This window comes from Nicotiana attenuata, chromosome 6 (genome assembly GCF_001879085.1).
Source record: "Nicotiana attenuata strain UT chromosome 6, NIATTr2, whole genome shotgun sequence".
NCBI classification, from domain to species: domain Eukaryota; kingdom Viridiplantae; phylum Streptophyta; class Magnoliopsida; order Solanales; family Solanaceae; genus Nicotiana; species Nicotiana attenuata.
In genome coordinates, this window is record NC_031994.1 from 38,722,288 (window position 1) to 38,786,510 (window position 64,223).

The 64,223-nt window shown below is 37.3% G+C and overlaps 2 protein-coding genes across 2 annotated transcripts; one reads left to right on the plus strand and one right to left on the minus strand.

The window, feature by feature from the left end:
* LOC109227782 (zinc finger MYM-type protein 1-like) lies at positions 26,922-28,799 on the plus strand. Its single transcript, XM_019392980.1, has one exon. It carries the CDS (start codon positions 26,922-26,924, stop codon positions 28,797-28,799), a length of 1,878 nt encoding a protein of 625 aa, XP_019248525.1.
* On the minus strand, positions 30,190-58,630 carry LOC109226858 (small G protein signaling modulator 1-like). Its single transcript, XM_019391747.1, has 14 exons — positions 58,395-58,630; positions 55,708-55,800; positions 55,274-55,333; positions 54,947-55,140; positions 51,396-51,494; positions 39,304-39,407; positions 35,803-36,614; positions 35,580-35,702; positions 35,381-35,469; positions 35,073-35,273; positions 33,868-34,269; positions 32,770-32,853; positions 32,363-32,588; positions 30,190-30,597 (listed from the first exon to the last, which is right to left on the minus strand). Exons 3-13 carry the CDS (start codon positions 55,287-55,289, stop codon positions 32,547-32,549), a joined length of 2,166 nt encoding a protein of 721 aa, XP_019247292.1. The 5' UTR covers positions 55,290-55,333; positions 55,708-55,800; positions 58,395-58,630; the 3' UTR covers positions 30,190-30,597; positions 32,363-32,546.

Here is a 64,223-nt window from a genome sequence, read left to right on the forward strand (position 1 = left end):
TCCACGGTTCTCACATTTCTCATCAGGGCCATTCCTCACTTAGTGCCTTTCCAGCCCAGAGTTTGTCATGTGCTCCATCAGTTCAGGGCTCTTCCATGCCAGGTTCTTCTGCTAGTCATCCCGATGCTAGGGGCTCCCTTCAGTCCCCATCTCCAGCACCGGGGAATTGTTATGAGGGTAGAGAGTTGGGGCATATGTGGAGGCAGTGTCCTCGTCGTCTTGGGGGTTCGTCTCAACAGAGGAGTCAGCCATCGACTTCAGCACCAGTTACCTCGCTAGGGGTGGAGGGCAGTTAGCTAGAGGTCGCCCCAGAGAGGGAGGTCGATCAGGTGGTGGTCAGGCCCGTTTCTATGCACTCCCAGCCAAACCCGATGCTATTGCTTCAGATGTTGTGATTACAGGTATCGTCTCAGTTTGTCACAGAGATGCCTCTGTGTTATTTGATCCTGGTTCCACTTTTTCCTATGTGTCATCATATTTTGCACGTTATTTGGATATGCCCCGTGAGTCTCTTATTTTATCTGTTCGTGTATCTACTCCGGTGGGCGATACTGTTGTGGTAGACGATGTATATCGGTCGTGTGTGGTGACTATCAGGGGTTTAGAGACTCGAGTGGACCTTTTATTGCTTTGTATGGTCGATTTTTATGTGACATTGGGCATGGATTGGTTATCCCCGTGTCGTGCTATTTTGGACTGTCATGCTAAGACAATGACGTTAGCTATGCCGGGTGTGCCACGGATTGAGTGGCGAGGTTCGACTGATTTTGTTCCCAGCAGGATGATTTCATTTTTGAAGGCCCAGCGGATGGTTGTGAAGGGTTGTCTTTCTAACTTGGCTTTTGTGAGGGATGTCAGTGCAGAGACTCCTAGTATTGATTCAGTCCCGGTAGTAAGGGACTTTTCAGATGTGTTTCCTACAGACCTGCCGGGCATGCCACCGGACAGGGAAATTGACTTTGGTATTAATTTGGTGCCGTGCACTCAGCCCATTTCTATTCCACCGTATCTTATAGCACCAGCGGAGTTGAAGGAGTTGAAAGAGCAGCTTCAGGAACTCCTTGATAAGGGGTTTATTCGGCCTAGTGTGTCGCCTTGGGGTGCGCCAGTTCTATTTGTGAAGAAGAAGGATGGCACGATGAGGATGTGTATTGATTATAGGCAGTTGAACAAGGTCACAATCAAGAACAAGTATCCTTTGCCTCGTATTGATGATTTATTTGACCAGCTTTAGGGAGCGGGGGTATTCTCCAAGATTGACCTCCGGTTAGGGTATCACCAGTTGAAGGTCAAGGACTCGAACATTCTTAAGACAGCTTTCAAGACCCAATATGGTCATTATGAGTTCCTTGTGATGTGTTTTGGGCTGACCAATGCCCCAGCAGCATTCATGCATTTGATGAACAGCGTGTTTCGGCCTTATCTCGATTCCTTTGTCATTGTATTCATTGATGATATTCTGGTATACTCGCGTAGTCAGGAGGAGCATGCGGAGCATTTGAGAGTGGTATTGCAGTGGTTGAGGGAGGAGAAGCTTTATGCAAAGTTCTCCAAGTGTGAGTTTTGGCTCAGTTTAGTGGCCTTCTTGGGGCACGTGGTGTCCAGTGAGGGTATTCAGGTTGATCCGAAGAAGATAGAGGCGGTTCAGAGTTGGCCCAGGCCGTCCTCACCCAATAGAGATTCGCAGCTTCCTTGGTTGGCGGGTTATTACCGTCGGTTCGTTCAGGGATTTTCATCTATAGCATCACCCTTGACCAGATTGACTCAAAAGGGTGCGCCTTTCATGTGGTCGGACGAGTTTGAGGCGAGCTTTCAGAAGCTCAAGACTCCCTTGACCATAGCTCCAATATTAGTTTTGCCATCAGCTTCAGGTTCATATATAGTGTATTGTGATGCTTCGAGATTTGGTATTGGGTGTGTGTTGATGCAGGAGGTTAGAGTGATTGCTTATGCTTCTCGTCAGTTGAAGCCCCATGAGAAGAACTACCTTGTTCATGATCTAGAGTTGGTTGCCATTGTTCAAAGCAATAAAGATTTGGAGGCATTATCTGTATGGTGTGTCTTAAGAGGTGTTTACTGATCATCGTAGCCTCCAGCACTTGTTCAAGCAGAAGGATCTCAATTTGAGGCAGCAGAGATGGTTGGAGCTGCTAAAGGACTATGATATCACTATCTTGTACCATCCGGGGAAGGCTAATGTAGTGGCCGATGCTTTGAGTAGGAAGGCGGTGAGTATGGGTAGTTTGGCATATATTCCTGTTGGGGAGAGACCTCTTGCAGTTGATGTTCAGGCCTTGGCCAATCGTTTTGTGAGGTTGGATATTTCAGAGCCCAGTCGGTCTTAGCTTGTGTGGTTTCTCGGTCTTCTTTGTTCGATCGCATCAGAGAGCGCTAGTATGATGATCCTTATTTGCTTGTCCTTAAAGACAGAGTTCAGCACGACGATGCCGGAAATGTGACGATTGGTGATGATGGGGTATTAAGAATGCAGGGCCGGATATGTGTGACCAATGTAGATGGGCTTCGGGAGTTGATTCTGGAGGAGGCCCATAGCTCGCGGTATTCCATCCATCCGGGTGCCGTGAAGATGTATCAGGATTTGAGACAGCATTATTGGTGGAGAAGAATGAAAAAGGATATTGTGGGATTTGTAGCTCGGTGTCTCAACTGTCAGCAGGTGAAATATGAGCATCAGAGACCGAGTGGCTTGTTTCAGCAGATGGATATTCCAGAGTGGAAGTGGGAGCGGATCACCATGGATTTTGTAGTTGGACTCCCACGGACTTTGAAGAAGTTAGATGCTATTTGGGTGATTGTGGATCGGCTGACCAAGTCCACGCACTTTATTCCTGTGTGTACTACTTATTCTTCAGAGCGGTTAGCAGAGATTTAAATCCGAGAGATTGTTCGCCTGCATGGGGTTCCAGTTCCCATCATTTCAGATAGAGGTACTCAGTTCACTTTGCAGTTTTGGAGGGCCGTGCAGCGGGAGTTGGGTACTCAGGTTGAGTTGAGCATAGCTTTTCACCCTCAGACGGACGGGCAGTCCAAGCACACTATTCAGATATTGGAAGACATGTTGCGTGCTTGTGTCATTGATTTTGGGGGTTCATGGGATCAGTTTCTACCGTTCACCTAGTTTGCATACAACAATAGTTATCAGTCGAGTATTCAGATGGCTCCATATGAGGCTTTATACGGGAGACGGTGTAGATCTCCAATTGGTTATTTCGAGCCGGCTGAGGCTAGGCTTTTGGGTACAGACTTGGTTTAGGATGCTTTGGACAAGGTGAAGGTGATTCAGGAGCGGCTTCGTACAGCGCAGTCAAGACAAAAGAGTTATGCTGGCAGGAAGGTTCGTGATGTGTCTTACATGGTTGGGGAGAAGGTTCTATTGAAGGTTTCACCCATGAAGGGTGTTATGAGATTTGGGAAGAAGGGTTAATTGAGTCCTCGGTTCATTGGGCCTTTTGAGGTGCTTCGGAGGATTGGGGAGGTGGCATATGAGCTGGCTTTGCCACCTACCTTGTCGAGTGTGCATCCGGTATTTCATGTTTCTATGCTCCGGAAGTATATTGGCGACCCATCTCAGGTTTTGGATTTCAGCACGGTTCAGTTAGACAGTGATTTGACTTATGATATGGAGCCAGTGGCTATTTTGGAGCGGCAGGTCCGAAACTTGAGATCAAAGGGTATAGCTTTGGTGAAAGTGCAGTGGAGAGGTCGGCCCGTGGAGGAGGCTACCTGGGAGACCGAGCGGGAGATACGGAGCAGATATCCTCACCTGTTGAGGCTTCAAGTATGTTTCTTGACTCGTTCGAGGACGAACGTTTGTTTAAGAGGGGGAGGATGTAACTACCTAGCCGGTCGTTTCATGAGTTACCGCTCCGTTTCCCCCATTTATGCTTCTTTATGTGTTGTTCAGCTGTATTTCATCGCATCATGTTGGTTAGTTTGGGTTCGGAGTGGTTTTGTAGAGGAATGAGACACTTAGTCTCTTATTTGGAAGCTTTGATTGGAAAAGTCAACCGGAAGTTGACTTATGAGTAAATGATCTCGGAATTTGGTTTTTATGGTTCGGATAGCTTCGTTAGGTGATTTGGGACTTAGGAGCGTGATCGGAATGTATTTTGGAGGTCCGTGGTAGATTTAGGCTTGAATTGGCGAAAGTGGAATTTTGGCATTTTCCAGTTGGTAGTGGAAATTTTAATATCGGGGTCGTAATGAAATTCCGGAAATTAGAGAAGGTCCGTTGTGTCATTTGTGATGTGTGTGCAAAATTTCAGGTCATTCGGATAGGTTTGATAGGCTTTTTGATCGTTTGCAGAATTCGAAAGTTTTGAAATCCTTAGGCTTGAATCCGAGGGTGATTTGGTGTTTCGGCGGTGTTTTGAGTGTTCCGAGGGTTGGTATAAGTTTGAATAGTGGTGCATGACTTGTTCGTATTTTTGGTTGAGGTCCCAGGGGCCTCGGGATGAATTCAGAAGGTTGTCAGAAAGTTTGGAATAGGAGTTGAGCAGCTTCAGCTGCTGTTCCTGTCATAACCGCACCTGCGGATTAGGGACCGCAGGTGCGAGCCGCAGAAGCGGGAGGTAGACCGCAGAAGCGGCAAGGAATGCAGGAGTGAGGTTTGGACCGCATCTGCGAGCCGCAGGTGCGAGACCTGGGTCGCAGGTGCAGCGTCTGGGGATCTTAATGAAAAACCGCAGATGTGGTTAAGTTGACCGCAGGTGCGTTAATTTGTCCGCAAGTGCGGAAATGCCTGGGCAGAAAGTATAAAAGGCCATCTTCGCGATTTTCAGCTTATTTCCTCCATTTTTTAGACGGGTTTAGAGCTTTTTGAGAGGATTTGAAGAGGGATTCAAGGGGTAACGCTTGGAGGTAAGATTTTTGAACTCAATACTCGATTCTGTGGTGATTTCTAACTGATTAGGCATGAAATTATTGGAATTTAAGGGTTAAAATTCGAGAATTAGGGCTTGAAATTGGAGAGTTTTCATTGAGGATTTGAGGGGCTATTTGAGGTCCGATTTTGATGTTCTTGATATGTATAAACTCGTGGGAGGATAAGGATTCTAGTCATGTGATTTTTATCGAATTTCGAGACGTGGGCTCGGGGGTTGGGTTTGGCCAATTTCGGGATTTTTGATGTAATTTTATTATTTTCGCGTGGGCTTTGTTCCATTAGCGTATTTTGATGTTATAATTCTGATTTTGGATAGATTCAGGGCGAGTTGAGGCCGATTCGAGAGGCAAAGGCATCACGGGCTAGAGTTTTGACCGGTTTGAGGTAAGTAATGATTGTAAATGTTGTCCTGAGGGTATGAAACCCCGGATTTCACATCGTTTCACTACTTCGAGGTGGCGCACACGCTAGATGACGAGCGTGGGGTCGTGTTGGGGATTGTGACTTGGTCCGTCCCGTACGACTATTAAGTCGTATATTTGATTGAAAACTACTTGATATTATTGTGTTTTGGAAAGTATTACTATGTTTGGGGCTGAATGCCATGTTTGGGCCTTGTGCCGAATGTTTGGACCCTTAGGGGCTTTTTGCTACTATTTCCTCACTGTTTTTGGTTTAATATCTACACTCAGTCATGATATATTTTACTGATTTCATAACTCGCTTTTATTTACTCCGTTTTGATTCTATAAATGATATTTTGGGCCGAGCACCTGTTTTACTGTTAGCCCGAGTGGCTCGAGAGGTTTCTGACTGAGTGAGGCCGAGGGCCTGTGTTGTGAGGATATCATGGGATCGGGCTGCATGCCGCAGCATGTTGTACTGATTTGTGATATATGAGAGGCTGAGAGCCTGATTTATTATGCCACAAGATGGCTTGTGATAGCGCTTGGGCTGTAGGAGCCCCTCCGGAGTCTGAACACCCCCAGTGAGCGCGGGTACCCAGTGTGTGTGATGTGATGTTGCCCAAGGGGCTGATCTTGATTATGTTGTTGCCCGAGGGGCTGATTATGAGTGATTGTGAGGTAGCCCGAGGGGCTGGTCCTGTTGATATTTTGCCAGAGGGGCGGTTTATGGTACATGTATTGCCCGAGGGGCTGTTTACGTTTTCTATCATTTTTACCCATGTTTTCATCACTTGTCTGAAACTATTGAAAGATATTTTAAAAGAAAAGGGCTTTTACTGAAACTGAGTTTGTTTTAAGAGATAAATGATTTCTGTACTGCTTGGGAAATGTAGTGTAATTGTTGTAGTGCTATGACGTGAAATTATCTATTTCTTACTGCTCTGCTGCTTTTACTTTTATTACTTACTGAGTTGGCGTACTCGCATTACTCCCTACACCTTGTGTGAAGATCCAGGAGTTGCGGGTCGCGATAGTGAGCATTGATTGTCTATTCAGCAGGATTTGGAGTCGACAAGGTAGTTGCATGGCATTCGCAGCCTTGTTCTTCTCCCTCATATCTTCCCTAGATTTATTTAGTTTTGTCTTCCAGACTTTGTTAGACTTTATTGTATTGAGGCAGAATTATAGTTGCTCGTGACTTGTGACACCCCGATGTCGGTCTTGTGTTATATTTTCCGCACTGGTTATTTAAACTTATATTATGAGATTTTAGTTGATTAATGGCTTAAAATGACTTTTTATGAGTTTCCGGTTGGTTTTGGGTTTGTGTCGGCTGGCCTAGTTTCACGATAGGCGCCATCACGACCGGGTCGATTTTAGGGTCGTAACAACAACTCTTTTAAAGGAGGTATTAAAAGAGGAGAGTCGCCACCTAACGATTTTTAAGGTGCGATAGGGCACCTATTTGCAAGTGACTCTGTTTAACTAGTCTGTGTCACCAAAGATTGGTCAAGGGATCAAATTACCTCAAAGAGAAGGTAGGCACTCTTCGAGGTCCACAACTGTGGGTCCTGGCCAAAATTTAGACTATGTGGATTATGTAATTTGGCTAGGTGATCAGATAAACAAAGGAAAATAGAGAAGTCGAAGAGTCTTATCACAACACATGAGAATTGGTACAAATCTTTAATGATTACTAGGATACAAATACATTGGTATATGTTAAATGACAAATATAGATAACAAGTATATAAAGGAAAAGAGAGGGGGGTGCTAAGTTTTTTAGCCTAAAAGATCACCCCGTGCAACATAAATAACACTTCGCAACTCCCTTAAGATAGGGGATTGCTCATATTATTCAACGGGCACTGACTATCATCTCCTGCTACCCAATTACTATGTTGAAGTTGTTACTTAAAGGCGCTCTAATTCAATTCTAAATCTTTTCCTATGCGTGCACTACCCGTCCCGTGCCTATGGTCTAGGAGGCTTTGGACCTCTATTTGAGTGGTTCTAGACTTACTTAGGTTGCTCAAAATAATAAAACTAATCGCGCATTCAAAACAAATAGGACTACATAAAATATCAAAGAGTGGCTCATGTTAGCCTCCACACGTAACAACAAAGCACGCAAACAGGTTCTTAGCTACACAATAGACAAATTCCAGTCGCGTTTGAGTCGTCAAGTCCTGTGAGCACGATTTCTACATGATTCTGATTTCCAATACTATATGGAAAGTGCAGGCGAATTAAAACATTGCAAGTCCTATAGTCATAATTTCTAAGTGATTCTGATTTCCAGCATTATATAGGCAGTGCAGTAATTAAAACATTGCAAGTCCTACAGGCATGATGTCTAAGTGATTCTGATTTCCAGCATTATATACGCAGTGCAGTGATTAAAACATTGCGAGTCCTATACACATGAGGTCTAATCGTTTGCGCAGAAAAGTTAGTGAAAACAATCATAGTTCTGAATTACTAATGCTGGTTTTATAGACATACGTCTTATGCAGGTGACCGTTCCTAGAGTCATGATCTCTAGCAGTCGCATAATCAGGCAGTGAGGTCATTTGAGAACACAAGATGTGCAGCGTCAGTTAATATCGTATGGACAGGGTTTCTAACAATTGGCAAATGGACTCGATTTCGTAACACTTTACCCTTATAGGGATGCTATCTAAGTGAAGCAGTACAAACAGCAGTTGATTAATTAGTTAAGACCCTATGGTTATGATATCTAGATGGCAGCATATTAAAGTGATAAAGCAATTGATAAATTGATTATTTGAAGTCTTATAGGCATGGTATCTTGGTAAGTAAAAATATTGCATTGATGCGCTCTATAGACATGTTATCTAATAGTTTTGAATAATAGACATGGAAACAGGTATAGCAAATACTGGAACTAACATGTTTTGACAAGTGAAGTGTGTGCGTGTGTGTGACTTCTATAGGCATAATGTGTATCAGTGTACAGAAATAAGGCATGCTAAACAAAATATCAAATAGAGCACATAGACTCTATAGACGTGTTATCTACCCTTTCATGCAAATATTAGAATACCCAAGTCCCCAATTTCACTAAATCCCCAATTATTTGTTTACACATTATTACAGGCCCAAGAAAAGGTGATACGTGATGACAAATTACAAGTATGAACTGACACATGCCCAATGAGGCAATTAGAGGCCCAATACAGAAATAACCCAGGGATGTCCATAGGTCTTCAATGGTTTTATTCTTCGCACAACAGCAAATTCAGATATCAGTTTTCCATAGCCACTTGAGTTCCATGTCCAACGTGCATGGCCCAACACTTACTTACCCAAACACATGCCAAACTCATCCATACTGGTGAAGAAAGACTTATAGAATTTAACTACAACAGCTTAAACACTTAATTCTTAAAGCTATAGCTAATAGCAGCTCTAGCCAAGACATATAAACAGGATCATGCTAAATTGAAAAAGCCCAAAGGGAACACATGAGGCAAGTTCAGGCTTGGAATTCAAAATTAAAAGAAAGTTTAAAAGTGATAGGATGGACCAACATATGGTAATAAACCATTCAAAAGAGAGCTGCAAAGTAAAGCATGCTCTAGAATTAGCCTGAAGGACTTTAAATATAAGAACTTCGACATGAAGGTCTAGCAGAATCAAAACAGAACAAGTGAAATAGCAGTCTGCACATAGAAATTCTAACATGGGAGCCTAGTGGGTATGACAAATAGGCTAGTAGGCATAGTCTATAATTGTTGACAAGCAATCACATGGAAAACTTAACGTGCTGAGCATCAATCATAAGTTCAGAAACATCACCAAGATTAACAAGATAGATAGGCATCAGGACTTATATTAGTTAATCACGTATAGAACAAAAGCTATGTACTGGAGTCTTAAGCGATTTTTTAAGAACACGGAATTGAACGAGTCATAGAGCATACACTGAATTTACAAATAGCAAGAAGACATGTCATGCTGGTTTAGAAGTTCAGGCAGTACTGGCATTTAGAAATTACATAAGCATAGATCAAACATAAAGAAGTGAACAAGTGGTACAGGAATGACACAATAGGAAATGATACATTAGGTATGAATTAATCTATCATAAGAATATGAAACATGCAGGGAGATGAACTCATGACAAGCAGCAGAATAGCATTCATACATACACAAACACACTAAGCTAAGCAGGCTTTAGACAGCATGAAACTTAAAGCTTTAGGCAAGTTCTGATGCTAGGAAACATAAGGCTACAGGATAACTTCAAAGCAAAGAGGACCATAAACATAGTAGCATATTGGTTCATCGAAGCTTAAGCAACATAGATATACAGAGCATGAACATAAGCACAAAAAAATGAAATTGCGAGAGCCAAAGGTAGTTACCAGTTACAGGTTAACAAGCAAACAAATGAGAAGAACAATTTCCAGAGGTAATTCGATTAGCAGTAGCAAAGAGCAGCAGAATCCCCAAAATCCCAGTGCGTCAGAGTCCCCAAGGGTTTCGAATGAACCCCGGGCAATGCTCGCACTCAGAAAGAACACAGTCGAATTCGAATGGCCTTGGCTTTCAGCCGGTCAAGGTCTCAGATTTTAGAGTATAACGAGTGAGAATGAAAGAATAGTGGTGATTAAGGTCTTTCCAATGGGAATCAGGAGATGGGTTTATATAGTAGTAAAATTAAATGAACAAACAAGGAAACATAATTCATCAAACATAGAATAAGGAAAGATAGCATGCAAAACCAATTCAGAATCAGTTTAGGAGAAAAAATCGGGTAAACCCTAGTTCAAGAAGGAGAACACAAATAGTTAGAGATCTCACTGAATCGGACCCATATAGCCTGGTAGTGAGTGTATACAGAAGAAATATCGTCTAGATCTAAATAAAATGGAGCTTGATTCCCTCGATTTGGAGCCTGGCACTTGCCAAAAATAGGCGAGTACTATGTGATACCAAAATCGTATAATAAACAATGAGGCAGAGCATAAATGAAAAGGGAATCATGGAGTAGGGCTGCTTATCGGGTGGATTGGGCGGTTATTTACTCTTAACGGTTTGGCTTATCGATTATCGGCTTTTAAATGTATTAATCCGCTAGCCACCCGATACGATATCGGGCGGATTGGTATCGATTTAGCTCTTATCGGGCGGTTTATTAGCCTAATTCAATCTATACTGCGTACATTAATCTATATTGCGTGCATTACATACCAAAGTAGACTACATTAACGCCTAACATATGCCCACTGTTAACGCCTATACATCACCGTTAGAGTCTGTTGCGGCCAAACGCACACGCAAGCGCATGCAGTCGTCAAGTAATAAAGTGACTAAAAGTCGGATGTCGATCCCACGAGGACTTGTGATTAACAATTAACTAAATTAGACTCTCCTAATTATCTAAACAAGATTTAAACCTAGAAGTATTTGATTCTAAACTAATTAAATAAATAAAAACAAATAATGAACTTTGGATAGAGAAAGAGCAGATTTTTATGATATCAATGTAATAAAAACGATCTAGGGTTATGGGCTATCTAACATTCCTATTGTATTCTTCAATTGAATTAACTAACTAATTTATCTAGTTTATTAGTTGACATGGTTAATATTGCTCATAAAAATCTGTCGAGTTCTTACTCTCCTATTCAAGCTAACCTAACGCCTATATGTCTATGGAGTTAGAATCAACAAGAATACATTTATAATTCCTGTAAATTAACCAAGCAAGGAAATTAGGTATATGTCCATCCTAACCGCGAATCCATTCCCCGAGGCCCAGGTTCAAGAACTTGCTCTACTCAATCCTATATGCAACCTAGAATTCCCACTTTTGAGTTCAACTCTAGATTCGTAGATAGTATTCAATTGGTGATCAAGAAATCAAATAATTAAGTGCAGGATTGAATAAACAAACCAATATGTTAAACTAAGAAATCAAAATCAATATCCGAATAACAATAGTCATGAAAGAACCACAACCCTAGAACGTGAAGTTTAGCTCCACATAGACATGGTAGCAAAACAACAAATCATACAAAGAAACATAAAAATTAGTAAGTTTGGTGGAAGAAAAGATGAAACCCGGCCTCCACGGCGGCTCTGTGCTTGTGTTTTCCTCTCAAGAACACCCTCCTCTACCTCCTTAGGTCTAAAATATCTCAAAAGTGTGTCCAACCTCCTCAAAATACCGTTTTCCATGTATATATACCAAGTAGGGTTGGGCCCAAACAATTATACCTTCTCCAATGTGAAAAAGGACACTTTTCCCGGGTTTGACTAGCGCGATCGCGCTAACTTCGCGCTAGTGGCCCATTGTTCTGCCTGACGAGCGCGATCGCGCTATTGACGCGCATTTTTTATCCTATTCCCTTTCGAATTTGGAGAAACGTAAAACATGAAAGTTGTGGCCCTTGAGTTAGCTTTCCAACAATATATTATGGAGCCCAAATGGAGTTCTGAGCAAAAAGTTATATCTATTTTACTAGACAGTGCGCAATATGCCTACTGGAGTCTTCGTTCGCTCTAACTATCATCCGTTGACCCCCAAACACGATCCCGGCTTAATTCCTTGAACTTTTACTCAAACTTTAAACCTCCAAATTACTTGAATTCATTCCATAACATCTACATAGCTCGGAATCACTCCTACAAGGCATAAAATACACCATTAGTGCAAAACACTAGCGATTAAAGCTCAAACTCAATTAAAGTGCAGTAAATTAGAGTGTAATAATCGACTAAAATACGTAATTATAGCCTATCATCAACACCCCACACTTAAACATTGCTCGTCCTCGAGTCAACCAAAAATTTACTCTATCTATGAGCACTTAACATATTCGAAGCACACTACATCAATGATTATGGCTGATAGCAACAATTAAACTCTAGCATATGCAATCATCATACACTTCCCTTTACTTATGTGATTCTTCAAAAATATTCAAACAAAGACAATATGCTCACAACAATCCTAGCCTCAAAAATCGACTCAATGTCACAATGCACTCATGGCTTGAACACCCAACATCCTAAAGAAGTCTAATAATGTTACCTATCCTTCATGAAATCATGTGCCCTCACAACCAAAGCAAAGAAAGTAAAATCAATCCACACTTTCGAATCTCATGCTCAAATATATCAAAGAAAATCGCTCACCCTCACAAAAGAAGTCACATGCATGTAATTGGTACCATAGGCTTGCCCTTAATGTAAATCTCTACTAATGTAGACTCGCTCGATCTAAAATCAATTAGGTCTTTTTCATGGTTGTAATGTGGTCTAAGGGACGGGTAGGATATATTTAGGAATAGTGACTAACCCTCCTAAGCACTTTAACACACCACATAATCAACTTTAAGCATAAATTCTTCAATCCACTTCACTTTCACAAACAATATCACCCCAAAAATGCTCCCTTCTTCTTTAAGCACTACATTAATTCATACCCACTATTAAGAACAAGACAACAATGTATTCATCTCTATTTTTTTTCTAGATTATTCTTTTTTTTCAATTTCTGCTAGTGGTGTATTATTTTAAAAAACAAGTGCACCTTTCTTCCTTTTATTGGTTCCACTCAAAAGCCACCCCATGCTTAGTTCCTTCTTACTTCTTTTAGCCTTCAGCTCACAATTAAAGTGCTTTAAGAGGAAAAGGGATCAAAACAATATCAATTAAGAATAAAAAGGGTATAGGCTTGTAATATGGGTGCCAAATAAAAGTCTATAGGCTCAAAAAGGGTTGAGTAGGGATAAATATTATTTGTGGTAAGCAATTAAGCTCAAAAAGATCAAAGAAAGCCTAAAATCATTTTTCAAACCGAGCATCGCCTAAAATTTCGCTTCAACTCACATACCGGGCAAGTTCTAGACACAAGTACAATACATAGACTATACAAAAACCTCACCACACATGGCACATGACTCACTAAGAACGGTCTCATTCCGACTCTCAAACAAATGCAAGTATTCACGGAGCCACGAGATATTAAGCATGAAGCACAAGGTGAACATAAGTCAAGTAAATGAGAAGTAGGCGTCACAAAATATGCTATCCAAGTAAGCAAGACATCATCAATAATTTCAAATCATAGGGAAGATACTACACATGCCAAAGCCTAAATATGCTACTATCAAACAAGTCAAAGGCGCCTAGGTATCTCATCGTTCTTCCTCCATTTATTCCCTAAACTACTCTAAAAGAAAAAACTACCTGGTTCAAACTACATCCCATGGAAAAGAACCAAGGCACAAAGAAAAATGATGGGGGATTATTACTACCTAAAGAAAGCTAAAAGACATATTTTTGTGTTTTTTTGTTTAGACCTTAATCCCTCAAGAGAAGATGTCCACAAAATCCATCGTCGGGAAAAGTCCAAATTTTTAGAATTTTTTTTTTAATTTTGGTTTTTTTTTAAAAAAAAAAATTACTACACTAAGAACGAGTACTATAACTAAGCTAACATAGCACAGAAAATCATCCAGACAATCTCCTCACCCCACACTTAAAATTGGGCAATGTCCTTAATGCACACTAAAAATAACAAGAGGGTAAAAGAGACTCCCTGGTAGGCCAAAGGCTGAAGCATTAGCAGCTCACGGGATACTCAAACTTCTCCCAGGTGCGATCCTTTGTGCGGTCACCCCACACTTATTTCAACCACATAGCTCACTTTTGCACACTTCCAGTGGCTTTTCATCTATGCTCATAATCCTACAAAAAACGCTACAAAGATAGAAAAATAAAATAAACAAAAATAAATAAAAATAAAAGAAAGCAGTAAAGCTGGGTTGCCTCCCAACAAGCGCCTAATTTAATGTTGCGGCATGACGCCATCACTTTCATCACTTTTCCTTCCACTTTGAGGATATAAATTCCGCTCCCAATTTTGTATCAATTTTTCTGTCATGTTCATGAGGCGGTGGTGTGAAAATAAAGGAACCAAGCAATAGATATCACATCTTGCACTTCTTGGCCCTTAAGTGAGGAATGTCATTTTGTCTCCTTGGCATCGCAAATTTCAGAATATAGACACTTTGTTCCTCATCCATTGACTCCTCTATATGCTCGAATGGATCAATTCCCATGTCACCAACCAAACATAATGTTGAAAAATGTTTAGAATGAGGTCCAATACGCTCTAACTCCAAAATTGTATTATTTTTGACATCCTCAATTTCGCACTCTTCGTCAACCTTGGCATCATTAATAATATTTTGGTCTAATAATTGGTATTCTCATTTTAGCTCCTCAATTTGATCTTTTTCAGCTTCACACAACTTGTCACTAAATTGTTGGGCGTTACATGCATCAACCTTTGCACTCATATCTGCATCCAAGTCGTGAATAGCAGTGCCAAATTTTTCGATCTCTTGTCCCAGTTTAGCTCTTCCTTCTATTAGGTCTTGTATCCCATCTGTAATTTTCTCACGTTGAGCCTCATATATTTCCAATCTTTCAGTTTGTTCCACCAGCCAAGTTTGACTCAAAATCTCCTCTTTTTCAAAATTTTCCTCTTGTTGGTGCTCGCTCTCTTCATTTAATTCTTCCATACTGGCCTTCATTCATGTGATTGTTGCCCTCATTCTTTTCATATCTTTTCTAAGTTCATCATGTTGCTCTGCTACTTGCCTCAGAATATCCCTAAAATATGCATCACGTTCCATATCCTCTACTTCATTGGCCCTATCAAACTCACAAACATTATAAGAAAGATCATAATAAGAGCTCTGAGAAGGATAATAAGAATTAGGAAAACCATCCCAATGTCCATCCTGACCACCACATATATGATAAATATTCCACTCAAACGATTTAGATTGTGCGCACAACTCGCTCCCGGGAATATTCTGATAATTTTTCCACCAGTGAGGTCCTCCACAATATGGACAAGGATCATCATAATAAGAATAACCAATATTCGACCAATTCTCATTCCAAGAAGCCATGTCAACAAAGATAATAAAAAATTAAACTAAGATAAAAATAAAAAGAAACTTGAATAGACAAAAAGTAAAAATCTAACCTAGTAGACTAGTTAATTTCTAAGTCCCCGGCAACGGCGCCAAAAACTTGTTGCGGCCAAACGCACACGCAAGCGCACGCGGTCGTCAAATAATAAAATGACTAAAAGTCGGATGTCGATCCCACAAGGACTTGTGATTAGCAATTAACTAAATTAGACTCTCCTAATTATCTAAACAAGAATTAAACCTAGAAGTATTTGATTCTAAACTAATTAAATAAATAAAAACAAATAATGAACTTTGGATAGAGAAAGAGAAAATTTTTATGATATCAATGTAATGAAAACGATCTAGGGTTATGGGCTATCTAGCATTCCTATTGTTTTCTTCAATTGAATTAACTAACCAATTTATCTAGTTTATTGGTTGACAGGGTTAATATTGCTCATAAAAATCTGTCGAGTTCTTACTCGCCTATTCAAGCTAACCTAACCCCTATATGTCTATGGAGTTAGAATCAACAAGAACGCATTTATAATTCCTGTAAATTAACCAAGCAAGGCAATTAGGTATATGTCTATCATAACCGCGAATCCATTCCCCTGGGCCCAGGTTCAAGAACTTGCTCTACTCAATCCTATATGCAACCTAGAATTCTCACTTTCGAGTTCAACTCTAGATTTGTAGATAGTATTCAATTGGTGATAAAGAAATCAAATAATTAAGTGCAGGATTGAATAAATAAACCAATATGTTAAACTAAGAAATCAAAATCAATATCCGAATAACAATAGTCATGAAAGAACCACAACCCTAGAACGTGAAGTTTAGCTCCACATAGACATGGTAGCAAAACAACAAATCATACAAAGAAACATAAGAATTACTAAGTTTGGTGGAAGAAAAGATGAAACCCGGCCTCCATGGCGGCTCTGTGCTTGTGTTTTCCTCTCAAGAACGCCCTCCTCTGCCTCCTTAGGTCTAAATTATCTCAAAAGTGTGTCCAACCTCCTCAAAATACCGTTTTCCATGTATATATACCAAGTAGGGTTGGGCCCAAACAATTATACCTTCTCCAATGTGAAAAAGGACACTTTTCCCGGGTTTGACTAGTGCGATCGCGCTAACTTCGCGCTAGTGGCCCATTGTTCTGCCTGACGAGCGCGACCTGAGCGCAATCGCGCTATTGACGTGCATTTTTCATCCTGTTCCGTTTCGAATTTGGAAAAACGTAAAACATAAAAGTTGTGGCCCTTTGAGTTAGCTTTCCAACCATATATTATGGAGCCCAAATGAAGTTTTGAGAAAAAAGTTATATCTATTTTACTAGACAGTGCGCAATATGCCTACTGGAGTCTTCATTCGCTCTAACTATCATCCGTTGACCCCCAAACACGATCCCGGCTTAATTCCTTGAACTTTTACTCAAACTTTAAACCTCCAAATTACTTGAATTCATTCCATAACATCTACATAGCTCGGAATCACTCCTACAAGGCATAAAATACACCATTAGTGCAAAACACTAGCGATTAAAGCTCAAACTCAATTAAAGTGCAGTAAATTAGAGTGTAATAATCGACTAAAATACGTAATTATAGCCTATCATCAGAGTCTTAGCGACAGATGGATTCTAATTTAATCCTAGAAAACGCAATACATGAAAGACAAGTTGTAGTAGCCTCATAGTGCTTACTTCAGAAGTTAGCACTAATATACATTTTCATTGTTGTGTATTTTAACACAAAATCCAGTTAGACTTAATAGGAAATAAGCAAATACACCGGAAGTCATACCGAAGTATGGGGATTCTGAATGTCACCAATGATTTGTGATGGTTAGTTCATATATATATATATATATATATATATATATATATATATATATATATATTATCCGTTAAGAAAATTGAATAATCCGCCACCAAACCGATAAGCCGTTAATAAAAAAAATTCAATTTGTTCCCCATCGTTAAACCGTTAAACCGATACCAATAAGCCATTAAGCTTCGATTTCGGTTCGGTTGTCGGTTTCGGTTCGGTTTTGAACACCCCTATCATGGAGCGATTCCATATTGAGGACGGAGTTTGGACAGAATAAGAGAGGCGGTTGCTAGGGTTTGAGAGGAGAAGAGAAAAGAGGACTTAGGGGCGGCGGTCTTAGAGAAATGGTAGGGTTTCGGGTGGTTTGGTTAATTAAAAGGCTTGGGTGAACGATGTGATCTTGAGAGAACAATGGCTAAGATTAAAAAAAATGAACGGGGCAGGTCTGTAAAACGGGTACCGATCGGGTCTATTAAAAGGTCGTTTGGTTTGTGTTGGGGGTTATTGGGCTAAGATATGTGGGTATTTGGGCCTTGATTTTGGTCCGAAATTGATTCAAAGTTGGGCTATAATTTAAATACACGAAATTTATCAAAAATAAATTATAAAAAATGATTAATAAACAATAAAAATATTATTTATATAGTAAAATACTTAAAAATAATAGCTTAATATTATGAAAATATAATAAATGATATTTTAGTATAAATAATATAATAAATACAATTATGTGTAGAATATAGGTTATTATTGCAAAATCGCAAATAGCTCAGAAATACAAATATAATTATACAAAATAGAGAAAAGTATTATGAACCCTATATATGAATGAAAATATTAATTTTGGACAATTAAGTCATCACAAAATAATTAAAAGGGGAAATTAATAAATAATCAAGTAAAATGCAAGAAAATTAATTTTAAAGCTCTAAAAATTATGGAAAAATATAAAAATATTTGTATAAATCTTGTAAATTAAGTAATGATGCAAAAATAAAATTTTAAAATATATATACTATTTGAAAAAATATGAGGGCAAAATTGGATATCAACAACAAATAATGATATGAATTCGTGTGTTTAATATATGATATTATCTTCCTTTGTGGATTTCGCTATGTTATTTTATGGATATTGTTTCATCCTCTTTGGTTGAGCTGTTGGGAAAGGCTTGGCTACTTTTAGCAGTCGTTATTTTCTTTAGTTGATTATTTTACTATTTCTCGTATTTATTCTTGTTATGTCTCTTGTTATTTCTCTTGTTTTTTAATTGTACAGGTTTATACGGTAAATGCCTTGTCATATCCTCGTCACTATCTCGTCGAGGTTAGGTTCGATACTTACTGATTAGGTCGGTTGTACTCCCACTACACTTCTACACTTCTTGTGCAGATTCAAGCATTGGTCCCAGCAGAGTCCCGAGAGGTGCTTAGCTTGGATACTTTGGAGACTCAAGGGTAGTACTGCATATCCGTTCGCATGCCTTGAAGTCACTTTGCTATATCTCTATTATTGTTCACTTGTTCAAACAGTATTGTATTTATATCAGATTTGCATTTAGCACTCTTTAGAGCTCATGCACTCAATGATATTGGTCATGGAAAGTTGATTAGACAGTTGTATTGGTTTTAAACTTGTTAAGTAATTCGGAGATTTTACTCTTTATTTATAATATTATGTTGTTAAATATTTTATTTTATCTTATTTTTTATCATTAAGTATTGGCTTTCCTAGCAAGTGGGTTTAGACGTTATCACGACCCCTTAGTTGGGATCTTAGATCGTGATAATGATTTTTTATCAAAAAACAGGGGGGAAAAATATTCTCCCCCAACATCAATCCCGTCACCTGCTCTGTCGAAATTGCCACCGAACAAGGTGAATAATCATTACATTCATGCTGAATTTTCTTTACTGAAGTTTGAAAAACCTTCAAAACCCTATGTCAAAAGTAACAAATTTCTTTGAGAGACTATGAGTATAATTCTTTTATATATATTTTTTCTTCACGCTCAAGAAGAAAAAAGGGAAAAGAAAATCCCTCTTTTGCAAATAACCACATGAACCAAACTCCGTCATAGTTCCCTCTACTATAGCTACTATAGCTATGGCGTCAATCACTTTTCTTTCCACCAAATCCACACACTCTCCTCTCGTAACCCTGCAAATACAACATTCGGAAGTCGCTATCAATTCTAGCTTCTTCACAAGCACTAGAAGCCTTGGCGGCAGCGGCGGAGCAACATGGGGCGGACCTACGCTTGGGGTGGGGGCACGGGCACCCGTTGGCCTCGGTAAAAATATTGTATATATATTCTATATATATAAGTTAATACAGGAAGGACCCCTATAAATATATTATGCGGCACCTTCAGTCACAAAGATTGGATAGAAGAGTTGGTTTGTGGAGTAGTTGGCTTCTTCAAGACCCAAGTCCGAATCTCAGGTTCAACAATTAAAATAATATTTTTGATTGGGTCTCATTTGGTAATTTCAACGCCTAGAGGCCTACTAGTACCCTTTTCTCTCTCTTTGAGAGAATTTCAAGGGTCGTTGAAAAATAGCAAAGTTTCAAAAGTCATCGAAATTTAGCCACTTTAAATCTGAGCGAAAACACTGTTCAAAATCCAGAAAAATACGCCCGCAACTTTTACGGGAGTTCCAGCATAAGTATGCTTGAACTCCCGTAAATTTTACGGGAGTTCCAGGATAACTATGCTGGAACTCCCACAAATTTTACGGGAGTTCAAGCATAATTATGCTGGAACTCCCGCAAATTTTACGGGAGTTCCAGCAAGTATAATTGTCCAGTATAATATACTGGAGTTTGGAGCACTGGTGCTCCAGTCTCCCGTAAATTTTACAGGAGTTAGCAAAGTATACCGATCCAGCATAATATGCTGGAGTTCGTACACAAATGCACCAGAACTCCCGTATATTATACTGGACCGGTCCCTGTTGCAACAAAATAGTGGCTATTTTTTATTGACTTGATAAACACTGGCTATTTTTCATTGACCAGTGTGAAAACTGGCTATACCATGATATTTTAACGAATTTCAACGCAGTACTCCCTTTTCTCTCTTTTGACATCCTTCTGCCAAACCCAAACGACCAAAACAAATTTCATCCACCTTTTCACCATCACAGATTCACACGTTCTTTCTTCAGTGATCAAGGCATCAAGCAGCTGCCAATCTTTTTCTGGGTAAGATTTTAAAAATTATACTTGAAATTTTCCATCTTGTTTCCACTTTTCTAATGGTAAATTTCAGTTTCTAAGTTAGGGTTTAAAAAAATTCCTTTTAAAATACGATTGAGAAGGGGCTTAACTAGAAGGTTTTGCTTGCCTCTTATTTGTGTCTTGTTCTCACTTTTGGCTATTCTATTTTGTATTGAATCTTTGAATTTTCTGTTAATTTTNAATTCATAACCAACTGCCGAATCAACAAATCGTTGGGTCTATACTCCTGTCAAGAACCATCACCTCATCTTGAACCAAATAATGGTCTTAGCTCCTCAACATACTCCATATAATCAGATTGCACTGATCCTAAATCCGATGATCTCGTCTCACCCAGTACGAACCGCTCAGGCAATAAGCCACCCCGGACACGATCAAAAGTCTCATATGATGCCACAATGTGCTAATGGGCTACCAATTCAAATGCGATACAAAAGGAAAATGAACTCTGAAAAGGATATCCAATTACCCCGCTCGCGAATCATACATGCGACGCGGTCATCGTATTTAAACAGACACCCCGCGAATCATACATGCGACGCGGGCACACAACTAATATAAGTTTTTCTCAGGAAAAGAAGAAACAAAACACATAGGAACAGATACGGGAACTGTACTCAACATCACACTGTTGCGGTGCGTAACCCGGTCCAAACAACATACCCATGGCGGCGTGCCACCCGATCCACACATAAAATTCACATCAGGAGATATACATCGAGCTAAGCTGCTCATTACAACAAAATACCGAATATCGGTCACAAGCACGCTAAGTGCATAATACCGTCCCTGGGAGACATATAGAGCTATAAGCTACAAAACCCAAGCACAACCGAGGTGCAATATACGATCTGAATCTCAAGATCCATTTTGCTCATATAACCTCATCTCTACGTGGAACCTCAACACATAAGCAATTCACCAAGCCGTCTCACAACTCTCACGGCGCAATATATCATTACATGAAATAACTGACGATGAAATAACACCCTGACTGCTCTTCCATAAGGAGCGCATTACTGAAATGAACACACCTGGCTTGATATAGAGCCCATATTCACATTTAAATCTCTCCACGGACCTTAAGCTGGTTCTGATCACACCGAACTAGGCAAATAACCTTTCAAAGGTTCATAAATACTCCCCTTGCTCCTCATAACGCATAAGGACAACCATCATAACCGGAGTAATCCTCCACAGTCCACAACCCAATAAACCGTGTGCCCTCCAGGCATCTATTCTTAATTTAACGACATCACTACAATTTCATACTTGATTTAACTCTTCAATCGATCAAGTGGCTACATGCCACACTAATACAACCTTTCCGTGGGCACGCTCCCACAACCTTCCGTATCAGATAACAGATCTGTACATCCAACTCACCGGCCGCGCTAACGCTAAAAAGCGGTCAAGAATCCTTAACCAAGATGCAAAGCCTTTTTCACAAACACCGATTTCAGGTGACGCTGAAGACAATACCAACTCACTCTAAACATCGAATCTACTTTCCTGCTCATTCGAGCTCGTTACATTCTCGTCAACACCGAACTGTAACCTTGATCCTCACTTCAAATTCCATACCACTCACTGCACCCAACACGCTAATATACGATAGAGCACGATTTTCATCATAACTCCGGAACCGGTTTAACACTTCATCGTATAAAAACTTTTCACTTAACTCACTTCAGGAGAACCATGGCGACACACAGGTATATTCTCATAACCGTAGAATACACCAAATCTCTAAGTAGTGGTCTTAAGCCACCATAGCCCTTCCGGGACCCGCCTACACATGATAGGCCATAACAGTAGAATACTTCTGAATAACATCAATTACGGCGGCCGACAAGCCTCACATGTACCGCCACAAATCACTTGCATAACTTGATCGCGCTGAAGGAACCGATCACTGCCACCAATATGCCAATTAAACTATGGCTAATCAATCTATCTTCTTCCAATTTATCCTCGATTGCCTTAGAAATAATAATAACTCCATTCAACACATAGCATACTCCATCCGCACTCATCTCGAGTGACCTTGACTCACGAGACCATGCTGTCTCAAATCCCACGAACCATTTCATACCTCCCAATTGCTACCCTGCAGGTCAAAACATCATAAAACTTTCTGGGCACCTCCTCATAAGCTGCTACAAGGCTTGATTCTTAAATGTATCCATAGGCTCGAAGTTATTAGGCACCACACTTTATCCCTTTGAATCCACTAGGACCGTTGTTGAGAGCCACCCGCTCTGACTTGGCCCCGAATATAATCAACTCCATAAATCTTCTAGCACGTGAATACCCTCTCGACGAAGCACCCGGTAGAATCACTTCTCTTGAAACCCACATCTATACAAGGCATAAATCTTGAATCCTTCCCCAAGTCTGAACATGGGTCAACAAGGCCAACCATCGGACACCTTTAACAATTCCTTTGCTCAAATCACCGCTTATGTCATTTTCGTAGCTGAAATGACCCATCAATATGCTAATAGCCAGAAACCTCGCAAGTAGTTAACCATGCAACCCTAATCATAGGCAGTGGGACTCTTCCACTTAGCTTGAAGCCATTATTACACAACTCTGGACTTCACCAGGATTCTTGATTTCTTATTGACCTAACCTTGCGCAATCGACCACCAAAATTCTCGGAATCTTTCTATAAAATCGCTTTTTATACTTTGAATCATCAACCACATTCACACGACCGATCTCCTTGCTGTATGACCAATAAAATTTCCGCAGAAGCTTCGCCGACCATGCAACTGCCGATCCGCTCACTGGAGATAACCCACCTGTGGGATTTACATGCCGACGTCTTCCAACGCTGCTACACGAGGTGAAATCCCCACGACATTAATGACCCATCCTGAGTCCAAGCTCACTCTCTAGCAGCACAAGTCCATTCACCTCTCATGGACATCAATTAAGTGCGCGGCAACATCCTTCCAATTCAAAGTTAGGTTGTATCCTTCTTCATTTCAAGCAGCTCCTTTCCGTTATATCAAATCTCCTGCCGTCTAATAGCCATAATCCAAATTAATCCGTAGGCCCAAATCACCAATCACTAAAATTCCCAAATCACCCCAAACTCTCCCACTTTGGCGAAACTCACCCCTCTAGTCGACTACTCGACCTTTGTTTCTTATACCTGGCCTTCTAGAAATTTTAACCACCGCCTGACACTCTCCACATGTCCTTCCTCATCATTTGCTGTTTAGTTGTTGCCTTAAATAAAATCTACCTTCGTGGAACTTGAACCCACAATTGCTGCTAACTTTAAACCTTTCCGAGATCATCTTCCTCGAACCGTCGACATTAGGAACACTGATTCAATCCTGCACTACCGCACCCCGCGATATCTGACAGCCGTATCTTCAATACTATTTCACAATATCTTACCCCAAAGGCAAATTGTAGAAGATCATAACACCGGCGAACTTAGTACGTTCAATTAGGACAATGACACCTCATCATAGAAGAATACTTCACCACACTCGCAAATACCAAGTCTCGTTACTCAATCAGCCTACATTTGACCATTCTTAGTCTGATTGCCCTTCCCCTGCCGGGAATAAAATATCGAACCTCTAGATCGTGCACTGAGTGAACCTCCCTTCAAGTCATTCACTGCCCCGACAAGTAGGCAAACATCCTACCATCGTATCAACACTGCGGAACAATCGTTCATAGCATCATGGAAACTTGTGCCTAGCCTCGGAGCTCTTAGAAGCACCACTACTGAGCCAAAACGACAGAATATCCTTTCACAAGACGACGATAATAGCTCGGACAACTATGCAGGAAGAAACATTCCGCACCGCATCGGTAGTACCATTACAATTCTTCAATTCTCGATTTATAACAAGCGGTTCACGTTGCGTAGGATCGAGTAGGAAGGAAACAGAGGCATAAGCCTCAAGGAATCAAATCGCACGATGAGGAATCAAGAAGGGATGTACTCCTAACAGTCCTGCAGCCTCCTGAAGATAAGTACAGACGTCTCCGTACCGATCCTGAGACTCTACTAGACTTGCTCGTGACTCGTGAGACCTACGGGAACCTAGTGCTCTGATACCATGTTGTCACGACCCAAAATCCACTAAGGGTCGTGATGGAGCCGGACACCACTGTCAGGCAAGCCAACCAAATACTTAATTCAAATTATCGCTTTAATACTCTTAAATCTATGATTTTCCTTCAAATTTATCAATTTAAAAAGATAATCGTCTCAAATCAAATTAAATGAAAAGCGATTGATAAAAAATACTATATAACCATCCCAGAACCCGGTGTCACAAGTGCATGAGTAATTTCTAAGAAATTGAATAAAGTACAACAGCTGTCCGGGACACAATTGGACAGAAAGTAAATAAAACTCTGAGAGAGACTACACTAGCTGCGGGTGGCCTCGAGGAAATACAGCTCGCTTATTCTCTGGGTCGCCCGTGCTGCTACGCCCAATATGCCAGTAGAAGTACCTGTACCTGTGCAACAAAATGCACAGCAAGTGTAGTATGAGTACGAAAACAACGTGTACTCCGTAAGTATCCTTCCTAATCTCGAAGAAGTAGAGACGAGATGGCAACTTCGATACTTACTAAAGGTCCAGTAATAATATTATCGGAGAAGGGTCAAAAATATCCTTCTACTATTAAATATTGTTTATACTTACCCTCCGTTATACTATTTGGTCTGATTTGTCCCTACCGTCTTACTATTTAACATATTTACCCCTCAGTTTAACGGAGGGGACACGTGGCAGCCTTCTAAGCATATTTAACCCCCAACCCATGAGCCATAGTGATTACCTAATATCAATAGCCTTAAACCCGACTCATTCCAACACTTAAATAACTAAACCCTCCTTTCTCTATATTTCATCTTCTTCTTCCAAGACTAAGTGCTTTCAAATTTCTTAAAAAATGTATCTTTTTGTTTCAGAGAATTAGGTTAAGAAATTATTCAATATTTCCTCATTTATTGTCTTGATATCCGAATTAGAAATAACCGAAAAATATTAGAAAATTCCAAAAGAAAAAAATGTCATTCCTTCTCTGTTGGGTTTTCAAATATGCTCCTAAAAGGACTTGTCATATTCAGGGGCGGACCTACGCTTGGGGGTGGGGGGCACGGGCACCCGTTGGCCTCGGTAAAAATATTGTATATATATTCTATATATATAAGTTAATACAGGAAGGACCCCTATAAATATATTATGCGGCATCCTTAGTCACAATGACTGGATAGAAGAATTGGTTTGTGGAGTAGTTGGCTTCTTCAAGACCCAAGTTCGAATCTCAGGTTCAACAATCAAAATAATTTTTTCGATTGGGTCTCATTTGGTAATTTCAACGGGCCTACTAGTACCCTTTTCTCTCTCTTTGAGAGAATTTCAACGCAGTACTCCCTTTTCTCTCTTTTGACATCCTTCTGCCAAACCCAAACGACCAAAACAAATTTCATCCACCTTTTCACCATCACAGATTCACACGTTCTTTCATAGATTCACACGTTCTTTCTTCAGGGATCAAGGCATCAAGCAGCTGCCAATCTTTTTCTGGGTAAGATTTTAAAAATTATACTTGGAATTTTCCGTCTTGTTTCCACTTTTCTAATGGTAAATTTCAGTTTCTAAGTTAGGGTTTAAAAAAATTCCTTTTAAAATACGATTGAGAAGGGGCTTAACTAGAAGGTTTTGCTTGCCTCTTATTTGTGTCTTGTTCTCACTTTTGGCTATTCTATTTTGATTGAATCTTTGAATTTTCTGTAATTTTTCTTGATTTTGTTGAGGCTAGTAAAGCCTTTGATTTAGGCCCCAAAAATTTTAAGGCCCCAAAAGGTGTACTTTTAGTTTTTGAATTTATTGTTTGTTCGACTCTTAAAAAATTAGAAACGGTGAGCTCTTTGAACCAATGTTCACTTTTTAGTTTGCTGTTTCTTTTTACTCCTCAGAAAGTTTGGATGAATTTCAGCTACATATATTGGACACTAGTATTATTTTGTGATTAATCATATTAAAAATATTATTTTGCTTGGCATTATTGCTTTGTAGGAAGTTCTCTTGATGTGAATTGAGATGGACAAATTTTTGACGCGGTTTAATTCTCCTCAACCAAGTTCTAGTTTTAGAGACAATTCCTCCCATCTTGTAGAAGAGTTCGATGTGAAATCACTTAATACCGACCCCGGAGAGAGAATACCCATTGATAGATATAGCCCTAGAATACGGGATGAAGTGAGAAGACACTACATCCAAAGAGGGCCCTGCCACCAGATCACAAATTTCCTAAAACTTTATTTGGGAAGAAAATGCGCCAATTTAGTTCGGGTTTGGTTTAAAGGTTCGCATTCTAGATGGTTAGAGTATAGTGTGAAGAAAGATGCCGCATTTTGTTTATGTTGTTATTTATTCAAAAATGATTACGTTAATGGAAGCACGAGTGACTCTTTCACAAAAACCGGCTTTAAGGGTTGGAATAAAGCAACCGAAAGATTTGATCTACATGTTGGTGAAGTAAGTAATCTCCACCATAAGTGCTTCAACAATATGTTAGCCTTGTCAAATCAATCTCAATCAATTCAAGCTGCTTTTGAAAAGCAATCCGATCAACAAAAAACTGAATATCGAATTCGTTTAAATGCCTCAATTGATGTTGCAAGGTTTCTCTTGGACTTTGGATTGCCTTTTCGTGGTCACGATGAAAGTGAATCTTCAAAAAATAAAGGCCTTTTTCTAGGGCTTTTGGAATGGCTTGGAAATAGGCTTCCAGATGTAGATAGAGTTATATTAAAACATGCTCCAAAAAATGATATGATGACTTCGCCAAAAATTCAAAAGGATATTGTGAGTGCTTGTGCACAAGAGACCGTGAAAGCTATAATTGATGACTTGGATGGAGATTATTTTGGGATATTAGTTGATGAGTCCAAGGATATATCACACCATGAACAAATGGCCCTTGCTTTGCGGTATGTTGACAAAAAAGGCCAAGTGAACGAGCTATTTATTAGTCTTGTTCGTGTTTGTGATACATCTGCAAAGTCGTTGAAAGATGCAGTACTTTCTTTGCTAATGAAACACTCATTAAGTCTATCCAAAATACGTGGACAGGGCTATGATGGGGCTAGTAATATGCAGGGAAAGATGAATGGCCTTAAAGCTTTAATTTTGCAAGAAACTCCATGGGCATATTCTGTTCATTGTTTTGCACATCAATTACAATTGACGCTTGTAGCTGTTGCTAAAAAACACAAGGAGGTTGAGACTTTCTTTGCTATTGTTACTAACGTGTTGAATATAATTGGAGCTTCTTTTAAGCGTAGAGATCAACTTCGGGATCATCAAGCAGAATTGTTGGAGCAATTGTTAGACAGTGGTGAAGTTCAAAGTGGGAAAGGATTAAATCAAGAGCGGGGGCTTCAAAGGCCAGGTGACACTCGTTGGGGATCACATTGTAAAACATTGGATAACTTTGTTATTTTATTTTCTTCTATTGTTCATGTACTTGGGGTGATTGAATGTGAAGGTGATGTTAATGATAGGTTGCAAGCAGAAGTTTTTTCTAGTAAAATTAAAGCATATGAATTTGTTTTCTTGCTTCACTTAATGTTGAAAGTATTGATAATGTCAAAAGAGTTGAGCAAAGCATTACAGAAGAAAGATCAAGATATTGTCAATGCCATGGTATTTCTTGATATCACAAAGGAAAGGTTGCAAGGAATGAGAGATAAAGGATGGGAACCATTGATGGATGAAGTATATTTATTTTGTGCAAAACATGATATTTTGGTGCCCAAGATGGAAGAATTCTATATTCCTGGAAAGTCGAAGCGTAGGCCTTCTAGTGTTACTTATTTGCATCACTTACGTGTTGAGCTTTTTTATGCCGTGATTGATTTGCAACTTCTGGAGCTTAGTAGTCGTTTTGATGTTGTGAGTAGTAACTTGCTTCCTGGTATGGCTAGCTTGAATCCGGCTAACTCATTTGCTAATTTTGATAAGGAAAGAATAATGACATTGGCCAAGCATTATCCCGATGAGTTTGGTGAATTGAAGCTTCGAGATCTTAGTCGCCAACTTGACACTTTCATATGGCATATGCAACATGGTGACCCTAGGTTCTCTGATTTGAAAGGAATTGGTGATTTGGCGAAAGCATTGGTTGAAACAAATCTTGTGGAGACTTATTCACTTGTTTATTTGCTTGTGAAGTTGACTTTAATTTTACCTGTCGCAACTGCAACGGTGGAAAGAGCATTCTCATCTATGAAGTACATCAAAGATGAATTGCGTAGTAGTATTGGTGATGCATTTTTAAATGATTGTTTAGTTTGTTACATTGAGAAGGAAGTGTTTGTAAATATAAGCAATGATGCTATTATTGACCGTTTTCAAAATATGAAAACGCGTCGAGTTCAACTATGAGTGGACAATATACTTTTGTTATATTAGTATCACGTTAATGGTATTTGATAATATTGTTGTTTTTATTTTGATGATAAATTATCATAGTCATTTCAAAGAGTTACACCCGAACTTTATTGTTGGTGATTGGCATACTAAAAATAATGGTGCCCCCGTAACGCTTAAATCCTGGGTCCGCCTCTGCATGCATCAAACGGGTGCCAATGATACCCATTCATCGAAAAATTACATTGTATAACTCCGCAATTTTTTTTAAAATGTATATGTAATTATGTACAATATAATGATACTCCTTGACTTCTTGGTGAGTTTATTTCTCTATATTTTGACTCCCCTTAATGAAAATTCTGACTCCGCCACTGTTTGACAGATCCACAATTTTAATTTTATGGGTTCAAAATTTCGACGTCAACCACTGAATCCATCGCCTTATTTGGATTATGGGTTCATACCTCAATTTTTTCAGCAATTTTAATAAATTTTATACTGAAAATTTAGGTTTAGGATAAAATACATGGATTCAATTGAACCCATAACTAATATGTTGGATTTGCCCTTGTTGATATGTCATTACAATGGCGTTATTTTGAAATCCAAGCACCTTCACCACCAAGCCCACAGCGACGCTTTCTCTCCTTTCAATGTTTGCTGCCCGATGAACAACTCAATCAGAGCCTTCAGTTTTTTGAAGTTTTGAAACATGATAGGACGATCGAGTAAGTGGACATTTAATGAAATATGAAATAAATAAGGTCATGAAAGATGAAAATCGAATGCATAGCAGTTGAAATTTGGTTTCTAAAACGGAAAATTCGTGTAATTTAGATGATTTATTTTATTCCGAAAATGGACTTCTGAAAAAGTGTCTCAACATTGTTTTCAAATACCAAAGTTCTTTCAGAAAACCGCTAAAATAAAAACTACTGATATCCAAAGGGGACCAAAATGAACCACGGCACTTTTGCACCTTGACCACCAAAGATTCACCTTTTTCATTTTTCTTTCCCCAATACAATAAATTGATCATCTTGTTCAGGAGCACAGGCAGTGGGTAAAGCACATTGCAGATTCTTCTGTTCAATTTCAACACCACCTGAAAACCTTACCCCAGCATGAACAAATCTCTCTTAGAAAGTCTCAGATCACATTGCTCACTGAAAACAAGAAAATGCCAAGCTATCTATTTCACACCAGAAAAAGGACAACACCACCAACTCAGCAACAGCTCATGAATAGTATGTGGAGAGAGCTGACACTGGTGAGTTAATCTTTATACACCTTCAAGCAGCTTCGAAGAACATTCATTCGCCTTGCATTGAACACCCCCCCCCCCCCCTCCCGGGCGGAGGAGTCCATCAACTAGAGGAAATACGCCGAAATTGCAAGTTTATAATCCCAATATAAAGTAGGGCATGATACATTTAGGTGTTATTGTTTAGAAGTTAGCCGGATAAATATACTTCCACTGCTTCTATTACTGATAAGAACAGATCCATTTTTGTTTCAAACATAGAGGACAACATCGTAATGACTGAAGACATAAGTTGGTTAATAAAGATATGAAAAATCTATTTTATTTTATTTTTCTCTTGATGTTCCGTTTTAAGAAAATTATCTGAATGAGCCTCCTAATCCTCATCCCAAGCTTTTCCCCGAGAAATCTCAATGCTAGCAAGTTTATCAAAATTGTTGATACATAATCTCACCCGCCAACTATATGACAGCAAAAATTTCGTGTTCCCTGACTAGCTGACTGTATTCACAAACCTAGGTGAAGGAAACATGCAACTTAACGGTCCTGCAGAAGAAAAATACAAAAAGGTGCATTTTAGTTCACTACAATTGAAATGACAAAGATAAATTAAACTTTAAAGCTAGAAATTGCCTGCTGAGATACTTGCTATCATATGAATATACTGAAAGTATCAGCATGTTAAACGATTACAGGTGCTAACTATGCATTCCGGGTCTGAATTCCAGATTAGAGTAATTTTACTGTAGGTCTTTCGAAAACAGCCTCTGTACCCCTTCGGGGTGGGGGTAAGGTCTGCGTACACACTACCCTCCCCAGACCCCACTAGTGGGATTTTACTGGAATGTTGTTGTTGTTGTAGTAATTTTACTGTAGGGAACATCAGATCTGGAGACAAATTATCAGGCATAGTAAGAATTACGCTAGATTACTTAAAATATCCAGAGAAAAGACTTCAAAACATAATAGGCATTTTGATCTACAGAGAATGGATAAACAACATTATCAATTCTATCACCAAATGCAAATTAATTCTTCCAAGGCAACAAACCTCCTGGGAATTAATCCAAGTGAAGTCATACTAAAATAGATTGTTGAACCTAGACAAATGCATGGGGAGCCATCCGAACAGAAAAGAACCTGAGGAGGGCAATCTATATTAGGTAGAGCCATCCTAACAAACAAAGAACCTAAGGAGGACAATCAACATTGGTTTGAGCTTCGTGCACAAGCAAGCATGAGAATTTGTCTACTACTCCACAGCACTATTGCATACATGTCGTAGTGCATGGTGCGTAACAATGTTCAGAGTCTACTGGGTGATACTAGAGCCTGTAAGAAAGTGGTGCTTGGGTTGAAACTCAGTAAGATCATGGGAAGTAACTCCTCTTGTGCTCATGTATACCATATGGAAAGAGAAGAACATGAGAGTGCTTCAAAGAGTAGAATTTTGCATTGTACAGATAAGCACAGCATTTTTGACTTTGTATACTTTTTTGGAGAACTTTTGACTAGATCCTCTTTGTAGAGAATCGTGTTCTTTTTTAAGTTACTCTACTTTTGCATACATGTGAAGATGAACCTTGGGCTTAACCCAATCCCAGAAGCTAGCTCATGAGGGAAAGATTGCTAAGGCCCTAAAAGACAAAAAATTTAACATTATGTCCTCTTTTGAGACCACTGTTAATGTTTTGTCACTGTTTTAAGTTTTGGGGAGGATTACCCAAAACTATGTAAGGAGACTATTACCCACTACAACATGTTTGTTTCATGAGATCATGTTATGAATCAAAAATGTTTGTTTCTCCAAGCCATTTTAGGGTTCCTCTCTCTAGGTTTCTTCATCTTCTTAGCTTACTTTTCTGCTACACCTGCTCATCAATCTTCTTTGATTCACATCCTTGGGACGAACTGCCTTTCTGTGATAAAGGTCAACATGAAATTCCTAATAAGGAGGCGCAGAAGACCGCTAAAATCTGAAGGCATTGGTTCTGTGTTACACTATGAGCCCCATAACAGCTAACAAACCCTTGCCCCTTTGTGATGATTTTCAACCTCCGAGTAGTTCCCATCACTTCAAGAAATCAATATTTCTCTCAACTAATTTAACCCTAAAATCCTTTTTCACATGTTGGAGGAAAAGTCCTCCAACGGTCACTAATAATAAACCCGTGGCATGGAAAAAAGAAAAAAGATGAAATTTGCATGGTCCATAAGAAGTCGAGTTTCATAAATTGTCAAAAACAAGAATTTTGGGAATTAAACAAGAATACTGTATTGGGTTCAGATGAGATAAATAATTGCAGAGTACCTTGGATGAAGGTGCAACAAGTGCATGGACGTACACTCAGATGCCACTACACTTAGCTGTATAATCTCCAAATAAACAACTTCTGATAAATGTTCTGCACTCCAACGTTAAAATAATATTGCACTTAACAACTCCACGTGAGAGATCTCCCTTGCCATCAAAGCAAATGAAAGAGACCAAACACTTAATCACCATTTTGGGCTGCCGGGTTTCTACCTTTAATCAGCTGCTTCAAACAGGAGAGAGACATTTAAAACCAGCAGGTTTTTAAAAGCAAGACCTACTTGTCGAGGTAAAAGTTTAGAAATAGGAACTAACAAATGGTGCATCTTGTATGGAAAATGCAATGATCCCACTGAGCAGGAAAAAGTATAAAAATCCAATGCCAGAAGGTTAGCAGAAACAACCTTGTAAAAGTACTTCCTCCGCAGCTTGATGGCAGTCCGTACACACCTCTTGACCTGAATCTTTAACATATTGTCATTGAATATCTGACACATGTTCAACATTTAATTATCAGTACAATTACTAAGGCACATGAAACAATTGGTAACCATGTAACTCCAACAAATTCATAATTTTCATGCGATATGCACGTGTGTTATAGCTTATAAGCACTTATAAGCCAGGTAAATATACATACACACACACACACACAGAGGGAGGGGGAGGGGGAGGAAGGTGCCACAAAATAATTCAAGAACATCTTCCACATCAGATAGCAGTAGCACCAAGGTAAAAATGAGGAAGCATCTGAAAAACCAGTCAAAATGAAATATAATCAACCACCATATTCTGAAGAAGATAATAAGTTGAACACTTATCTTCATGAAGTGAGATAAAGTCAGCATGTTAATATAGTAAATTCATAAATTGGTTGCTAGGACAAACATTCTTTAAAATATAAAGAGCATGATAGACACAAAAATAATCTGGCATCCTTAAAATTCTTTTAGCCCTTCAGCAGCAAAAATGGACCTAGATACTAACTTCAGAGTATTATCTTTAAAGTTCCTTTCGACAACACTAGGACCTAAATAACACTAAGCAACGGCTGTAGTGAAGTAATCACTGATCACAAATTTATATAGTATAGGTACATCACATCATGCCCTGCGTACAACAAAATGCAAAATTTAGAAGGAGGTTACTAGCAATAATGCCAAAACCTGATGCTTTAGCATAATACCTTGCTAGCATGCGTTGGAAACACGATGCAGGAAGCAATTAAGGGTATTAATAATTAAACTATAACAATCAAGTAAAATGAAAAACAAGGAAACAGATAAAGAGAAATAAGCAAATGTTGTCATCTGTAGTAGTATATTAGTAGAAAAATAAGCAACATTATGTAGAGTTGACAATCTGATGACTTCACATTACATTTGAATTAGAAACATACACAGAGCAATTAAAAATGAAAAAAGGGCAGAATCACACAATTGTGAGCATCAAAAACGATGATCAGTATACAGAACAGTAGATGTTAAGTTTGATACACCTGCCTTTATCAGATCATCAATTGAGCGGGTTTCTTTGAGGATCTTCTGGTGGTTCATGAATAGAATAGCTGCTACACAAAAAACTGGTAATTCATCAATACTACTCCTTGCTGATGAGACCATATTAAAACTGGGTATGCCATTATTTTTGGACCAGATATTCCTAGTCAATCCACAAAATGGACGAGCTAAGGAGAGCTTCATCCCATTGTTTTCAGAGATGGTAGGCTCTCCACTTCCATGTTTAGATCGCGAGTCATCCTTTGAGTCGTTATTGTTATTCTCAACAATTTCTTCTCCTGATTCTGCCTCAGATTCCTTTGGAATCTGAATGACCAATATTTCAGGGCAGTTCTCCCCTAGATGAAAAGCAATTGATTCATCAAAATCCGCAGCCCACATCATCTGCAAGGTGCAAATGAGATAAGCAGATAAATAACAACTTAAAACACCTAATGAATTTGAAGATAAAGCATACTTGTGACTATATGGAACAAAAATCCATGTTGCTCGGATTCTTCAAATGCTGGTGGATGCGTGTCGGATCCTCCAAATGTGGTGCAATTTTTTGGAGGATCCGACACGGAAACAACATCATTTTTGAAGAGCCCGAGCAACATAGACAAAAACTATCCATATTAAATATCAACAATATTGCATGACAATCGTGTTGAATGGACTCTTAGTCAATTGATATCTCTGAACTTTACTGTCTCTCTTTGATATTTCTTTCTTTCCTTTTCCTCTCTACAAGTGCGCACAATTATATGTTCTTGATGGATGTAAAATGGAGGATGCTACATCCAGGATAAACAAGTGGCAATAAATGGTAGAGAGCTTGAAGGGTGATACACTCATACCCCTGCAATGTTGAAGGAGGCCAAAACTTAGCTGATTAAGTGGCCACTTTCAAATGATGCTATGAAGCTAAATAGAGCTGAAGTTGTGATGTATATAAATAAATAGGCACACCACTATCTTTTTCATATTTCATCTCTTTCTGTATTCTTAGGAAAATAGAAAGAGAGGAGTAGACCAGAAACTAGAACTTGTTGCTAAAGGGTCCAAGTAACAAATCCATCATATTATGAGAAAACTTCTGATGCAGTAGTACTTTTCCTACTAATGAAGGTGCATTCTTATTAGGGCATGACATCTTTTTTGTTGCAACCAACATTCCAGTTCTCGATAAAACTAGAAACACAAACCTCCCACATACAAAGAACTTCATTAAAAGATAATTCTCGGCGGAAGAGCACCAACAGCATCCGGAAGGCGAAATGAAGGCTTTCAGCACCTATGCTTGACAAATGAGAAAACATTTGTCGATCTGTAAATTCGACAATATGCCATAGAGCTTGCAACTGCTTCATGACACCAGTTGGCCCTTCCATCTGAAAGTTCTCACGCTGAAAAGAAAGAAGCACTAAATAAAGTCACAAGCACAAAAAAGAAAGGATTACAATGATAAACTAAAGTCTGAAATAACACACGAAATCAATGTTCATGTACAGACCATTCTCCGTAGAAGCATCTCAAAGCACCAGAAAGCATCAGCATTATCCTCAAACAGAACAACAAAAGGAGACAAGAGATCACTCATTCCTAGAAGAAAAAAATATCATGTAAGAGGACAGAAGAAAATAAAGGAATTTCTTCAGAGCTTTGAAATGATGCAGCAAAAAAAGAACTTTGGCCAGAGGAAAAGGAACAACCTTGGCAATATCCCGTTGCAGGATCAACCCATGCATAAACAGCCAGGATATCTGACATTCTAGCCAAATTTTTTGTATCCTCATAGAATTCAAGATGGCTATCTGTTCTGACTACATCAACAACTAAAAGCAAAAAGGAAACTCTGTTCCAATATCACTAATTTGCAGGTAAAAGAAATAAAAAAGTTTGTACAAAAGAGGTGATCATTAATGCTGAACTCACCTATCTGATGTAATGTCCAGAGCCATTCCGACACTCTTTCATCACTGAAACCACCTCTTGGAGGTGTTTTAGCATTCATATTTGGAGTGTCTGGTGCGTCAGATATTATGAGTCTGTCAAAAATCTCTGTTTCGTGTTCCTGGAATTTTCCAGACCACGACACTGAATCCGGCCCACTAGGATGAACCCTCACAATTTCAGAGTTCAGGGAACGAGATACGCCATATGATGAGGAAACATTTGCTTCTATGACAATATCTGCATTATTATTTATTCTGAAGCTGTGCATCTTGTCCTCTCCAAATTTCAATTTACGCCTTGCCAAAATTGTCTTATCATATGACCTAGGACCTTTCTTATTTTTGCTACTCATTTCAAATAAATCTGTAACAGGTAAAGGAGGAAAATCAAAATAGTTCTCATTTACAAATTCTGATTGACATGCTTCACCCCCAAGTTCGGTGGATCTGCGGTCATATGGACCCAAAGTAGGCACAGAACAAAAAGAGTCCAATGCTGCCTTATCTGTGCTTCCCCTTGCACTTATAAGGTCACAAGAATCACTAGAGCTTTCCCTGTGATGTGCATGTGATGTGTTTATACAATTATTATCAAAATCACTGTAACTGTCTAAATTGTCAGTATTAACATTAGAAGCTTGACTGCCCTTGACATCCGCTTCTCTTCTACAGTCATCTTTGGTACTTGTTCTCATATCCAAGACCTTGGACCCAACAACATAGGCAAGGGAACCAGTTCCTACACTGGAATGCATTGCTTGGCACTGCTTTATGAGGTCTCTGTAACGTTCCCTGAGGAGACACTATTATTGATTTAGTATGGATATACAAAAATAATATCTCAAAGTTTGTTAATTGCAAAAGTTAAGACATCTCTTATAGGGCTTTTTGCTTATGAGGTGGCACACTTTCTATAACAAAGAAAACTACCCCTCCTTTAACACTCAAAAAAAGAAAAAGAAAAAAACTGATCTTTTCCAGACCTAGAAAGTACCTTGCACAGTGGCAATGGAGAATAAAGCTAAGACAATTTGGTGCGTCTGATATAACAAGCAAGAGTCTGAATCTTTCTACAAGGCAGTGAACGACTTAATTCGCATCTCTCGTGAATAAATAACTGCAATGGATGTGCAAATGCTAAAAGTGAGGACAGAAAAATTGAGGGGGGATTTGAGGGGTTTCTACAAGCAAACAGATGAGGCACTAAAATGTTGGGATGAAGCAGATTTATGGGTTATAGGGAGAACTTTCAATACAACAGATTCCCCCTGGAAGATGTCAGTCATTCTCCAAGACGATGAAGGAATTTTTTACTTATCAATTGCCACCAATTTGTTGACCTCCTTCTGTCAATCGACATGTCAATCTAGATCATGACACAATTGGCTTCTTAACTCAACAGGGTACAAGAGAAGATGTTTCTGATGCTCCCAAATGTTATTCAAGTTCCTCTTCTTCAGCTAGCATCAGATACACCAACTTATTGTATTGTTCAAATTCGAAAACATGTGGTTCAAGCCCCAAACTTTCAAGAGCTAGAGTGGAATTCATATCAAATAAGCTGAAGGTATCACAAAATGATTTAAGGCGGTGGAATAGAGAGTGTTAACGGGGGATGAGACGGACCAAAAATCATATGGAAGAAAGTTGTCACAGAAAACCTAAAATTCTCAGATTACATGCAGACTTAGCGGAGAATATAAAAAACGGAAGGAAAACATCCACATAAGCAATGCCAATTTGTTGGGATTGAGGCTTCGCCATAGCAAATACGATTACATTAGTTCAGTGTTTGCTAGGGTAGTCCTTTTTAGTTGGTTTAGAGATGTGTATGTCACTAGAAATTGTAACGAACCTCAAGCTTAGAAAGAATGCAAGTTATGGAACACTAGGATGAAATGGGTGTAAGATGGAGTGATGAAGATAATGAGGAGTCATATAGTTGACCCCAATTAGTTGGGAATTCAAACATAGTTGCTTTCTTCTTGTAAGAGAAGTGTTCAAAATGATGGAAATAAAAGAGAGAGAACTGAACAATCAAGAAAATAAAATTGCTGGAACTAGTGAATGAACTTGGGGAATTAGAGAGCAAAGAGGGGAAAGGGGGTCTAACCGAGGAAGATAAAATGAGAAGGGAGGAGCTAATAGGGGATTTAGCTTATGCTAATCTCAAAGGAGATTAGTTGTTGAAAAAATCAATGGTGTCAAGGTAGGTAGGTGATTGCAACAAAAATTCTTCCATTGATGAGCTAACACAAGAAAGAGGAAAAAATTTCTGAATGCCACATATGGAGGTAAAGTATAAGAAGTGAGAGAGATAATTTAGGGATCTTATACAAAGTTGTAACAAAAAAATTATATGACACAAAGACCAAGGCTAGACAGAGGAGTTAGTAACATGGGGTGGGAGTTGGGAGAGATGAAGCGGTGATTGAAGAGGAAGATTAAAGTAACCAATATTGGTTGAGGGAATGGTTATTATCTCCTTATACGATTTTAATTCTCATCACATGAGCTAACTTTTGGGATTGAACTAGTTCAAGAGTCATCTTCAAAATACGATATTAGAATCAAACTCATCCACATTCTTGTTTACCCAATATTTGGCCCCCATGTTATGTTGTCCGCACACCAGATAACCCGGATTGGATGTGCATGGGTGTTAAAGTGTCACATATTAGTTGAGGGAATGTGTTGATGTCTTCTTATATGATTTTAGCAATTCCCACCTCATAAGATAAAATTCTTATAGGAAGATTAAGAGGCAATCAGCAATAGTGCGGGTATAAAGGCAGATACGGCACCATATCTGGATGACCTCATAATGGTGTTCATTCATCGCTGCTGGTAGGGGGAGTATATGGTTTGATTTGACTTGATCATTTTCTTCCTAAAAAACTACCAAAGCAACTATGTCAGTTTGCTAAATCTATAAACTAAATCAGACCAGCATAAAATTGGATCTTTAGGTAACTTTTTCGGATTTTTCAATTTTTCAATCACGTGAATATTAGGAGTATGTCAACGTGAAATTTCTTAATACACAGTGAAATTAAAATGCTTGTCCTACTTAGTATATAGTTGAACTAAAGAATTTAATATCCATTATAAATAATTACATGCTATTTTCCTTTGGAGACCAAACTATCTAAAAGAAAGAAAAAAAGACATTTTCTTTATCCACCTTATATAGGTCACTAATAATTTCTATATTTCAATGTAGATGGTTCAACCCAAATCATTTGCAACACAAATACTTTTTCTCCTGCACAAAAACGCATGTTATACCCATCTTAAAAGAAAAATCATGATGGACTCAAACCAAATTTAACACAAACAACAAGTTGCTACTTATGATAAATGGTTATTAGGTTACCCACACTTTAATAATTGTTTTAATGGTTGCTTAGTTTGCATGTGTATACCTTTTTTTTGTGTAACACATTTTCAATGGAATATGCAGTAACTGGAAGGCAAATACCTTCTAGCAGTCCTCAGCTTCTTTCGATACTTAGCAGAGCTGCCCAAAGCATAACACCCCAAGAGAAATTCCCAAACTTCTGGCCTTATGGATGGATCCACACCCTACGATGCAAGAAAGATTTTTTCCGTTACAGCATAGATACACTCATAGTTTCGTGTAAAAATTGTCAAATATTAATACTTTTCTTTTGACAAATTAATCTCTTTTAAACAACCACCTTAAAGAGCCCTGGAGCAGAACTTAACAAAAGTGTGTTTGCAGGTGAAACTCAATGTCAATGTATGTTATATATAATCTGTCACCATCTCACTCTACTTCTCTGGGTATTCCAGAAGCTGCCTAATAGGATATTTCAGCTATGTTTTTCAGGAGGATGGTCATATGGGTTATGCTCCTCCTGATTAGTATCAACACAGAGGTTAACTCTCCTTTTCTTCTTTTCTTAATAGGTTTCTCCCTTAATGCTCGTCATTCCCAAGAAAGGGAGATGTTCTGATGGAGCTTTTCATGTCTCAAAATGTTGTGACGGAACATTACAAATACATCTCAGTTGTGTCCAGATCAATTTGTGCGAACCTCGACTAACCCACCATGCAGCATGTTCAACACACACACACACACACACACACACACACACACACACACACATATATATATATATATATATACATGTATATATATATATATATATATATATATATATATATATATATATATATATATATATATATATATATATATTATAAAAGCATGAATACAATGTCGGTTTACAAAAATAACCTTATAATATTAAGCATAATAACTCATAATAAAAGGACATAATCGGAATTCTAGATATTACCTTATAATCCTATTAGATTTAGGACATACCTTTAGGAATCCTATTAGTATAATTACTTTCGGGATGTCTAATTCATATAAAATTGAATAAGTAAATATCTTTAGTCATGTAATCCTATTACTTTTAGGATATACTTCTTAAAAATTCCTATTACTAATTTAATTTGAAAACGTGTTATAATCTCCTATTAGAAATTTAATTTGAGAATGTATTATATTATTCAAATTCATTTAGAAAAAGGAGAGCCTACATATATCTATCTATATTATTATAAAAGCATGAATATAATGTTGGTTTATAAAAATAACCTTTTAATGTTAAGCATAATAACTCATAATAAAATAACATAATCGGAATTCTAGATATTAACTTTTTAATCCTATCAGTTTTAGGACATAATACTACACGCTTGGAATCCTACATAATAACCGTTATGAATCCTATTAGTATAATTACTTTCGGGATAGAGATATGTTTTTAACCATGAAGTCTTATTACTTTTAGGATATACTTCATAAAGAAAAATTATTACTAATTTAATTTGAAAACGTATTATTTTGTTCTATTACTTATTTAAATCGAGAATATATTATATTGTCCAAATTCATTTAGAAAACGGAGAGCGTATATTATTATAAAATTACGAATACAACATTGATAGACCCAAATAACCTTAAAATATTAAACAGAAGAACTCATAGAGAAAGGACATAACTATAATAATTTATTTTTTGGTCTACAATAACTTCTATCTTAATTTTTTAATATTTAAGATTTTAAAATTAACAAAATTTTGTCCATTGGATTCTTATTAAATATGTAGGAAGGTTTAATAAAATCAATTTCATAAGAATCATACGCATTGGTTATACATTAACACTCCATAATATCCAATATAGAGAAAAAATAAAAGCAATGCTAAATGGACTGCATAAAGCGTTAAAATTAAGAAAAAAATCCCCACGATAATATATTTTTATATTATATTTGAACTGCCTTCTTACTCAAATAATATTTTATTATTATTAATTTTTTGTGTAGTATCAAAAATATACCCAATTATTATAGAACAACTAAGAAAATTTTAAAGAATATAAATGTGCCAGAAAGAGAAAGAAATAGGTTAATAAGAGGTAATACCGCTAATGATCATGTAAACATAAAGACCTAAAAGTAGAATGTCAGATTGGTCTTTTTACTCTTTAAAATAGAATTCATGGTGGATAAAATTATAATTACGATTAAATATTCAAAACAAGAGATGAACTAATATTAAGAATCTGAATCAACAGAAAATAAATTATTTTTTATGTTAAGACCAAATAATCAAATCTTTCAATTAATTATTTAGCAAGAGAATTCAGTTCAGTTATTTTTTTAAATTCATCATATGAGTAAAATTATTTTTCAAGTTAAAAAAATCTTACATAAATTTATTTTATAAAAAGAGCGTTAGAGATTAAAAAAACTAGATCACAAAAGAAAAAAGATTAGTATAGTATTTTTTTTTTTTTGGTCAAAATAAACTTTATTTAACCAAGAACAAATATACAGTACCTCTAACTCTTTAGGACTCAAGAGTTAGACTCATTACATCAATACAACCACTTTAACTACTTTTTGGAAAAACACTCTTGACTAATTCAACATACAATAGCAACCAAATACAGACATATACTTCCTATGGAAAACTATTCAGCTGCTCAAAACTCTTCTTCCATTTCGCATTTTGCTATCCTTTAATATGGATTTGAAGGACAATGTCTCTAATCTTTCTCTCTGCTTCCTTCTCCTTCCCTTGAAATCTTCTCATATTCCTTTCTGTCCATACTTGATACGTTACTGCAGCAAACAAGAAGACCAGAATGCTGTTTTGGGCTCGAACACTTCTTGCTCGTTTACTCATCCAGGCAACCTCTTCAAGCCATGTGCCTATCTGGTGATTTTCCCCCATCCAAGCCAGCAGCTTGCTCCAAATATACCTTGTATATTGACATTCAAAGTATATGTGTTTCATATTTTTAGTCTGCCCTCTCTTACATAATACACAGTCTTGGTCTACTTGAATTCCCCATTTTGCAAGGCGATCCACAGTAGTCAGTCTGTGATTTAAGGCTAACCACAAGACAAAGTTGTGCCTAGGAATACCATTTCCCAGCGTCAATGCTTTCCATTCAACTTTAGGGTACTGAGGTCTTGATAGAGTATACATTTTGTGGATACTGAATTTGCCTTTCACACAGAATTTATCCATGTTTGCAACTGTTTCTATCTTCTTGTACCAATCCCTAATATCAAAGATCTTCTTGACTAACCAACTAGCTTGCCTTGGTGTCTGCATCACAGTAAAGTCTTCCTTCTTTATGTACATAGCATGTATCCATTTGATCCATAACGCATCCTTTTTCATGTGTATTGCCCACATCATTTTACATATAGCAGCCTTGTTCCACCATTCAAAGCTAATCACATTTATTCCCCCTGCAGAAGTAGGCATACATATTCTCTCCCATGCAATTAGAGGTCTTTTTGAGGGGCTGTAATTGCCTGTCCATAGAAAGATTCGACATACAGCATTTACTAACTGTATAATCTTCTTTAGAATAATGAATACCTGTCCCCAATATGTTTGCATTTCAAATAGTACACTTTTTATCAGCTGCAATCGACCACTGTATGACAGCAACTTTGAAATCCAGCACTTTATTCTATTTGTGATCCTTTCCACCAGAGGTAAACACTGATGTATTGACAGCTTCCTGGAAGACAGTGGTACCCCCAAGTACTTAAAGGGTAGAGTCTCCATTTTAAACTGAAACTCTGAGCATATCATTTCCTTGAAATCCAGACTCACACCAGCCACATATATAGAACTCTTCTCTAGGTTGGCCTTAAGACCTGTCACCTTAGAGAAATGGTTGAATTTATCTAGTAATAATTGGATTGATATCTTATCAGCCCTGCAACACATTATAAGGTCATCTGCAAAACAGATATGAGTGAGATTAAGCCTTGCACACCTTGGATGAAAATTGAAATCTGGAACATCTTTGAGAGCCTTCAAGGTTCTGTTGAGATACTCCATTACTAGGACAAAGAGGTATGGGGATATAGGATCCCCCTGCCTCAATCCCTTTTCTGCTTTAAACCTTTTAGTCAAACCTCCATTGATCAGAATAGAGTAACTAGCATTTGTTACACATTCCATGATCAGTTGAACTATCTTGCTAGGAAACCCTTACTTCAGTAGCACCATCTGTAGGAAAGGCCATTCAACAGAATCATATGCTTTCGTTATATTTACTCTAATAATGCATCTTGGGGACACTCCTTTTTTGTTGTATCCTTTCACCAGTTCATGAGCAATGATCACATTATCCAGTATGCTTCTCCCCCAATAAATGCTGATTGAGCTGGTCCAACTATATGATCCACCACTGACTTTAGTCTAGTTGTGAGTATCCTAGCTATGAGTTTATACACAGTAGTACAGCAAGCTATAGGCCTAAACTCTTTTACATAGGTTGGACTGGCTACCTTTGGCACCAATGTGATTGTAGCATTACATATTTCCTTCAGTAATTTCCCTGTGTTGAAGAACTCTATCACTGCCTTGATCACCTCTACACCAACTATATGCCAGTACTCTCTGAAGAATTCCACTGGAAAGCCATCAATACCAGGTGCCTTGTCTCTAGGCTGTTGTTTCAACCCGTGAAGTATCTCAGCTTCTGTTACTGCTTTAATCAATTCCAGCTGATGTTCTCTCTTCAAGCATGGACCATTTCTAGCTATATTCACATCAAGGCAAGGCAGTTCAGCTACCTTTGTTCCCAATAACCTCTCAAAAAAACCAGTGAATTCTTTCTCTACCAGTACAGGATCAGTCAACTTCAGACCATCTTCTTTGTAAATGGTTGATATTCTGTTTTTAGCCTGTCTTGCTTTCAAGTGTCCATGAAAGAATTTTGTATTTGAATCACCTGCTGTGATCCATATTGCCCTTGACTTCTGTCTATATACTTTTTCCTGCACATTTTGCCATTTCTCCAACTGTAACAGTACTTCTTTTTCTTCTCTTATCAAGGATTCATTGAATAAATCCTTATCTAACTTCTATTGTACATCTGATAGTTTTTCCTCCAATCTATTCACCTTGTCTCCTACAGAGTTATATGTTTTGTTCATTCCTTTCACCTTGTTTCCCAGAATTTTCAATTTTTTTCCAGATTGAATACATTGTGTATCCATCTACCTTGTGATCCCACACCATTTGCACTGTCTTCTTAAACACATCCTCCTGTAGGAGTACATTTAGCAATCTAAATGGTTTTGGTAGGTGGTTCTTTGTTGCATCAGTGCATAGAACTATGGGAGAGTGGTCTGAAACTCTATAATTATCATACACTGCCTCAATATACCCATATTGCAGGAACCAATAGTAATTCCCTAATGCCCAGTCAACATTGCTATATATTCTATCATTAGCCTCTCTCTTATTACACCAAGACCATTGACACCCTTTCCTATTTAACAACCCCAACCCTATATCAGTAACACATTCTTGGAAATCAATCACCTCATTCAAATGAATAGGAGCACCATTCAGTCTATCACTTGTAGATAACATAGTATTGAAATCTCCAAGTATCACCCAAGCTTCCACCATATTATTACTAATCTGCTTTAGCTGATACCATACTTCTTTCCTTTCATTTATTGTATTGAAACCATACACAAAGGTAATCCAACACTTAAATGTTGAATTTCTATCTTTCACCTCACAGTGTGCAATTTGAGCTCCAGCTTGCACAATATTCACTTCCACCTGTTGATTCTTCCACAAAATCCATATTCTCCTATTAGGAGCATATGAATAGTTAGTATATACTTCCCATTCACTTCCCATTTTCCTTTTTACCTTTTTCTCATTCCATTGCTTTACTCTAGTTTCAAGACACCCTATTATTGTAACTTTATTCTTAAGCAGATAAGATTTTAACTTTTTCTGCTTATAGGGCTTATTCAGCCCTCTTATATTCCATGCACAGATGATCATGGGGGTTGAACTAATGGTACTCTTTCCCCATTTGATGCTAAGCTAGCATCCTCCTTTTCCTGAATCCTTAGTGCAGTGAACCTGTTCTGTTGTAGTCTAATATGCACTGCTTCCTCCATTGTATTCTTTCTCACTGTACTCCTCTCTTTCTGCACCTGCTTTCCTTTTGATTTTGCTATCTGAAAATCAGCCTCTTGTCCTTGTTCATCTTCATTATTTGAATTCACTTTGTTCTCTTCAACAGTGGTCACCTTGTTCTGTGTTTCCTCTCTAGCTTTTGCAATCCATTTTGTGATTACTTTCTTCCCTTGCTTCTTCCCCTCCTGCTGTCCCTTTCCTTCCTTTTTTTCCCCTTTCTGGTTTTTGCATTCTCCTGTGTCATGTCCTACACTGAGGCAGTCCTGGCAAAAAGATGGATGCCAATCATACTTCAGTTGTTGTTGTCTCAGTTCTCCATTTGAGGTCTCAATCAATACATCCTCAGGCAATGTTTGAGATATGTCCATTTCTATCAACATTCGAGCATATGAAATTCTAGCTTCCTGTGCTGTTAGCTTATCTGTGCATATTGGTTTTCCTATTGAGCTTGCAATTCTTCCCAAATTTTCTCCTGTCCAATACTGCATAGGTAACCCAGGAAATGTTACCCACACTGGTACATTTGTCATCAATTCCTTGCTCATTTTGAAGTCAGCCTCCCAGTTTTTCAGAATCATAGGCCTGTTATTAAATGTATAAGGTCCATTTTGCATAACCAGGTCTCTGTCTTCATCACAATCAAACTTAAAAACGAAGTAGCCTTCTTCATGCATTAATACTTGAGGAGTTGACACAAATTGCCATACACCATACACAAAAGTGAGTATCTCCTTAAATTGAGGTGTTCCTCCTAATACATACCCAATCAAGCTGGTTTGCCATCTCCTCGTTTGTTCCTCTACCTCTATCATATTCAATCGTACAATTTTCCTCCCATCCTTAACAGTGGAGGATAGTAATTCAATTTCAATCCCTGCTGAATTGATCTATTACCTTGTACCACCGCTGCTAGAGTTGGTTTTGTATCCTCAATTCCAGTCGAGAATGTCAGTTTCCTAGCTGCCATCGCCATTTCTGTTTCATTTTCTGCTAGATCTGTCGGAGTTAAAGCAATTTTTGGAGCTTGAATTGTTGTTTTCTCCACAGATTCCCTCAGCTCATGTCTATGCATAATCGTTGGTGCACTCCCCGTACCTTTCATCCAATGGAACAGTTGCGTTGGTTCCAAATTCTGCTGATTTCCTGTTTCTGGTGTGACTATCCTCTGATCTTCCTCATCTAGTTTCTCTGTTTTCTCTGTGTTTGTTGCCTTTGCTGTACTCTTCTTCCTCTTCCTCGCCATTACTGACCGTGTAGTTTAGCAATCCTTGCTTAAACTGGGCCGAGAGAGTTTTCCTCCCAAATTTTATTTTTAGTATAGTATTAACAAGGCCATAAAAGTATCTGAGGAAGCATAATCAAAGCTAAATCCCGAACAAGAACAAACTTTCAAGACAATATTATAAATAGTCGCCTCTGGTACAGTGGATTATCCTTTGTAGATGCCTCCAGCGGAATCGAATAATATTTCTATATCATGCATTACTTACAAATATGAGATCAAGAGGCATGATACCATTAGCAATAATAACAAGTCGGGTACCAGCAACATTTTATTATGAGATATTACAACTCATTTTAGATTTAATATACATTTTCAAACAACTGAAATAACCATCATAAATATATGAAAATAGAGCAATAGTGCTAAATTTATAAGGAAATCAATATTGATAATATGGGATAAAGCGTTTATGGCTAAGCGTCGAACGTTCGAAACAATTGTCCAAGGTTTCAAGGAATATATTGGATATCAATGAACTATTTGGTGGAAAACTAATGGTTGGGGAGATAATATCTGTCAAGTACTATCAGTAGTTCCAAAATCGACAAAAACAGAGACTGTAAGAGCTAGCTTGCCAAAATTATACTTATGGCCTCAATGAAAAAGATTCAAATGACAAGAAATATAAATGTAAGAACAAATTCAACATTCAGTGACTTCTTGTTTCGTGTCGGAAACGAAGAAGAGCATCCAATAAAAGATGATTTAGTTCTTCCAAAACACTTGGTTATCAACCCCAATGGTAGTAGCAGTGCATTTAATAAGGAAAATATTTCCATCATTAGATTAAAATATAATTTGTGCAAATTATATGATAGAAATTAAAGAGATATCTTAGTTAGCAAAAATGAATATGTTGATCTACTAAATAAAAGGTTGATTGCTAAGTTTTATGATAAAAATAAAATATTTTTCAGTTTTGACTAAGCAGGAGATAATACCAATAATTACTACCAAGAAGAATATTTGAATACTTTAATACCAAATGACCTTCTACCATTTCTTCGTATATTAGTGTCACCGTATATATAATAGACTAAGTTAAAATTGATCTTTCATTGCATAAAGATTAATTTTGAAGAAAGATATGGCCGTCATGCAAACTTAGATCCCCCGAATAGCTTATGTAATAGTACACAAATGGTATATAGAAGTTTTAAAAATAACATCATACATGCAGAAATTATGATACCGGTCAATATGCTTCTAAGTATGTGTTTATCTCCGAATTCAACTTTCGTCTTCCGAAAATAAAGAATATCCTTTTAAATTTGTACGAAAATAATTTTCAGTCTGTTTATGCTTTGTAATTATAATAAATAAAGCATAAGGACAAATATCCTAAATATTGGACTATATTTGCAACAACATATTTTCTTACACGAATAACTATATGTTACACTTTTATGATGGATATCAATATCGACAACAAGAGTCCTGGTTATGGCAGAGCATCCAATGCATTAGAAGGAAACATACACAAAAAATATCGTCTACAAAGAAGTGTGCCGTAAGATACCATCACATTAAATACCTTTAAACTATAATACATAATTATCTAATTAACATGACTAAATTGATCATCTGTGTAAGTTCTGATAATGTTCTTTCATTTCGAATTCACATATTATGCTAATGTAATAATATTTTCAGCATTTAGATAATTGTTATATTATTATATGTAAAAAAAAATCATTAGTATATAAATAAATATTTGAATCATCATGTGTCATTATTAACGTGCAACGCACTTCATAGATACTAGTGTGTTATATGTATATATATATATATATATATATATATATATATATATATATATATATATATATATATATATATATATATATATATATATATATATAATGCAGGGACATTTCCCCATGACATGGCGTATCTCTTTAACAAGGAATGCTATTTATCTTTTTTGTCATTGTTTTACTTTTTATTATTTTTCAATAATTTAAATAAAGAAAGACAACAAATAGTTGTGGGGGCAATCAAGAGTTGCAACGGATGATTAAACGAACGGTTTCTTAGAGAATTTAAGTCAATTAATGTCCAATTATCCTTAAACGCCGGTGAAAGTGAATGATTAACTCTTCGGTTCATTCTGATATTTTCCATCTCTATAAAGAAGCTTCATATCCTTTATTTGGCTGCATATTCTGTCCATTATTTTTCTGTTTCTCTTTGTAATTTACTTTTAACTTCTTTACCAAGTTAAACTTATTTTCCAGGCACTAAATCTTAGGCAAAAGGTCGAGCACCACGAAAGCACGGTGAAGAATATTACTGGTATCATCAAGTTATTTGTTTCATTAATTTGTTTTTTTAAAAGTGATATTTTATTCTGTTTTAAGCAATTTGGAGTGATTATTGTATGTGTCACTCGTCAGGTCTATTTGTCATATTTTTCTCTGTGCTTTGTTTATGAATTATGTTTATTCTCTTCCTTTTGTTTTTCATTTCCAGTGTATCATTTTGCCTTACTTAAATGACAAATTATGCTTTGTAACTAGCAGACTTCTTTTGAGAATAACAACGAGATTGAAGACCTCAGTTTTTGGTAAAATATTGGTAAAATCACTTCTAGTAATCATGTTAATTCATGTGTTCCTTTAATCTTTGTGCTGGAAGCCAAAGCAACCTTTAGGCCTTTGTTCTTAATTTATCAGTATATTAAACAATGTAGATTATGGTATAAGACACCCAACACGGTATACAGTGCATTGATCTAATTCACTTTCTTGATCCAAGTTATCTTTGAACTAATATTCTTTTTCCCAAAACTTTTGATACTTTTAACATGAAAAAGACACTCAAAACAATACTAATAATGTAAGATACAGATAGAGAAAGCAGAAAGAAAACATATTTGAAAATTTGAGTGTATCGCTGAATTGATATTGGTTACCGAACGCGTACTGTGACAATATTTAGTCTTGAGTTTTGTTGTACTTTCCATTGTGAATAATTTCTCTCTCTTATTTGTGTATTCAAGCAGAAAATACATATTTCTTTTCAAATTTATGTTGTATAAACTATTCGTTGTACAAATTTGCAAGATGTCGTTGTACAAATTTGCAAGATGATTCCAGATTGCAATGCTTCCTCCATTTATATAACTTTTGGGTCTTCCTACCATACCAATTTTTGGTATTATTATTAGAAAAATATCAGTTGATCAGAACATTATTTTATTATTTAAACTAATTTGTTCGTTTGAACTTTTGGGTTGTTAAAGCTAGCTTGGTTGAGAAAAAAATTAATTATGAGCTCGGGAATTAGAGCCAACGAATATGAGTGAATTTTCAAACAAATGGAGGGCGGGATAAACTCATTTGATTACGGGTTGAATTCAAAATTTTGCGCGGTAGTTTGATTAGGTGTTCATTGTATAATATATTAAAAATATAAATCATTATAAAATATAAAACTATATAGTATCGGATAAGAGAATAGAAAGAACGGAAGTGAAGGGAAAGATGCGAGTATAGTTTCTTTCATTTCAGTTACGCGGTAACCTCTTTCCCTACCAAAGATGGAAAAAAGTTTCAACAGAACAAATTACCTCTATTTATATAGAATGATTCGCTTTTAACACTTCTCTTCTTCTTCAATTTTTTCCTTTCTATTTTTAAAGACAATCTAATACTATGAAATGCAGTTCATCTAAGACATATTTGTGATTTATTAATAAATACAATAAGGTTGTGATCAAAAGGTTTAGTTTCCTGTGGGATTCGACTCTGAACTCTAAAGCAAAATTATATTTGCAACGATTGTTTAGTCCATTTTATAGTCATAGTTGGGCATGATCAAGGTGTCTTCTTCAAATGATCAAAATCAACCACTATATGAGGTTACATGGACTCAAGATATGTTCATTTTATTTACTCCAAATCTTTGGATGTTGCACTATCAGCCTCACTCGTGAAGTTTTTTACAAAAACGACATGACTAAATTAAAATTAACTGTGATATTTATTTATCTTTCTCCTTTATTAGAAATAGAGTATTTATTAGTTTATAGATAACCTTATTTTTTTAAACTAGTGCTAGGACTTCTAGTACTTTTAAGACTTGTTCAAAACTCACTATCATATAAATAGATTATGTACTGTTTTTGGAAAAGAATTCAATAATAATGAAAACTGATGAATTGATTTGATATTAAAATCACTCCCCATTCTCGATATTTCTTTCGGTCTAACCCTCTTTCTTTCTTTCTTTCTATTTCTTTTCTCCCTCTTTCTCTCTTCTCTCTCCTCGTCTTTCTTTCTGCCATTCTTCATTATCTTCTCTTCTTCTTTTTCGGATAATGGTGTTATATGCCCCTAATACAAAAACCTCAACTAATGCACCACTCCCACTAGCACATGCATTGATAATTCTGGCCACTAAGGTTTAGACAGATGAGAAAGCTTTTCATGGTGTGTCTTTGCTGGAATCTGAATCTTTAGTTCCCTAGGTTGTTACTACATCTCTTTGACTGCTACACCGTTCCCTTGGGGGCTTTTCCTTTCTTTTTTTCTTCCCCTTGCCTTTCTCCCTTCTCACTTTCTTGGGGTTACATCACAACGAAAAACATTATGCATCGGTGAAATAAAAACTGAAATGCTAGAAATATTTCCTTGTGAATTCTTATAATTTCTCTGAAAATTACCTCAGCACTTATTAACGCAGATCCGATTTGCGTGCTAACAAAATCGATGTACAAAAGGCTTGAACAAAAACAGAAACGTTACTACAAATAGAAGCCTTACCCCCAATATGATCAATTTCAGCACTTTCCGAAAACCATGTACCTTCCCATCCTTATCAAAGGTAGCCTGCCACCTGTTAGGCGTAAGCATTTTGCTCATCTACACCATCAAAAAACACAAGGAAAGAGTTTCCACCATGAATGTTGGGTTTATCATTATCAAAAGCACAAGGAAAAGTCTCCACCATAAAAGTTGAGTTTACAAAGCCAAATTCCTATTTAGTTATTCACAAAAAAAAAAAAAAAAAAAAGAAAGAAAGAAGTAGCTCGCCTACGACACAAATATTGTATTCCTAGATACTTTCGCTTAAGAAATCACAATATTTTCTGAACAGCTAACATTAGCATTCATAATATCCTTATCACCATCATTAGCAAACAAGAAATAAACATGAATTCTCCAACTTAAGTAAGCAGACACACAAGCAAAAGTGTCTCTTGAATTCTTCCTAATGCAGCTTCATTACATTAAATGGGTGAACCACTAGAGATAAGCTTTATTAATATATGTTCAAAAGGCCCTTTACTTCTTCTTAGAAATCAAGCAAACAAATAGTGTTGCACGTGGCAAAACGGCCAATTCAGGAAATTCTCCTGCTGACCAAAACTTTATGTGGATTTACAACTTCACTGAAGGTATCTTAGCACTAGAAGGTTGGTGGTTTCTCCAACTAAATCCTTTGAATAGCGTCTGGATGATAAATCTTGCACAGTCAATAACCAACCAGAGCAGAATATGGACTCCCAGCAGATGTTGTGAATCATTTGGGTAAGAGGTATGTCTCTTTCGTGTCAAGCACCCTCCATAAATAAAGCTAAAACATCAGATTCAATATTTTGATGAGAATATATCTCATGAGATGAAAACATTGTGCATATGATGATAGACCTTATTTGCTTAACTTCAAATATGAGCAACTGGAATTTCATCCTAGAAAACGCATCCTATCCTTTTACTAAAGTATCTATATCAAACATTCGACTGATATCATGATGTTCGATTGGGTTTCTGGTCTGGATATTTGATATGGTGGCAAGTATATTGTGGAAACTTTCTTTCTGCTTATCAGTTCACTATGAAAAGAAAATAAGGCGTTGCCAGAATTTGGGTTGAGACTGGTGAACTTCAAACTCGCCTGATTCTACATAATTTATGAGTAAGGAAAAGCATGTTCAACAGCAAAAAATCAAAAATCAGCCGGAGGCTTAAGAAATGCAAGTGCCATCCCTTGGACATACGGCATAAGAGTGTAGCCCAAAAAAATACAAATTCGTGTGGGCCTGGGCCCAAAGCGGACAATATGTGCCATGGGTTTGGGTCGTGACAAATATGGTATCATAGCCGAATCTCCCTCAGTACGATAGTGGGGCAAACCTCAACGGCCAACTAAGTTAAGGCGAAACTCACATCTTTGAGTAGGTGGTGGGGCAAGCCTCAGCAAGGACGCTGAGTCCCAAGAGGGGGATGAACGTGATGCCCATGACGGAGGGCCGACCGATGAGGGCGAGTCAAGCAGGACTAGCAGGCTTCTAGGTTGGCAAGTTTTGAAGAAGGGGTGCACACGTCACCTTAGGCAAGTCCCACATCGGAATGGGAGAGGAAAGTAAAGAACTATATAAGGCATGGGTTAAGTTCACATGGTACACGCGCGTTTAGGGCTCGAGGTGGCGTAGCCCAAAAAAGACAAATTCGTGCGGGCCTAGGCCCAAAGCGGACAATACGTGCCATGGGCTTGGATCGTGACATCTTGTCACCAGTATTTCTTTTATTCATAATTTTATAGAAGCTCCATAGACGCAGTAGGTTACGTTATGCTTTTGTCACTCCGATTGAGGTCTCATATGGCATGTATGAATAACTATTTTTGGTTATTTATAATTTTACAAGTTACGATAAGTTGTAACGTTCGATGCTTTCTGAAGTCATGCATTAGTTATATTCATTTAGTAAAGGGAAGTTGGGTTAACCTGGTGTTATGTCCGTCCCCTAAAGCCGGCGTGTGAATGGTTAACCGGGAACCAGCTAAGAAACCGGGTGCCTTGTCTGTCATCAGGCATGACAACATGAGTCCCGTTTTTTCTGTTTTATGTGTAAGAAATGCTATATGTGATTATTAGAGGATATATGAAAGTCTATTTTTCATGCTATGGTAACTGTCATGAAGGGCAGATAGATGACCATGGAAAATTAGACTTTATGACAATTTGTTGTGACATGATGTTGAAGTTAAAGAATAGGTGACTTTTTTTAGAGGGAAGAATAGGTGACTTTTTTTGCAACTGTGAGTTTAAAACTAAACTTGGGTTGTCAATTCAGTCAGAAGTTCAACTACGAATGGCATGTCAAACAAATGAAACAACGGATAGTTATAAGAAAGGGCAGCCCGGTGCACTAAGCTCCCACTATGCGCGGGAGCCAGGGAAGGGCCAGACCATAAGGGCCCGGTGCACTAAGCATTTCTGCAAGATGTTGTTTCCACGGCTCGAACCAGTGACCTCCTGGTCACATGGCTGTAACTTTACCGGTTACACGAAGGCTCCCCTTCAGTAAACTTATTTATATTTTGCAGATTAATCAGTGTATAATTTTTTTCCATAAGGAACTCTATTTAATTGCTTGCTTTTACTTTGTTTTTGGACTCATCAATAGTATAGATATTTCTGGCAGTCAGATCAAAATGGTAAACTCTTAAAACGACTTTTAAACCGATTTTTGCGTTTTGCCTTTTATTACTGTCTTAGGAGACATACTTTTGATAGAGCATTTGAGGACTTTTGTGAGGTATGATTTCCTCCTTTGCTAATTAGTTAAATAACATCAACATTCATCGTTTTCAGGAACTTGAATATTTTTCTTCTAATTTTTATTTTGTAACTTCATATATTTTTTAATATTATTTATGTGATTTATTAAAATTTTATACTCGCTGATATGGGTACAGGCACGCCCAAAGACTACTAAGTACGGAAAAGAAGGAAACACAGATCAGGGAATGGGTAAAAGGGTCCCAAGACCTGCTGACTAATCCTTTCTTCTGCTGGAAAATGCTGCACATTAAGCAGCAAGAGTACTTTGACTGATTAACAACAGAAATAGAAGTACAGTAGCAGAGGTACAAACTAGTGATCCAACTGGGACTTCACATAGTCAATCGTTGCATTTTTTAAAGTCCATAGTTGGTCAAGAAGCACAAACCAAAATTCTCAGCAATAGCAAAGGTTACCTCCTCTCTTGTTAGAAAGGTAATAAGCAGGATTGCATATACATCAAACGAGGTTTGTTTCCTGCACTAAATATATTCTTTATTCCGTTATTTTTTGGCTTAAGATTAAATATTTTTTTCTAGAAAGAAGCATTCAAGAGATGCAACAAGCCAACAATACACATCAAACTTTTTTGTATTCCAAAAATTTATCATAAATTTACAAAGTAAAGAAGCAAATAGAGTACGAAAACTCTATAGGCAATACAGAAAAGGAATCATATAATATCCTTGTAAAACTAAGTGACAACTGATAATTAATAGATGGTAAGAGTCATTAAGGCATTACCTTTATTGATGATTGATGAAGGCAAGGTTCCCCAATATCCCGGACAATGGAACTCACTTTCTGTAAATTCACAGCACCCCCTTTTCCACATTTCCATGGCCTTTCAGCTCCGTCAAAAGACATCACATGTGTGTTCTCCCTCTCTCTCCCTCCTTCTAACCAAGCGCGCAGCAGCTTTATAACTTCTAACTTCTCTGATAAGCAAAAACAAACTAATTAAGAAACACATGTGGTAGAAATGCCAAGCAAGATCATTTAAGCTAGCGATGAGTATTAGCTCCCTCATCCCTGTTCTTCAACAAGTTCCTAATATTTGGAGAAAAGTACCAAAACGTGTAACCATTCAAGTCTGCTTTCAGACTTATCATCCAAAGAGTTAACAGGATCCTGAAATAACATTAGAAACAGCCAATTAGCAGTTGCTAGAATTATTGTTACAAATGAAACATTCTAGAGTAACTTATGTGACTAAAGGCCTGCAGTTATTCTGGAAATCTTTAAGCAGCGAAAATTATGTAAAACTTCTGAAAGCAGATGCTCTTTCAACCAATGGCACCATAACCCAAACGTTTATGAAGCTGAAACTAAATGGGCCAAATTAGACCTCTCTATCCAGTCAAAGTCACTGTGAAAGTATGATATATCTCCTTTTTTGTTTTGTGTTTGTGTGTGTGTTGGTTGGTGGTGGTGGTGGTGGGGGTGGGGGGAGGGGGCGCTGGGCTTTGGTGTTTGGAAGAAGATGGCAATATTGTAGACTGTACCATGCAAGGCAACAGGAGCTAGTAAACTATGCAGCATCAATCCGCAACCAAAATTGAATATTTGGTGTCTGGAGTACTGTGGCCGCGTAAGACCTGCATTTATAAAGAAAGTCTTAGCTCAAATATTCCAACAAGTAATATATATTTCTTTCACTTCAGCTGCAACATAGCTGAGCATGATATCCACACACTCTTTCCCTGGACTGTCACCACGGAAAGTGAACTTCAGAACTCAACACAAATCATTTTGTTTAGGCATGTTAGACATAGAAGATACCACCAAAATCCACCCCTCTTTTGCTTCTCCTCTATCTCATAACCCAACCCAAAAAGAAAAACCCTTCTTATTCTCCATACCTTTTCATTCTCCGATTTCCAGTGATCCCAACTGTCTTAGAGTCTTCCTAAAAGCAAAGGCATCTTTTCCCAAAACATAAGCATTTTCCCACGCATCTATTCTAGGGAGACAAGAGGGAACGGCAACCAAGTTCACGGTTTAAAGCACTGATTTCAATTATCATTCAATTCTCCACGAAGGCCTCGAATATCTAGGTTCCTCTCGCCTCCACAGACCCCACCTTGGTCTGGGATGGACGGAGACAGGGTCCCTACTTCACCTTTGGACCATAGATGAAAAATGAACAACTTGCCCCATGAATTTCAAAGATAATACCAACTACTTAGGAATAAGGAAATCAGTCATGTTGCTATAACTATATATGCTCTCATGCTTAAAAGGAGTCATTTTAATCTTTTACATATTTGTATGTCAGTAGAAAAATAGAGAACTTCTAGTATTAGAGAATCCCAAGTTATTGAATATTGGAATGATACAGGTACAAGTAGAGTGAAATGGATAATACAATTCATAACCCCAACTAGCTTAAGATGAGGTATAGTTGTTAACACCAATACCAGGATGCACCCCTATGCCATCTACCAAAAATAAGAAAGCTAGGGAGTGGATAGAGACCCAACTTCACCTTTTGGCCATAGATACAAACAAAAACAACTCGCCCTATGAATTTAATTAAATTATCAAGACCCCATTCCGTATATCTAAACATAAGAAAGATCTCATCCGCAGCCACTTGGTCTGTAGAAGGCCTAGAGGAGGGGAGGGAGGTAAACTGAACAACTTTCCCAGTGAAATTTAAAATTAAAGAATTGAACTCTCAAGAATGAATACCAGGATGTTCCTGGATGCCATCTACTATCATAAAATTAAGAAATATCTCCTCCCCAAGCAATTGCATATTTTGGCGAATCATTTTCCCAAATATAATTTACTATCAGTAACATGCCAAAACCTTCATTTTCATATCATGCCACTATCACTCACCTGAAACAAGTTTGATATACACGAATGATTTGTCATGCGCGGCTAACCACTCAATAGAGAGACACAAAAAAGAGAAGGGCGAATCCACGGTGAAAAATGTGGTTCATGTGAACCCGTGGTCCGTTGACTAAAGTCAATATATGATGTACATAATTTGTAAAAAATACTTATAATTAACTGATGGCACCCATGGTCAAAAAAGGAGAGGTGGTGCACTGGTTTTGGCTGCTTATTCCTAGGAACCAAAGCTCGTGGGATCGAATCCCACTTATGTTTTTTGTTTTAATTTTCTCTTTTAAATCTTGCTTTTCTTTCATTTTCTACTAAGACGCAGCAGCAACATTAGTTGCCAACTTTCTCACACTTGGAACCTTTCCGTTTTCCCCATTCCCAAATATCATCTATTGACTATTCTTCAATCACTATTATAGTAATATTTCCTAATCCCAATTTATCCCAAAGACCAGAAAATGCAAAACCCTAATCCCTATATTGAATATTGTTCTTGTCTCTTGCTCTAAAATATACGGCAGTCAAAGAATCAAAGTACACATTTGTCTCCATTGACCGCTTGTGGCCTTGTGCAATAGCTATTTTCCTTCAAGGTATGGTCCAATCTTTTTCTAAACTAATCAATATGTTTTTTATTTATTTATTCCGACTGTGAGATTTTTTTCTCTGTAATATTGAATAAAGGGGATTTTCTTTTGGTTTCAAATTTTGGCCTTGTAATTTTGGTCATTTAGCTTTGTTTATCATGATATATTTTTCTCTCTTTTTTTTAATTAAAAATAGGAAATTGCAATGCTCTGGTCGCATTGAAGCTCATAAAAACTGATCTACGTATTAGTGAAGAATTTTTGAATGGTTGTTTAGTTTGCAATATAGAGCGTAAGGCATTTGCAACTGTAAGTAATGATGCTATAATAGATCGTTTTCAAAAGTATGAAAACTCGTCGAGTGCAATTGTAATTGATGAAGATTTTTGCGATAATGAATTTACTTTTGCTCGCTAAGTTGATGTGAATGTAAAATTTTATATCATCAAACAAAATATTTATCTTAAAATCAATGGTGCACCCATCATCCCGAAATTTTAGATCCGCCTCTGGAAAAAGAAGCTCCTAAATACCACTTATAACCAACAAATTCAACCAGAAGCATTCAGCATATATCTAGCATGTTATTCACGACACGTTATTCAACATCAATTCCCAGATTAAGAGAATTTAGAGGGAAAATTGCTAAAGATCCAATTGCATAGAACGAGAGTATTCAACAAATCTAGCAGAAAATGGGAACATATCTAGGCAAACAAAAAGACAATATATTGAACTAAGCTTACTTGAATTTTTTGCTGGATTATTTACGATGAACTGGAACCTGCCCGAAACCCCCAGAGAATTAACACGTTCAGAGACGACAACTTATATTTCATCAAAAGATTCGTTGGCTGGATTTGTTCATCTTTTTCTTCTTCGTCTTCTTCTTCTTCTAATCTCTGTTCCCTTGTATCCGACGTTTGTGTCATGTATTTGGGTCAGTTCATGGTATGTCGTGTTACTGGGCTTTCTGCCAGTCAGGCCTAACTAGATTTTTGAAGTGAAAATAGCGTGGGCTAACCTATTTTCGGACGAATAATGAAAAAAAGGTCGGTTTTTGTAAAGTTATTAAAAATGGGTGAATGACACAATTATCATAAAAACAAAATTATTTACTATTATCTATTTATCTATTTTTCTAACCATCAAACTAATTACATTTCTTACCTATGATAGCCTTTGTGGATAATTTCCTTTCTTTTTTTCTCCTTTTCTTTTTTATTTCTCTGCCTTTTTTTCTTTTTTCCTTCTTTTCTTTCTTGTCTCCTTTTCTTTTTTCTCATTTGCTTCTTATTTTTTATTTTCTTCTTTTCTGTTCCTTTATTTTTGCCCAATCATATTATTATTACCATAATTTGATTTCACACTAAATTTTAGCTCATTCTTTATTTTTTTTATTTTTTTTCCTTTTGCTTATGTGTTTATTTGTTGTTCCTTTTCTAGTTTTATTTAACTCTTTTTTCTTTTATTTTCTTTTTCTCTTCATAATTTAATTTCATTGACTTTTGTTGTTCTTTTTATTATTCTTATTTTTATACAATAAGAAAAGATAACTGATAAAGTAAATATTTGTTCACCTTTTTGTTTAATATAACTAGTATAATATACATTTTGTATTTTTTTCTTACTTTCTCTTTTTTAAAATTTAATTATTAGAACAACTTATATGTTATAACTATTTTCTCTTCTCTTTTTCGCTCCATTTTATTTTTTTATTCTGATTTATCATTATTTAAAAATATTTTTTATTTCCTTTTTTCATAATCTAATACTAGACACTTTTTTGGCTACGTTGTTTTTGTTCTTTTTATTTATTTATATTTTTTCTATATTAATTATTGAAAAATAACTTACTTTAGAATATAGTATATCAAAAATAATATATTTTTAGCAGTTGAAGTATAGTATTGCAGTATATTATGATACCCACATGCTATATATCATATACTGACTAATATGATATCGAGAACTCTGTTGAAACATTGAAAAGGACCAATTGAATTTTTTTTTTTTTTTGAAAAATAAAAAAATTCATATTTAACTATATTGTTATATTATACCATATATTGTAATAATTATACTGATGCAATAAATTATAAATTATTGAACTAAATATAATATATCAAAATGTATATAGTATATTATTCTGGTATATAGTACAAATTAGTCTTCTTCGCTATTTAACCTAAATTTAAAAAATCTACTCCAAAATTTTTACCAAATTGACTCAAACTTTAGCCACAACCTCCAATCAAATATTTCAGACTAAATATTTTGGTTTAAGAAAAATATGAGAACTCTATTGAGAAGTCAAAAAAGAACTCAATAAAAATTTCAAAAAATTCTGAAAGGAGCAAATTATAATAGTATACTGTTACATTATATAGTAAATTAATAGTATACCGTTAGAATTAATTGTATACCAAAATGGTATATAACATATCATTTTGGTATACAGTACGAATTCTTCTTCGCCAGTTCAACGAAATAAATTATACACCATTGAATTAAATATTATATACGAAAATAGTATTGTGACGATCTGATAGGTCATTTTGATTTTGAGTACTAGCTCTTATTTTCATATTTTGAGAACTCTATTAACTGTATTTGATGTTTCTTGATTTGCGTACACAGTCCGTGTCATTTTCCGAAAATTTATGTAAAGTTTTAAAGAAATAAGATTTTTGGCTTTAAAAACAACTTGAGTTGACTAAGGTTAAAATTTTATGTAAATGACCCAGGATCGGTATTTTGACAATTCCGATAGATCTGTATTGTGATGTTAGACTTGGGGTATGCCTGAAATTGAATTCGGAGGTCCCTAGGTTGATTTGGTTTATTTTGCCGAAAGTTAGTGATGATAGGCTATAATTGCGTATTTTAGTCGATTATTACACTCTAATTTACTGCACTTTAGTTGAGTTTGCGCTTTAATCGCTAGTGTTTTGCACTAACGGTGTGTTTTATGCCTTGTAGGAGTGATTCCGAGCTATATAGATGTTATGGAATGAATTCAAGTGATTTGGAGCTTTGAAGTCTGAGTAAAAGCTCAAGGAATTAAGCCGGGATCGTATTCGGGGATTAACGGATGATAAAACAACAAAACGAAGACTCGAGTAGGCATATTGCACACTGTCTAGTAAAATGCACATAACTTTTTGCTCAGAACTCCATTTGGGCTCCACAATATATGGTTGGAAAGCTAACTCAAAGGGCTACAACTTTCATGTTTTACGTTTTTCCAAATTATGAACGTAACAGGGTTAAGAACGCGGTCGAAACCGCGACCGCAGAACTGATCGCGGCAGAAATTAGAGAGCTTGTCTGGCCGCGGTCCTACCGCGTTTTGACCGCGGCCGCGCCCCTCCAGGCGTCAAAAAGAAGTCCTATTTCGCCCGGGACAAGTTTATTTCGGCCCTACACTATTCCAACTTGTATAAAAGGGTTCCTAAACCTATTTTGAAGGAGAGGGGGGACATATTTTGGACATAGATTCGACCTAAGGAGGCAAGAACACATTGGGAGCAAGGCGGAGAATTCTTCTACGAGTTTTTCCTTCCTCTTCCTATTTTTCATTGTTGGTTATGACTTTTAGTATTGTAGTTTTACATACTATTATGAATAGCTAATTTGTTATCTAGAGTTTTGATAGAACCTTTTGTAGGATAAATTCTTGTTATGTTTTTATATAATTGAGCCATAGCTTTTCTCTATTTGTTCAACTACGTTTATATTCTGGTTGATTGAAGAGCTCTCAATTAGCTGTGACTATTTAGTATGCATAACTCGGGAGAGAGTGCATGTTTAGGTAATTGTTGAACAACACCACTCCCAGAGTATATGAGGGATCAATAACCGAGGGTTTAAAGGTGGGATTAGGGATAACGAAGCCTTGGGTGCGATCTGAAGTGAGCTGTATTAAAAGCCAGCTAGCGTAGCTCGGGAGAGTGCGTCTAGTAAATTGTCGTAATTACTCGGGAGAGATTTACGGTAATAAGAGTGCTCATGATCGGTAGAGAATACTTAGGCGAAATTATAGAAGACATAGCGGGAAGGATTCCGACAATAAGGGAAATCATAACTCTAGACCTCCTTAATCTTTTCTCGAACCCTCAGTATCGTTAGTTGTTAATTTACTATTTTAATTTGTTAGTTAATTAGTTAAACAGAAGAATCTTAATATCTATAAGTTAGGAATTGTTCAAGCTTGTCTTCTTGGTGATATTGAACAGCTGTAGCTAAACCTTAGTTCTCTGTGGGATTCGACTCCGGACTTGTAAACCGGATTATATTTGCAGCGACCGCATTGTCCTTTCTATAAGGCATAGTTGGGCGTGACCAAATTTTGGCGCCGTTGCCGGGGAACTAATGGTGTAGTTGTAGCTGTATATATTGCTAGGATTCAAGTTTGAACTTTTATTTTGTTTTGTTTTTTCTTGGTATTTTTTTTATAACTGTTGATTTGAGAAACATGACATCTTGGAATTATGGGAATTTAGGTGTAGATAATTCTTCTATTGATCTCCATACATATTGTAAAGGAAACCACCCGTGGCAAAATTTTCAAAACGTTCCTGAGAGCGAGTTATGTGCACCAACTCAATCTTATTTGTGGAATGTGTGTGATGTGTGTGGTGGTAAAAATGGTCACCTTCATGGTTGTGCTTATATTTCTTATTTTCCCCCAACCCCTTACTACGATGGTTCCACCTTTTCTTGTGAAGTTAATAGGAACAAAGAACTTGGGAATGCGGACCTGAAGTAGATCAAGGATATGCTAAAGTGTCTTCTAGAACAAAACAATGAGAAACAATTGCACATAGAAAGGCAAGAGGCAACTATTCGCAAGTTGGAGGCTCAATTGAGTCAAGTGGTTGGAGCTTTCAATGCTCAACAATCCAATATTGATGATAGTAGCCAAGAAGAGTATGAATTTGAGGTATTAATTGGGGAGGTCAAAGCAGAACATCAACAACCTAGCCAACTAGAATTTGAAGATGTCAATGTTGAAGAAGTGAGACTAGAGTCAGCCAAGGACATTGAGGATACAAATTTTGTTGACTCTAGTATCATTGATGTTGAGGATGCTGAAAGTCTTAAAGTTCATGTGTGTGAGCGCATTGGTCCTCACTCCAAATATTTTTCTACATTGTGCTTGGATGACGATATGAAAATAGAGTCATCCGAGCCGATTGAGAAGTCAAGGAATGAAGAACAAGGTGCCTATATTCTGGAATTTTTCTTACCAGAAAGACAGGACTACATACCTCATCTAAAAGCCAAGAAGTGTAGAATAGTACAATGGTTGCTTGGACCAATTAGATTTGTTCCTCCACCCCTGGATCATAGCCGAAAACTTGATGCCAAATTGGGGGTTCAATTCATAAGCTCGAGGTGGAGGCAAAAAGTGATTCGCGTCGTGCCGCGACGTTAAATCAAGCGCTTGTTGGGAGGCAACCCAGCTTTATTGCTTTCTTTTATTTATTTTTATTTTTATTTTTTTTAATGTATTATTTTTGTAGTGTCAATTTTTTTATTTTCTAGGAGCATGGAAAGCAAAGGTATTGGAAGGATGCATCAGCAAACCAAATGGTTGGAACTAAGTGTGAGGTACCCACACGAAGGACCAAGCTTGGGAGAAGTCTGAGTACCCCATGAACTGCTAGTGCTTCGGCCTTTGGCCTACCAGGGAGTTTCTTTTACCCTCTTGTATGTATGGGTGTGCATTGGGGACAATGCACAATTTTAAGTGTGGGGTGAGGAGATTGTCTGGGTGGTTTTTCATGCTACTTTAGCTGTGTTTGTTTTTTAAAAAGATTGGATTTTTCCTGATGACGGATCTTCTATACCCAAAAGATTTTTTGTTTTGTTAGGTAGTGTAGCAATTACCCCTTGGTTTTTCTTTAAACCACGGTTCTTTTTCAAGGGTTTATTTGAACCGGGTGTAGTTAGTTTTTTTTTTGGTAATAGGAGCCATTGTGTTTTGTTTTGAAATGAAGCAATATCTCTTGACTTTGTTATGCCTTTAGAATAGTGAGTACTTTGGCTGTGACGCTTAGGCTCAGTTTTTGACTCTTGTATAAGTACCTTAAATTGTATGATCTTAAATTTGCTTAACTGCCTGACTAGGGTGTCTTGATGAATCCAATCCTGAGTGAGTTATGTGCCATGTGTGTGTAAGGTTTTGTGATATTATGTGCAGTGCATTTGATGCCTAAAACTTGCCCCGTGTGTTTGCAAAGCGAAATAGTAGTGTTGTTCAGTCTTGGAAATGATATAGGCGTTTTCTTGTTGAGCCAGATATGTATATTTTACCCGCCTAATTATTATGTATCGTAGTTAACCCCTTTGAGCCTGTAATCCTGTTTCTTTGGCAACCACATTACAAGCCTTACCTATTTGTTCGAATTAACCATCTATTTGAACCATTGTAACCTCTCATGAGCACGTGAATTATTATGAACTATGTAAAAGTTAAAGTGTGGGGTGGTTGGTTTGGCTTTTGAGTGGAACTAATGAAATAAGGAGAAAGGTGCACTGTTTTGAAAAAGTAAGAGCTACTTGAATTG

What these genes read in the sequence shown, in the direction of transcription:
- LOC109226858 (XM_019391747.1), bottom strand. An exon ending in TGAAATTGATCATATTGGGG is followed by an intron (nt 39,408 to 51,395) that starts GTAAGGCTTCTA and finishes CTTGCATCGTAG; the next exon opens with GGTGTGGATCCATCCATAAG. An exon ending in AGATGCTTCTACGGAGAATG is followed by an intron (nt 35,274 to 35,380) that starts GTCTGTACATGA and finishes CTTTCTTTTCAG; the next exon opens with CGTGAGAACTTTCAGATGGA.
- LOC109227782 (XM_019392980.1), top strand. Translation starts at nt 26,922, where the DNA reads ATGTTAGCCTTGTCAAATCAATCTCAATCAATTCAAGCTGCTTTTGAA.